At 42.3% G+C, this 58,936-nt stretch overlaps 6 protein-coding genes across 10 annotated transcripts; all 6 read left to right on the forward strand.

Annotated features, from left to right (window-relative positions):
- Positions 9,100–14,789, forward strand: LOC8054140. The gene is made up of 9 exons (XM_002464009.2): positions 9,100–9,601; positions 9,978–10,064; positions 10,201–10,602; positions 11,504–11,639; positions 11,744–11,906; positions 12,414–12,542; positions 13,268–13,462; positions 13,631–13,753; positions 14,085–14,789. The coding sequence occupies exons 1-9, from the start codon at positions 9,358–9,360 to the stop codon at positions 14,184–14,186; spliced, it is 1,581 nt and encodes a 526-aa protein (XP_002464054.1). The 5' UTR covers positions 9,100–9,357; the 3' UTR covers positions 14,187–14,789.
- LOC8062964 (40S ribosomal protein S21) lies at positions 18,259–20,369 on the forward strand. The gene is made up of 4 exons (XM_002464010.2): positions 18,259–18,432; positions 18,795–18,862; positions 18,959–19,091; positions 20,134–20,369. Exons 2-4 carry the CDS (start codon positions 18,813–18,815, stop codon positions 20,194–20,196), a joined length of 246 nt encoding a protein of 81 aa, XP_002464055.1. The 5' UTR covers positions 18,259–18,432; positions 18,795–18,812; the 3' UTR covers positions 20,197–20,369.
- Positions 24,051–27,915, forward strand: LOC8062965 (uncharacterized protein At5g01610). Its single transcript, XM_002464011.2, has 2 exons — positions 24,051–24,655; positions 27,503–27,915. Exons 1-2 carry the CDS (start codon positions 24,152–24,154, stop codon positions 27,506–27,508), a joined length of 510 nt encoding a protein of 169 aa, XP_002464056.1. The 5' UTR covers positions 24,051–24,151; the 3' UTR covers positions 27,509–27,915.
- LOC110430788 lies at positions 28,709–33,970 on the forward strand. 3 transcript variants are annotated; one of them, XM_021448744.1, is made up of 5 exons: positions 28,709–29,009; positions 29,105–29,183; positions 29,317–29,403; positions 29,678–29,755; positions 33,361–33,970. In XM_021448744.1, the coding sequence occupies exons 2-5, from the start codon at positions 29,159–29,161 to the stop codon at positions 33,540–33,542; spliced, it is 372 nt and encodes a 123-aa protein (XP_021304419.1). In that variant the 5' UTR covers positions 28,709–29,009; positions 29,105–29,158; the 3' UTR covers positions 33,543–33,970. The 3 variants fall into 3 exon arrangements, with proteins under 3 accessions (XP_021304419.1, XP_021304417.1, XP_021304425.1); XM_021448742.1 differs by having other exon boundaries at positions 28,709–28,974; XM_021448750.1 differs by having other exon boundaries at positions 28,709–28,974; positions 29,678–29,749.
- Positions 41,094–45,753, forward strand: LOC8062966 (hydroxyproline O-galactosyltransferase GALT5). Its single transcript, XM_021463033.1, has 7 exons — positions 41,094–41,763; positions 43,187–43,419; positions 43,535–43,819; positions 43,898–44,026; positions 44,140–44,313; positions 44,806–44,913; positions 45,213–45,753. Exons 1-7 carry the CDS (start codon positions 41,094–41,096, stop codon positions 45,426–45,428), a joined length of 1,815 nt encoding a protein of 604 aa, XP_021318708.1. The 3' UTR covers positions 45,429–45,753.
- LOC8062967 (protein UPSTREAM OF FLC) lies at positions 53,438–58,408 on the forward strand. 3 transcript variants are annotated; one of them, XM_002464013.2, is made up of 7 exons: positions 53,438–54,275; positions 54,478–54,696; positions 54,815–54,884; positions 55,035–55,150; positions 55,285–56,227; positions 57,533–57,829; positions 58,015–58,408. In XM_002464013.2, the coding sequence occupies exons 2-7, from the start codon at positions 54,537–54,539 to the stop codon at positions 58,097–58,099; spliced, it is 1,671 nt and encodes a 556-aa protein (XP_002464058.2). In that variant the 5' UTR covers positions 53,438–54,275; positions 54,478–54,536; the 3' UTR covers positions 58,100–58,408. The 3 variants fall into 3 exon arrangements, 2 of the variants coding, with proteins under 2 accessions (XP_002464058.2, XP_021309793.1); XM_021454118.1 differs by having other exon boundaries at positions 57,533–57,824; XR_002450195.1 differs by having other exon boundaries at positions 53,439–54,275; positions 57,533–57,889.

A 58,936-nucleotide genomic window follows, 5' to 3' on the forward strand; every position in this document is an offset into this window, starting at 1 on the left:
CGCGGGCGGGTCCGACGTCGTCCGAGCAGAAGAACTGTTCCGCACGGGAGCGGCAGGCATGCGATGCGGGTGCAGCTTTTGGTGGCTTGGCGTCGCTCAGTTCATCAGACAACGTGGAGAATAGTAGCTGAAACCTTCTTTCTGATCTGATCGAAAAGTGTGGAGTAATAGCTGACTCGATCCGGTGCGGCGCCAGTTCTGAAGGAGCCTCGATCGATCGCGTGATTCGCGTCACATGAGGGTCGTCGTAGGCGATCACGCAGCAGTTCGGTGCACGCGGTGCCGATCCATCGAGGACGACCCCGGCCCCTTGCAAATTGCAACCCAAGGGAGGCAGGAGTGAGACGACTTTGAGCTAATAGCAAGTACCAGTATTGAACCAACTGATGAGTAGGAGTACATCTTGTCGGTGAGCCACGTTGAACACTCAAATTATGCAAGTAGCATTATAGTAGTATAAGTACGTAGCACGAGTGATGATGATCAATCATCATAAGCTCTCGCCGGTTGACGATGTCAAAAGTCAAAGGATGGCGTCCAGATCCCCATATATACACCACTGATGCGATGCTAGCGTGCTACTCCACGCACTACTCCGCCGATTTCCTTTCCGGTTGCGGTTAGTCTTGAAGAAACAGTAAGAACAGTTCAAATCGAAATCGGCATCTCTCAAAGTGTCAGCCACGCTCAAGCCAGCAAAACAGATAATCGTGTGGCCCATGTATAACATACTCCCGTCTCTTTTGGCGACGAGATAGATCATAGTCATAGATGATCGAGACGACGCTATCCCTTGTCCCGTGACCCGTTTCTTCAAGCCGCCCGCAAAGCGGTTTTCCTAGTTCCCGCGGCCGATTTTCTCTATATAGATCAAGATGCGTCCATCCTCGCCAGGATTGTTTTGGTGGGAGACACGTCTGCTCTCCCGTTTGGACTGCCGTTTTTCTTCCGCGAGGTGCGCGAATATCTTCGCCTGCCCTACCAATCAGTTCCAGTAGTCTTTTCAGAGGAAGCGGCGGCACTGAATACTTAACTGCTCAGGTGACGCCAGTTCTTCCTCAACACACACAGCAGAAATAGAACAATAGGGTCTAAAGATCGCATGCTCTCTGTCCGGGGGCATCTTTCAGTTATAGTATGTACAGTGTTAGTTTAGCATACGCATCTTCTGTTTAATATTATGTGCTGTGTTTATTTCTCTTCTTTCTTTGCGAATGGTGTTGTGTTCCTTTCAACCTTTCAGGATGTGCTGTGAATTGTGATTCTTTTTTGTCGGCATCCACGTACGTGCTCGCCTAGTCACCGACGATGCTACAGACGATGCTATAACTACACTCTGAATAGAGATCGCACGACTGTTAGCTGACGTATCCTAATGATAATTTCAGCCGCCTAGTCACCCGTTGCCATTCACAAGGCCGAAGACGACAACAGGTTAGGATAGAATAGAACAGAGGCAAAGGGACAAAAGGGTGCGGGGGATAACCGGATATATACGGGACGTGCCGCGCCAGACAAGAGTCCAGTTGCTGCAGTGTCGCTATCCAGGCACAAAAAGTATTGGCAATTCCGTGAAGGCTTCGGAATTCTCTTTGCAGGTTTAGGAGATATTTGGTTAGGGTTGTTAAATTTAATAGACACGATAGTATTTTCTTTATTCACACACAAAGTAGTACGGAGTACGCAATTTTATATAGACACGTGACGCTGCAATTTTCGCGTGGTAAGATCTAGAGTATCTTAATATAAGTATATAAACATACTCAAACCGATAAACAAGTATAAATACATACACAATGTAGTTTATTGAAGATGAGAGTAACTACTACACGTACGTGTACAAAGGAATTTCCATATATATATATATATATATATATATATATATATATATATATATATATATATATATATATATATAAGGTATTGGTATACGGGGACTATTTAGAGGGTTTTTGGGACTCCTCCACGAACTCTGCTTCATAAACTCCGTCGTGGAGCAGTTTCACAAAAAAATGGAATTTGTGGAGTATTTCTTTAGGTACTCTCACAACTCCATTTTTTTTTCTCGAACTGAGTGCGTGGAGCTGAAACTGTTTGGCTAAAAAACGTGGAGCGAAGCTGAAAAACGTGGAGCAGAGCAGTCCCAAACACCCCCTTAGTTCCAAAAAATTGTAAATTTTTTTAAAATTTTGTATTGAATTTTACGGCACATGTGTGGAGCATTAAATATAAATAAATAAAAATAACTAATTACACAGTTTTTTTAATTTACAAACGAATCTTTTAAATTTAGTTAATCTATGATTAGACAATAATTATTAATTAAATAAAAATGCTATAATAATTATTTTGTAAAATTTTTTACAACTAAACAGGGCCATGATCATTCAATAAAAAAGGCCGGTGGCCAGCGGCGGCGGCGCCGTAGACGTAGACCCGCGTCCACGTACGCCGAAAAAGGCACCGGTGTGGAAACAGCCGTCAAGGCGAGGGAACAATGGATCGATGCGAGTGTGACGTGCTGGGATCAATTTGCATTTGTCGCCCGATGACGCTTTCAAGCTTCCAGCCTCGTTTTCACTACCTCGGCGTTCGGCGGTTCCTAAAATCAGCTATACTTGCTTGAAAAAGAAAATGCTCTGAAATTCGTGGTTCAGTTTTCCGGCTTGAAAAATCGCTAAAACTAGCTAAATGCCGGCCGTCATACCCAACGGAAATTCCAGCACGCATCATCGTCATCACTCGTTGCTTCGTCTCGAAGAAAACAGCGTCTCAAATTTCGGCCACGGACCGTCGTTACTCGATCTGTCATGTATACGAATATATCCGTGCAATCCGTGCTCGTAGACGGTAGCCGCGACCTCCCCGTTTCCGTCGCGCTGGTTATCTGACTGTGGGCGTGGTGTTTGGTTGGCTACTTCCGCCCGGCGCCCCGGACTGCAGTCCTGCAAATCCGCGTGAACGTCATTACATTTCCATCAGTTTTTTTAAAGGCACTCTCTAAAAGTTTAGAAGAAAATATAATTTGAAGTCTTGGCTGAATCTGATGTAAGCTCTATCAATTTTGTGGCACAAAATAGATGTATTATATATATATATATGACAAATCTAATGACACTATTTAGTAATTTAATATTTTTTAAAATAAATTTGATCTAATTCAAAATAATTTAACTCAGTACTAAAACACATCACCTAGTAAATTATTTGAATCATAACCATGCACCCCCTCTAAATTACCCTTTTTGATAGTCCAAAACATGTTTTTACATAAAATAACTAAAGCCTACAAATTTAAATAAATTCACCATAAGGGATATTTATCGAATAATTTAATGAGCCTACTTTGATAGTATAAATATTACTTCTTATATAGAAACAAAAAAACTAGATAAAGGTAAAGCGATCTATCTTGTACTCCCTCCGTCCACGAAAAAAAATCAATTTCTAGAGTTGTTCTAAGTCAAACTTTTTAAATTTTGACCAAATATCTAGAAAAAATGCTAAAATTTATGGTATCAAATTATTATAATTAGATTCATCATAGAATATATTTTCATATGATATGCATTTTAAGTTATAGATTTATTATTCTTTTCTATAAAGTTAGTCAAAGTTAAAAAAGTTTGACTGACATTGATTCTAGTAATTGATTCTTTCGTGGATGTAGAGAGTACTTTTTTTAGCAAGTACTCTGTATAATTTAAAATAGAGCTAGATTTTGTTGCAAAAAAAATAGAGCTAGATTGTTCAAGTATATCATGGCACCTCTAAATCACCCTTTTGAAACGGAGATAGGTTGTGAATACAACATAAGAGTACTGATAGTCCTATGCATGGATTATTTGCTCCTGTACACACGCGACTGGAAGAGTGTATATATAATATAACAATTATCATGATTATTTCAATTTCTGTCAGTGTCTTCAATATAACGAAATAAAAAAAGCACGATCGATAGTATTGTTCTAATGAGATGAAACCACGCGCGCGCCTACACACCACATGGAAGAGGGTTTGCAGTTGATTAACTGTTGAGGAGGACCTTATTACAAGTGCTTTATTAATTGAATTTATAAGTACGAATAGTACACTGGTTAGTTTATTTTTTCTTTGTTGAACCACAGCCACAGGGTAGTAATTAACATGGAATAGTCAGAGCCTCACAGGAAGTAGGATCCCACTTGGCGATACAAGTCAATAGTCAAAGAGCCTCAAAAGGACGACTCGATCGACTCTCGAATCGAGCTCGAGCACTCCACCGACCACCTCTTCTCTTCTCTCTGATCTAGAAGAGTTTATTTGTTTTGAACAGTTCGGCCGTCGAGGTGTGGACACGTGTACAAGTCCCAGTGAGCCACGCTCCACCCAAACTACCCTGCCGTGCAACATGTACGTAGGTACGCGCTACGCGGGAGCGGGATCTACTATAGGGGTGTTTAGACTTAGAATCCAAAATGCAAAATGCTAACTACTTTAGAGTGATATATGAAATGTAAAATACTAAAATTTTCAAGATCATGTTTAGTTTCATCCAAAATGCAAAATTTATTGTCCTCATAGAACCTCTTGACTTGAGGCTCATTTTGGGTTTTTTTGTCTCTTGAGGCCAAAATCCAAAATAGAGAATAACTACCTTTTTGTCAAAAAAATTGCATGATGTTTAATTTCATTTTGCAAAATGATAGACTAAAACTCAAATATTTTTGGGAGAAAATGGGAACTAAACACCCCTCCTCTCGTGATGATTTTGGTCGCAACCTCCGGGCAAGTTTGTCACACGATAAGTAGGTTAATTGAATTAAAAAAAATAGATCATTGGTGACTGAGTAATCGGCAATTTGCCAGCCTTGTCGACAAAAACAGTGTGTACGCTAACCATTTTAATAGCATGGGAGATTTGAAAAAAGAGAAATACGAGAATATTCGATCGTCGTCATGGCACAATGAAAGCTCTCGTTGGCAAGATAAAGAAAGAGGCTATACTTCGGTGTGCAGCATGAGCCAAAAAACTTTGTGGAATTATTTTTGCGTCCCTTGCTTGAGGCGTAGCTTAGTTTTTCCTGCAGTTTGTTACTGTTCTGCGCTTGTTTTTTTTACAATACTTTGTTTACCTTCTATATCAATACAAGCTCGGCAGAACTCCTACCGACTATTTCAAAAAAAAAATGGATTAGAGATTTTCACATCGTATTCAACGAAGTTTCCTACAGTCACACAACAACCTATTTACTTGGCTGAAAAGTCATGATTAAAAATACTATACTGATTTGTTATAAGAGAAAAACACCGCTGAATGACTGACAAATTCAATGAATAATCTCAAGCGGATAGATTGTTTGTTTAACTAATAAAAATTATTAATATAAAAAGAAACAATCGACGTTTTGAGTTTTGACACATGCAACTACGTACTATACCCTCAAGTATGAATCTCTCACTCTTTACCTCTTCCTTTCGGCTGGCATAGCGGCATCGATCGGTCCAATCAACTTTTCCTTTTTGTGTTCCTTGCATAGTACTCCGTATACTCTTCTTCTTCTTCTTCTTGCCAAGGTATCAGTATATGATCTGATTCTTTTGATTTCGCGGCACTGATGTGTGTGTTTTTTGTTCCAGCGATTTAGAGCTACGTAGCGTCGGTATCGAGAGCGAACAGGTGCGTTCAGGAATACGGGTTAGTGTCAAACAGAGCAGGGATCATCGTATCGGACTCAAGTTTTTGTGTTGTCCCGATCGAAAGCTACTGTACAAGCTCTCTCGTGTTAGCACGTCTAATTTCTGCATCCTCGTTCAAACCTGGACATCAGACTATCAGAGCAGAACAGATTTTTCCAAATGACCATGCATGCGTAACGCCTATCACTATAGGCCTAGCTAGCTATATCGTCTGGGGGTTAATTCGTACCCATTCCAATGACACAGAAGATGCGGGTTCAAGATAGGCTGCTGCAGTACGTGTTTACGTGACGCCACCTGCGCATCGGAAATCATGGGTTCATGTGATGCAAATGCAAAGACCACATATATAGGGCATAGACCACCTCTTGAGACGAAGAAATTTCTTGAGACTTGATTTTTTTCCCCCTTGAAACAAATGACATGTAATTAATAGCATATCCTTTTTTTTCTAGAAAAAAATAGAAGCATGCCCAGGCGACAGGAAAAGTATTGCTTGTTTATAGCATGCGGCATCCGTGGCGCTTTCTGCCTCGCCGCCCCCCTGCGTCTTCACAGCACACCAACCGCCAGAACCGTGGACCGCGTCCACGTACACCATGCCGGAAACAGAAAACGCGCTGCGGCCTGTGGGGAGCCATTGGACCAATCGCCGTGGCCCGTGGAGTTAAAGTGTTAAACTTTAAAATACTTTTACTTTTAGAATGATAATAATTAATAGAGTTCCAAAATTATTATGAACTACTCTATCTTTGTTCCAAATTATAAATTATTTTAATTTTTTTAGTACACCGCTATGTACCTAATAGCGATGTATTAAAAAAATTAAAACGACTTATAATTTGAAATGAAGAAAATATTAATCATAGACACAAGTCTAGAAATTGAATGATAGGTACTTGTTAAAAGCTATTATCTAATATGTCGTCCATAATAATTAAATCTAATAATATAAGTAGAAATTTAAAGTATTATTTTATCTAGTTATTATAATTTAAAATTAATTAAATTCAATCATTGTACTAAATTAATTTTTTGAGCAAATTGTACAAAATTAATTAGTAACATTAAAATTAATATCATAGTGATAGAGAAACTTTTAAATAGTTAAGATAAAAAACATTAATTGTATTGTATTTAAGTAAGTACCAATAACATTAGCTGCTAGTTACAGAAATATTATTCAATAATTTCATCGAGTGCTTGATTCTTCACCCATATCGTCAATGCCAAAAAAAGTATTCATACCTTTTGGTATGCTACATTAAATAATAATAAAATATATTATACTCACGTACTTCTTTCATCTTATAATAAGAGTTATTCTAGTCTTATAGTGTTGATTTAAATCATTTTTCATTCTTATTTTACAATGCATCTTTCAATCATTTTTTCGGGGTAATGCATCTTTTTCTAATAATAACCTCAATCTCTACTTCATTTTGTATGCACCATATTTTTTTTACTCCTTATTAATATTAATTCATCGTATATGCTCAGAGTTACAACAGCAAATGTGGGACGTAGGGAGGAGACTACCCATCAAACATTTTTCGATCGTACAAGTACAAGCATGATGGGACGGTGGGTGGGAGTGGGACCCATAACCCCGAGGTGCACGTGCAGTCGGATGATCCGTGCATGAGGTTGCACGTGAATACCGAACTTTTTGTCAAGCCAATTGTCAACAACAAAATTTACCTATCTTCTATCAAGAGTAAGATTCAGGATCACCTTTAGGCATGACCATCTTTTTGGATAAACATACTACGCATCTGGTGGCAATGTAGACAAAGGCGCGAGGTGGTGATGTTGCATTTTTTAGAATGCATGTGCATGTGCATTTCTTAGAACTTGTTTGTTATTGAAGGTTAATGCTAAAAAGTAGAATTAGTTAATTTTGACATGTGTGTTTTAAAGTTAGTCACTCCTCACTTGTTGCCACTAGATTATTAGGTGGACACAACTAAAACAAGAGCTAATAGTTTATCACGAAGAATGTAATTCTCCCGTTCCAAGTAGAGACGGAGCCAAAATTCTATACAAGATTATTGAAACAATTTTCTCCATAACAATAAGAAGTTATGACACTAATAGAACTAGATATTTTAGTCTACACAATACATATCCGTTGTGTTATCAAACACATGGGTATTCCAAAGAATACTTAAGAATATGAAAAAACTACATATTTAGATGTAGAAATATCTAGGTGTGTAAAAAAAATTATGCATCTAGATAGAAAAAATTTAAACAATTTATAATTCGGAACGTTAGGGTATATGTATATATATCAGTCAACGATCAACCCATGCACCATCTATAGCTAACTAAACAAATTAATAAGTTTATGGATTCTAATATATAATCTCAAAATCATGGACTTAGATAGCAAGTTTTAGGACCATCTTATATATTTTTCTTCTATTTTTAAATCTCTAACCGATAGATGAAGATAATACGTATATATCATGTAACATTTTATCTCAGAAAAATATTAGAATTGGTTAGGGCGTGCATACATATCAATAAGATATTATTTCCATAAAAATACATATCAATAAGATAGTATTTCGAATTCTCGATGAGATCAAGACATGCTTGTTCCATTGAGCAGACAAAACTATATCCCGATTAAACGAAACAACCTCGTAAGTTCCCTGGCATCGTGACAACTGACAACACCCATTCACTTGAGCCTGGCCGTGCCCCTGCCATGCCATTATTGCCAACTCAAATGTGGCCTTGTTCAGTTCGCAAAAACTGGTGAAAAACGGCACTGTAGCACTTTCGTTTTTATTTGACAAACATTGTCCAATTATAGAGTAACTAGGCTCAAAAGATTCATCTCGCGGTTTACAGATGAACTGTGCAAATAGTTTTTGTTTTCATATATATTTAATGCTCAATGCATGTGCCGCAAGATTCGATGTGACGGGAAATCTTGAAAAATTTTGCGAACTAAACATAACCTCACCTGTACCGGTCAACAGTGGCACACGTACCAGTACCACCCCTACACGACTACGACGGCACCACGTCACAGGTTTCCCCAGCCCGTGCCAACCCCAACCAGAAGTGAGGAAAGCGCGGGGTCCACCCAACCAGAAAGCCACCACGAACGAAACGACCAGCCGCCTACCAAGGACCGCGTCCACGCGCGTCGCGATCCCGACGACGGACGCCTACGCCTACCCTCCCCCGGCAGCCGCAGCCCCACCGCCGCGCCCGCGCTCCCTCTCCCCACTCGTGTGCTGTGGGAAGCCAAAGGGAAGCCGAACTCGCGATTTGCGAAAGCCAGAGAACGAAACGGAGGCGCGCCGCACCGCACCGCACCGCAGCGCAGCCAGCCCACGCCACCACCTCCTCCACCTCATTCTCGCTCCCACCAGGCCACCACCACCACCACCCCCCACCTCCACCACAAAGTTCGCGTTGCGCCGCGCCTCGCCCCCCGCCGCGCCGCGCGGCTCGTCCCGTCCCGTCCCGTCCCTCTTGGAAATCCTCCCACGCAATCAACCAATCGCCTCCCCGCACCCGCGTGTGCGTGCGTGCGTGCGTGACGCCGCCTCGCACTGCCACCGCCCTCCCCACCAGCCACCACCCCGGTGCCCCCCGGGGCGCCGATCTCGCGTCGCGTCGCCCGGGGCGAGGAGGAGGTGGGTGGGAGTGGGAGGGATGGGGGCGTGCGTGTCGCGGCCCAGCGCGTGCGTGGGCAAGCCCCACACGCCGCGGTCCGGCGACGCCAGCGGCCGCTCGGGCGGCGCCGGCGGGGCGCGGCGGAGGCGCAGCCGCCGCGTAGGGAAGGGTCGGAGGACGGCGCCATCGCGCGCCGCGTCCATGGAGACAATCCAGGAGGCCGACGTGCCCGGCTCGCCGTCCGCCGCCGATCACCGGACGTACAGCAACCCCGCGTTCCAAGGTGGGTCGGTGGGTGAACCGACGGGCTACTTTCTCCTCTCTCTCTCTCTCTCTCTCTCTCTCTCGCCCTCCCCGTGCGCCTTCCGCCCGCTGCTTGTTTCGGGGTCTGGATTCTGATCTCCGGGGGACCATGGGCGCGAGATTGCGCGCTCGTCAGGGTTAAATTAAATTACTGCATCTGGGGATCGTGTGCGTCCAGCAATAGCTACTCACTTTTTTTAAATTCGGAGCTCCGGAGGCTTTGCGACCCTGTTCTGTAGAGTGGGGTTGCAGCTAGTATCTGGGCTGGGGCAGTACGCGTCGCAGTTCGTTGCGTCAATTCGTACTCGATACTCCAATATGACCTGACGTGATTTCGTGGGTATCTCGTGCTGCAGTGTCCGGGAGCATTGAGGAGGCATGGTACGATTCCTTGGCGATGAGCGAGTCGGATGCCGAAGACGATTTCCACAGCGTGCAAGACGGTAAAGAGTGCTCTCGTAGTAGCCTTGTAGCTAGGTCCCCCGCACAATTTCAATGATTAGTTGAACTGCTGAGTTTTCGCCCCCATTTTAACATGGCTTTCTATTTAACTGATTGAGCTTCTCTGTTATCGTGCAGATGCTTTTTCATTGAATGGCTTCGAGAACGAAGCTGCATTGAGCATGAGAGACGGCAACGGTGGGAGCTTCAATGGAGCTGCCCAATCAGGCGAGCAGCACCATAAGAAGCCAAAGTCCAGCGAACTGTCAAAGGGGAGCTTGGAGAATGGTGTGAGGACGTCTATGAGCCATGATGATGTGGTGGGTGTTTCTGGTGCGGATAGCACCCACGGTGGAGGTAGGATACTGGACGACTGCGGGCTTCTGCCAAATAATTGTCTGCCCTGCATTGCCTCTGCTGTTGGGGTAAATGAGAAGAAGAGAACTCTTTCCTCGAGCCCTACCCATTCAATGAAGATGCCTTCTTTGAAGCTTTCTTTCAAGAAGAAGTCAGGGGAAGCTCATCCATCTTCCACGCTAAGTAAGCATTTCTTCTTTAAGTCATTTGGTTAAGAGTTAAAACACCCTTCTCAAAAGCTGAACTGCAGTTTGTACCAATTTTTCCCGACATCTATACTTTTCCATAATTCTCTGTTTGATGAGTTAAAACCTTGCCAGCAACTTGCTTGCTCTCTTTTATGACATAGGACTATTGGTGTCCATAGGGCAGTTCATTAAGCAACAAAGAAAAAGGCAAAAGGTGGCACAGAGAACTTATGCTTTCGAGTAGTGACAATACTTCTATCTTCTTTGCTTGCATGGTTCACGAGTCATGTCAATAATATTTCATTTAATGGTACGAAGTAGCATTGTATTGATAAAACTGTTGCATTGGTACACTCTGGAAAGTTAAGATTCCCATAGCTGTACTCATTGGCCGTCTACTGTGGTCTCGAGTCGAGATACATAACACGAATGTATGGGAGAGGGTCAGCGGGAGATGTCTTCAAAGTTACTAAAACTAAGGTGTACAGTCTATTTTAAATAAAGATGAGGTCTTTACAGCTTTGTGAGAATAGCACTGGATTTTGCTGGTGGTACTACTCACAGTGCAGATGCCTTTTATGGCACTTAGATATATTCTTTATTTTCTGTCACTACCTGAGTACTGCTTTTGTCTGTGAAATAATTTCCAAAATATATAACAAAATAGTTCTAGCTAATCTCTGTTACAAGATCTATTGTAATGCACTAGTAACTTGATTTGCTGTAAGTATTTTAGCTGCATTAAATTTTATACCATCTGTCAAGGTTAACATATTAATACACATCAAGTGCTGGGAGTATCCATTTTTCATTTTTACTTTAGACAAAACACGTCAAACATGTTGATTTTGCTTGGAAAAAAATTGAGGAGCCATATATACTTTATTTTGTGTCAGTATCTGCGAAGGATTTCCTGGAAAGGCCTCTAGCAGGTTCTCAAGTACAGTTATGCTTGCTGGAAACAAATACACTTAACAGTTGGTCTCATATCGATCCTGGTACATTCCGAGTCCGTGGAGCAAACTACTTTAGGTAAATATCGTTCTTGCAGTATCAGTTCATATCCATCACCAATTTATTTGAAACTCCTGGATGCTTTTATGGGAGTGATCTAAGTTTCTAATGCACTTCTCCAGGGATAAGAAGAAAGAGCTTGCGCCAAATTATGCTGCATATTATCCATTTGGAGTTGATGTGTACTTATCACCACAAAAACTCAATCATATATCTCGATTTGTCCAACTTCCTGATGTTCAACTCTCCAGCAAGCTCCCACCTCTTTTGGTCGTCAATGTACAGGTAAGTCATAAGTACACAAGGACAAAGCACTGTCTCATGGTGAAAGTTTTGTATATAGCCCTTTTGTTCATAGACTTTCTAATAACTCGCCAAAGATATGAAGCATTTGTCTGTTTATTCATGCCACTCATTTTTTTCTCATTGGTGCTCAATTTGTCCAATTGTTACACTTACAGACACATGTCAGTCAGTGGTGAAATGAACTGTATGTCAGCTTGCTTTAAATATATTCAGACGTATACTTGCTGTAGTTGATGTCTATTTTTAGTACTAAATAAGTTCAACTTAGTGAAGTAGTACAAAGGACTGGACTGAAGCAATCAGTGAGCTCTGTGTAGCATGTTACTTATGTTTGCCTGCCTGAAGTAAAGCCTCAACAGTGTGCCACCATAGCAGTATTTGTTTTAACAAATAGTTACTGTAACATGGATTTCAGTATTTTTCTGTGAGTTTTATGCTCTTGCCAGTATTCAGTTAGTGTATTGACATTTTGTATACTTTTCTCAGGTCCCATTATACCCAGCTTCATTATTTCAGAATGAAACTGACGGGGAAGGGATGAGCTTTGTTTTGTACTTTAGGCTTTCTGATGGTTACTCAAAAGAGCTTCCACCTTCATTTATTGAAAGTATTAGAGTAAGAGCTTCACTGGTCTTTAATATATTTTTTCAGTAATATCTGTTACTATTTTTTCTACTTTTATGTATATACAGGTATGTACTTTTAGTCAATGAGTATTTGAATCATTTTTCTTTTTATTTTGGAAGCAGAGAAAGCCTTGGAACAAAAATTGTCTAGCTAGATGAAATAAATAATAGTAGTCCATATATAGTACTTTATATCAATTCATTCAGGCGAAGCTTAACCACAGTGGAGAGTATTATTGCAGGGTTCGATGATTGATTTGTTTGGTTATGTAGAATCTTGAACTTCCCCCCTGCATCTGAGCTCTGAACTATTAGTTCAGCGACATACATTTTCACGGTTGCAAATTTTAGGGTGGATTGCAGGTGAAGTCCCCTTTGGGCTCCTGCAATTCTTCGAAGTAAAGAGTCCTAGCCTCCTAAGGTTGAACTTCTTAGGCATATAGTTGATCAAAGAAAAAATGCATAGCACTTCTGTAGCATTGACTGTTTCATTAGAGAAAAGATAAGGCGTTTTTTGCATGTAAAAATGCAGTTTCAGTTATTGAAATCGGTTTAGGATATGTAGAATGTTTCTTTTATATTGTTAAGTTAATTTATATGGTTATGTGATTGATGATAACGTTAATTGTCAGCTTTGGCAATTCCCACAGATATGGAGTAGAAAGGTAGTTCTATTTATTATCAGTCAATAATACTTCTTTTCCTCCCCAACAGAGGTTGGTTGATGATCATGTAGAGAAGATAAAATCATTTCCAATGGAAACCACTATACCATTCCGAGAGCGGCTGAAGATACTTGGCCGGGTGGCTAATCTGGAGGATCTTCCTTTGAGTGCAGCAGAGAGGAAGCTAATGCATGCGTATAATGAGAAGCCTGTCCTTTCAAGGCCACAACATGAGTTTTACCTGGTTAGTTGTGTTTATTTCTAGAAATTCTTGTAGTTATGTAGTATTCATCTACGTTATTGAGCCCACCATCTCATAAATAAATGCAATAATAGAAATATTTTGTTCTAGACATACTTTGACTTTGATTACTGCTTGAGGGATTATTGAAACATCCTTGCTTCTGTGCAGGGTGATAACTACTTTGAGATCGACATTGACATGCACAGATTTAGCTACATCTCAAGGAAAGGTTTTGAAACATTTTTGGACAGGCTAAAAGCATGCGTTCTAGATGTTGGGCTAACTATTCAGGTATCCCAAATTTCTTTACTACTCCCTCCGTCTTGTAATATAGCGCATTCTACCATTCAAAATTTGTCCTCAAATATAATGCATTCTAGAGGACAAAAACCAATTTTGCATTAAATACTTAAAATTTATCAACCAATCACCATTGATCATGTTGATGATAGCGTCTAATTAGGAAATAAAATGAGGGTATATGCTCTTTTATGTTCTCTCTTAATTTGTCTTAAAATTACTAGAATGCAATTACAGGATAGAGGGAGTATGCAAGATTGTACTTTCCCTTGTTCGAGAAAAAGTAGGTCAGATCACTTACTGTGCTTGCTTCTAACTGCAGGGAAATAAAGCTGAAGAGCTGCCGGAACAGATCTTATGTTGTGTTAGGTTGAATGGGATAGATTACAACAAATATCAGCCTCTTTTGACTCACGGTGCCTGAAATCGATGCTTACAAGAACCAGCTAACCGTCATTTGGATGCTGAGAGGTAACCATACCAGGACCAGACTCCTGGAGATTTCAGACCAGAGCAGCTGTCAATTATCACAGCTTCTGCCAAAAGCCCGAAACTCCATTGTCCGAGCTTAGTTCATACAAGTAACATTAACAGAGGGGCAAGTGACTCAGTGACCACTGGCTGGTCCAGTTCGATCCATGGTGCTAATATAGGCGATTCTTTCTGAAAATGTGGGAAAAAAAAGGCCGAGACTGCAGTCCATGTAAATCTGTAAATCATTGCTGGATAGCTCCGGTTGCCTCCCTTGTTGCTACCCAACATTCTAGATTTAGTAAATATCACTAATTTTGCCTATGATCGAGTAGGTTTAGGCGCACTGAAACTTGTAGAGGTTCCATTTTAGTTCGTGAATACAAGCTGTTTGATTTATAGAGCAGTGTTGTAGAATATGAACTTCATAGGATTGTGGCACCTCTAGCCCGTAACCCTGACAGCCAGCCGGCTTGCATTAAAGATCCCTTCGGAATGCTGGAATTTTACAAGATTCCACAAGATGACAGGAACATGATGTGGTCTCGGCCCAAAATATCGTGTACAACTTGCATGGTGCTGAGTTGGTTACTTTGGAAGCTTCATATGGTCTAGGGCTCTCGGCCCTAATTATCGTGTGCAAATTCGCGTGATCCTTAGTTGGTAACTTTGGAAGATTCTTGGAATTTTTGTAGAGGGGGTCTTAGGAATGGTGATTTTGGTGGAAACCCCTCCTGCAACACCTTCATTCAAATGGCTCTCGATATGCTAATTTTTAGAAAGTGAGTTTAAGATAGCACGGATGCTCCAACTTGAAGTTTATCGGAATGGTGGTAGAGAGAGGTTTTTGAATGTGCAAAGGCACCATTACAAATTGGACACATGTAGGCCTTATCATGGTGCTAATAAGGTTCAATGATTAACAGAACATAAGTATGTCTGACTAACGTGTGTTTTGCTTGCGGGAATTAATTTCAAATGAGTTAGCCACAACGAGAACGACCACATGAACTTGACCTTAAGGCTTGGGTATCTATTATGTTTGGCGTAAGAGAGACATGAAGGTTAAGGACACATTAGAGCGAATGTAGGTAGTGTTTTTGGCTACATTCCCTTGGTAGTGTGCAACAAGACTTTTTTTTGAGAATTACACAGTGCAACGATTATCAGAACAATTTTAAGAGCCCTTTTATATCCTTACTAGTCGATGAGAATAGTGGTTTTGTTAATAAAATATCCTTTAACAACTTCTTCAATTAGATGTTCAATTATAGCCAGTTTTTATTCTAATTTTTTTGCTAGCCAAAGATGAGCGGAACTAGCCCTCTAGAGTGTGCACAAGATATAGAGAGACTGTTGGAGAGTGGAAAGATATGAACAACATTTTTATTCAAATGTCTCTAAATGATAACTTAGAGAGTGATTTTAAGAAAAGGATCTTGAAGATGTTCTTAAGAGGGTCAAAGTCATTCATCTGACAGAGTCAAAGGTGAAAGCATGGAGATACATGGACTAGCTAAATCTAAGTCGAGTTGATGGTGGCAAATCATCCCTTTGAATTGGTTTGAAGGATTTCAAGGTGTTAATTGGTTGAGGTTGGACCTTGTTCGCTTGAGCTTATCATTCGAATTTGGCAAGTATTCAATAGTAATTTCTGTCATGACTTATCAGCTAAACAAACAACATATGCACACTGTAGCATATAGATTGATCTCCGGCGGATTGTCCAATGATGCATATCAGAGACTAACTAGTTAAACTATAAAGTGCCGATATGTGGTGAGTGACTTGTTGGCCAGCTAACTAACGTGTTTCGTATGATCCGACGAAGGAATATGTGACCTTAGTGGATCATCGTGTGAGAATCCGACGAATGACCATATATCTTTTTCTTAATACTTACTACATCTCAAAATAAATCAATTTCTAGAATCACTTGGAGTTAAATTATCTTAAGTTTGTTGACTATAAGAAAGAAAATGTATTCAGTGATGCATCTTGTAATATTAATTTGGTATCATAAATATATAGTATGTTCTTTCTATAAATTTGATAAATTTAAAATAGCTTTACGTAGAATAACTCTAAAAGTATAGAAACCAATAAAATCACACTATAAAAGAGCGAGTTTTTTGAGAGAGGCTCTCTCTCTAATAACCGTTCGATCTGAATTTCGTGTTACATTTCATCATACGTGATCTTACATCTTATACGTATAAGATATATAAACGTCTATAACTCAATCTCACGTCACGCACATACAATCCTAAATGGACTCCATGATCTGTCTATCCTTGTGTCAAGACTCCACGACTCCCTCTATTCCCACGTCAACACGTGAAGAAAAAAGAAATTTGATCTTTCAAGATAACAACAACAACAACAACAACACAACAATAATTTCTCCTAGACTCCTCATAGACCAAGATTTCTCCTAGACTCCAAAAAGGACCGTTTGATCTTGACACCGTTTTATGTGAGCCTTTCGTCATTTCAAATCTTATTACACATAGCACACAACTCCTTCTCGGTCTCAATTAGCACTTGACCGTGTCATCTACACCGCATATGGTAGAATTAAGAGAATACGTATATATAAAGAAGTAAAGTAGAATACATTATATGGAAGTAAAGTAAATAAAGGCTGATAACACGAAATGTCCTCATGTGGATCGACGAAGAAGAACAGATCGGAAGCCCGTGGAGCCGGTCGTCGTCGTGTCCACTGGAGGTGGCATGGTGTGCCAGCACGGGGGCTGACGAGACAACATGTGCGCAGCTGGGTCAGAGTTTTCAGGACTCGACGGCTGGCTGGGGGCACGACGAGACTGTGCTCCCTTCGCCGATCCCATGGCAGTCGTGGTTTGGGAGGCTGGACGCGCGTCGATCTATGTCACCGAGCCCCTCGCAGACCCCCGAGAGGCTGTCCCAAAGTGGCTTGTACCCGGTCCAGAGATCCTACAAGCAAGAAGCTAAGCAGCATTGTTTTTTGTATGTAAGGCTCTTCAAGATCATCAGCACCGTACCGGCCCAGGCAGCTCGTCGTGCGTCACAAGGTTCGTGATATTCATTGGACTCGAGGTAGAGACCGGTGACCATGGCGATGGGGAAGAGCTGGTGAAGCACACGTCCCTTCGATACAGCCTTGTCCCTTGCGCTTGCTCTTGTTCTGCACGCCCGCGCCATCTGGAGATTCTCCGGTCCGGCCAAGTTGCGGTGAGCGCGCAGAGGCGCTCCGTACCCACTACCTTCAATTCCTCAATTCCTCTCACACGCTTGCTTTTGCTTCAACAAGTTTGACCGGCCGCTGCCCAGCCTCTAGACGGGCGAATCGCTTGCTGTAGATACCAATTGTTGTCGTCAAACACACATAGCTAAACAATCATTGCCACCAAAAAGCTTGTATGAGGAAAATCCTCCGGTGCAACGTCCCTGGAGAGCACATTGCAATCAACGAGCCCAACCAAAGTTCAGAGTTGTACGTGAGTCCTTCTCTTGTTATTTTAATACTTTTCATTGAAATTTATATTCCACCATGGTCTCACTGTCAGCTTTTATTCGGCACTAGGTTGGGTATTTTCTTTTCTATTTTTATTAGATCTTCCTTATGTCGCAAATTGATTAGATAGGTTCATTGCTTATATATATATATATATATATATATATATATAATATTTTTATCTTAATTAAGCCCATGGACACAATTGATCTAATTGTTGCCTTTACTGATATATGCATTAAGAAATAAGAAATGAATATTTATGGAGTCTAAATCTCTTTGAAGCTAATGATTTAGTCTTCTAGCATAATAATTAATTGTATAATGATGTTTTTAAAAATGTGTCGCACGTGCATAATTACTAGTATAAGAAAACTACGACTCAGGTAGCCTCGATGCGTGAATTTCAAGATTTAATGATGACTGGCTCAAAAATTTACTGGAGCGAGTTTTACCAGTAGAGCCCTGTGCGGCTGTAGTTCTGTACCCTCCAAATGGGCTTTGGGCTCCCATCGAAAGGGGCCCGAATGCTGGGCTGTGGCCAGAACCGAACACTAGGGTTTACGAGCCTGCTCGGCCTCGCCCTCTCCCCTCTCCTTATCCACCACCTCTCGTGAACCGTCACGCCGCCGCCGCCGCAGCTGTTTTCGTTCTCCTGCGTCCCCCTCCGCCGCCGTTGGTCGACGAAGAGATCTTGAAGGTGAGTAGTATCGCCAAAGTTGTTCGTACTCACGTTCTCTTTTGATCCAGTTCGAATGCGCCCGCACGGCCAATCGCTATGCGATGGTTCGCTCTAGGATCTCCACTTTGTAGTTTCTGAGTAGTCGATTTGGAGTCTGAACTTTTGTGAACCAAATTGGTAGGATGAAGCATGTTTCTGGTGAAGCCAATTAGACACGCACGTAATAAAGCACTAGATCGTAATACCTAAATACGTTGGTGAAGGGAGCCATTTGGCAGTAGTTTAGCCTTCTTAATTACTCGTCTCTTGTGTTTCGTGCTGAATTACTTCTATCTTTGCGTATGGAAGTCGCAATGCCTGATTGTTCGTTGTTATGGTAGTTCCTCCCAGTCGTCACCATGCAGAACGAGGAGGGGAAGATGGTGGACCTCTACGTCCCCAGGAAGTGGTAAGTTTTGCTTCAATATTCTCTTGTTTGACCCTGCATCGTTGTTGTCTGCACTGGTGTTGGTGCTGACCTGTGTTTTTCTTTTTGTTCGTACAGTTCTGCCACGAACAGGATCATCACCGCCAAGGACCATGCCTCCGTGCAGATCAACATTGGGCACGTGGATGAGAATGGTGTGTATGTTGGCAACTTCACCACGTTTGCTCTCTCTGGGTTTGTTCGTGCTCAGGTAATTATCCTTGCTGCAGTCTGGCTATCCATATGCAACTTTCAATAGCAAGTGTATTGTTGGTGCGCCGCTTACGGTGGACTTGCATGCCAATATACCATACATCGTCCAATGTCAGTTTCACCTCTTTAGCTACATCACAGAGTTACCTGTTTGATTTTGCTGTGCCCATAAATCAAGTGACGGGCTGCCATGGTAGGAAATACTAAGCTCCGGAATATGCAATGGAGTTATATGATACTTTCAGTCAAGGTTCTATCCATGAACCCTGATGACGCCATTTGGCCTTGCCTTTGTTGCTTTATCTGCCAATCAAACACAGTAGCTGCTGGGTATCATCCTAGATAATTAAATTTTAATGAAGTTATATGATACTTTCAGTGAAAGGTTCTATCCATGAACCCTGATGACGCCATTTGTCCTTGCCTTTGTTGACCCTGATGACGCCACTTGCCCTTGCCTTCCTTGCTTTATCTGCCTATCAAGCACAGTAGCTGTTGGGTATCATCCTAGATAATTAGATTTTAAACTGAATGCTATCATGTACTCCCTCTGTTCCAAATATAAGTTGCTTTGACTTTTTTGGTACATCCATTTTGCTATGTACCTAGATATAACATATGTCTAGATACATAGCAAAATCGATGTACCAAAAAAGTCAAAGCAACTTACATAATTTGGAATGGAGGGAGTACCGAGCATTTTGGCTTTGCTGATTTCTTGGTGTGATGTGGAAGCATACCATTTCAGTTCGTACTCCCTTTGTTCCACAATCTAAGTATTTTAAACTTTGCCCTATGAAAATTTTCTTTCCCTTGACCAAGTTTATGGAAACATACACATGTACAACATCACATTAGTGTCATTAAGTTCACCGTGATATGTGCCTTGATTGTGCGGCCCTTTCGCATTTTAGTTGTTCCAATATTTTGTATATAAAATTTAGTCAATGTTAGAGAAGTCAGAAAAAAAAAACCTAAAAACTGGAGTATATACATGAGTAGTCTATTTCTGGGTTCTGATTTCACATTTGTTTTGACAGGGTGATGCTGACAGCTCATTGGACAGGCTGTGGCAGAAGAGGAAGGCTGAGATCAAGCAGTAGCGTTTGCTTCAAGGCTCGGCTAGAATTGACTCTTATGATGTTGATGCTGTCTTGGTAATATTTTGATTTCTGTATTGGACAAGTTTGGATGTAATGGTGTGAGTTCAGCTGGTACCTCTAAACCAAAGAATTATCCTATGCTCAATCCATTTCGAGCCTTTTTAAGCTATAAACATGAGACAATAGTTAGGACAAGAAAATAATTAGCAAGACAGGGGCGGAGGAAATTGAAGGGGTCAAGCAAAAAGAGCAGCTGTGAACCACCTACATAGAATAGTCTGATGAGTGGTTGCTTGACGAGCTTGTTCGTCGATCTGAGAAGTCATTCGTTGAAAAAGTACAGTTTGTAGTTTTGAATCTATCCACCTTACACATAATCGTATGAGAAGCGGTAGTGCCAGCCTGCTCATCTTGCCTTAACCTCTAGTCCATTTGTCATTTGTTGCGTCAGCGATGATAGTAGCACTTCATTAAGGGCTGTTTGGTTCCCTTCTCATCCCAACCAGGCCAGCTCTAGGGAGCCAGGCTGTCTTTGGCCTGGCCGGATACATACAGGAAGCCTAGTTTGGTTTTTATGCATATGTGGAGCTAGGCTCTGATTAGATGCTGTTTGGTTGCCTGTACGAAGGTAAGTTGTATGAGATAAAAATATTATAAGATTATGATTATAATTTTTATTTTTGTACGAATACACTTTTATAGGTATTATTTTATCTAATTATATCTTAATCAACTTCAAAGTACACTAATATCACTGAATATTTACTAATCACGCACTAATACACCGTTAGCCACGTAAACGGCTGCATCTGCCCAGCTGGCTGGTCAGGAACGTTCGATTCGGGCGTTCCTCCTCAGCCTGGCTGAGGGCTCCTTTTTGCATGCCCCGAGCCTGGCCCAAAGCTGCATGCAGACAACCAAACACGGCCACGCTGCATCCAGAGATGCATGTATGGTCTCATACAGGCAACCAAACAGCCCCTAAACAACAACAAGAAGATAAGAATTTGTGGTTTGATTAGTTATGCCAAACCAGATTGTAAATGATATGAGTTTGTCCGCTGTTTTTCCAGTCCTATATCATATCAATCTAGAGCGTATATACTTGAGTCAAACAGAAAATGGTGGTTGTGGCAGTCTGATCGTGCGTTAACGTCAAACTATTAGTTTTTGTTTAATCGTTGATTGGGAGCATGTTTTCTTGCTGCTTACTACTCTATAGCTTGTGTTGTTAACTGTCGGCGATGAGATTAGCATTCGCAGACTGAGTAGAATCATATTGTTGATCGCATGCTAAGAAGTTATCATAATACTGAAATGCACGGTTTGTAGGTATCGCCAGTATTAGCAGCATCTTTTGAATACTTTTACTTTTTCGACGTGTCTGCTAACATCTGAGCCAAAATTACATTAAGAAACCCTAGAGAGGTTTTATCGATTGCCCCTCCACCTGTTTAATAGTTGTTACATTTTGGAAGCATGATCATCAGGACTATAATAATTCATGGTCAGCAACGATACGACGCTTTGGAAGGAAGCAAGGGACCAAAACCATTGCACTGAAAAGGGAAAACGCGTGGTGGGTGGGTCGGCGTATTGACTCAGATGCTCATCAGTATCCAAATCGTCAAGATTGGTAGGCCCGGGCCTTGTTTACTTTCCAAATTTTTTACAAAATTGCTACGATATCTCTTTCGTTTGTATGTGACAAATATTGTCCAATCATAGATTAACTAGACTCAAAAGATTCGTCTCGTAAATTTCAATCAAACTGTACAATTAGTTTTTATTTCCGTCTATATTTAATACTTGATGGCGAATCTTGAAAAATTTTAGGATTTAGGATGAAAGTAAACAAGCTCCAGACGGAGGCTGTTACGGTAGCTTGCGAAGTCGCGGATGCCTCTTGAAGCCCTAGCGTCGTGTCCTCGGAGTGTTTGGCAATTGCACAGTACTTCCTCAATCCAAATTGTAAGTCATTCTAAAAATTTTGGAGAGTCAAATTTTTTAAAGTTTGACCAAATTTATATGATAAAATAATAATTATTATGATACCAACTAAATATCATTAGATTCTTTCTTAATTATATTTTCATAGTATACTCACTTTACGTTATAAATCTTAGTATTTCACTCTATAATTTTGGTCAAACGTGAAAATATTTTGACTCTCCAAGATTCTTGGAATGACTTACAATTTTAGGATGGAGGGGGTAGAAAGGAGGAGGTAAATTACTGGTGTGAGCTAACGGATGAAATTAAGGTAGTAATTTGACTTCTAGTCTCAGTCCCTTATTCGGTTTGTAGAGGGAAAAAAGAACGGGAGTTGAAGATAGAATTTATGTCCCCTGGTTGATGTGTAGAATTTTTAGGCCTTGTTTAGTTCCATATAAATTTTGCAAAAAAATTCTAATTTCTCGTCACATCGAGTTTATTTGTAATTTAGGAGACAAATCTTTTGAGCCTAGTTACTCCATGATTGAACAATATTTGTGAAATACAAACAAAATTGCTACAATATCTATTTTGTAATTTTTTTTGCAACTAAACAAAAGCCTTAGTGTGGAATTCATATAATGCCTAAAAAAGAATAAGGGGACACTTGCAAAAGCAGACCGTGAAAAATAAATGTCAAGGGGGCAACTTTGCTTGGGCGAATATGAAAACTTATTAATGTTCCAATTGTACTGTAATAAATTTATTTTAGGTGCAAGGAGAGATTTTGCCATGTTTTCCCTAGTAACAAAGGAAATACGTGATGTATTACATTTAAGTTTTTTTCTTTGCGAGGATACATTAAAGTATTTTTGTTTCAACTGAATTAAATTTATTACTCTCTAAAACTTAGAATTATTACTACTTCATCAGGATAATAAACTAAATCTTAATGAATTTTTTGCGGTTCAAACAATGTACGTAGAGGACAGGATTAACGATCAAGACCAACTACTACTCCTGCTACCTGATCGCTGTCGCCATTAATAATTCTATCTTGGATTTATTCGTGAAGAATCTTGAGCTGATAAGCTGATTGATTGCTGAAATCAATTGAATCGGCCGGTGAAGAACAGATTAGGAGAGGTCCCTCCAGCTGAAATGATGACGACGTAGCATAATGGGCTAATGGCCCGCTACTTCTAGAAGGCGACCTCGTGTCAAACATTATAAGCTGGTCGACGTCGATCCGTTTCCATGTGACTCGCGTTTTCTTTCATTCACATTATTAGCATCCCACAGAAAATCGTCACATGTCTCCACAGTTTTGATTTTCTGTTATACTATGGCCTTGTTTAGTTCACCCCAAAAATAAAAAAAGGTTTCAAGATTTCCGATCACATCGAATCTTGTGTCACATGCCTAAAACTTTAAATACAGACGAAATCAAAAACTAATTGCACAGTTTACTTGTAAATCGCGAGACAAATCTTTGATCCTAGATAGTAAATGATTGAACAATATTTACCGCAAACAAACGAAAGTGCTACAGTAACGGAATCTAAAAAAATTTCGCATGCCTAAACAAGGCCTATCTCGTACAAATCTAGAAGTTGCATCGTGTACCCTTAGAAACTCATTATAGGACCCCAAAAAGGAAAATAATGATAACTTCTTTTTTGCGAATGAATGAAAAGAATGCTAAGTAAAATTGCACAACCTTATGATTTTGCTTGATTATTAATCTTGATGTGGTGTGTGAACATATTTTGAGAGATCGTCATCGTCGTATCTAATCCTAACTACTTCCTTAAACATAAAAAAACTCTACTGGCCCAAAATCCAAATAGCTCGTCTCAAAAAAAAAAAAAAAAAACTCCCCCTAATCCACAAGTCATCAAGAAGCACTTTAAAGCTACTACTAACCAATTCTTCCACATCCCAAACTGCAAGAACGCAAGACAGAAGCGAGTACCAGAAAAGAAAAGGAAAAAAAAAAAATCCCAAACCCGCAACGGCCATGTCTCCACTGCTCCGCCGCGTCCTTCTCCTCGCCCTCGCCGCCGCCGTCGCGGCCACGGCGTCCGCCGCGTCGCTGAACGGCGCGGCGAACGACCTGCTCCCCAAGTACGGCCTCCCGAAGGGGCTCATCCCGGACTCCGTGGCCTCCTACAGCTTTGACGAGGCCACGGGCGCCTTCGAGATCCACCTCGCCAGCACCTGTTACGTCCACTTCGGCTCCCACCTCGTCTACTACGAGAGGACCATAACGGGCAAGCTCTCCGAGGGCGCCATCTCGGACCTCTCCGGCGTCCAGGCCAAGAAGCTCTTCCTCTGGGTCTACGTCACGGGGATGGTCGCGCACCCCGACCAGGGCACCATCGAGTTCCAGGCCGGATTCATCTCGGAGTCTCTGTCGGCCTCGATGTTTGACGATGTGCCCACCTGCGGTTCCAGCGTCGGTGCGCAGCTGCGCGGCGCGGCTGGGGTGATCGGGGAGCTTGGGCTGCTCCCCGTTGCGCAGGTACTTTTATGCCTCTTATATAAGTTGCTTGTATCGAATCGGTTGGGAGATGGACGGAAATTTAGTCCCACTTTTGTTTGCTTGCTTGATTGATGTGGCATAGTAAGATAGAAGTAATAGTTGTTCTGCGGCTCTTAGGAGTTTGATCTGCAAGTTCTTGTTGCTTAGATTTCACACTGAGACTTGCAGATCCAATTTGACCTTCACATCCTGAGCGATTGAAATTGGAGGACTCGTTTTAGCTTGAGTACTCTTTAGCTTTAACTACAGTTGTTGACTTGCTGTGATAGCTGGATCTTAGTGTACAGCATGCTCATGAGTCCAATGATGGAGCCAACAGGAGCCAGCCACTGGTTGCCCTAATGAACTGTACTGCCAAATGGCATGTGTCATGAATTCATGGTGTGACCTCCCATATAATATAGGAATTTCTAATTTTACTTTAAATTGCGATCTTGTCACCTAGCAGTGGCTATATTTTGGAGATAAGGTAAGCTATGGGCCATAAGCTTAACATCCACTAGTAGGTTTCATTGGTTGAACTTGTCTGATCATGTTCCAGATTAGATAGTAGTGGATAAAGAGTGGACACCTTCTTTGATGCTGAAACCAAAGGAGAGGGAGGGACCTATAGGCTGTAGTGGTTGGCTTGGCTCTTGCAGGACATTAGGTACCGAAAATATGTAGTTTCACTTGGGCTTTTAGCATCTAAAGTAACTGTTAGATAGTAGCGGAGAAAGAGTGGATACCATGTGTTGGTGCTGAAACCAGAGGAGGGGAAAGGACCTATAGGATGTAGCGGCTGGCTTGGCTCTTGCAGGGCATTAAGTACTGAAAATATGTAGTTTCACTTGGGCTTTGGCATCTAACGTAATAATATTGGATGGTTTTGGTGTCTGTTTCAATTATATAATTTTAGATATTTTCTTATGTTTCAGTGGAAAGAATATTATATCTCAGTGACTAGGTCTGTTCCAATCTGTTCATTTTACATTAAGACAACATAGCTTTGAATGATCTCACTCATGCATTGTTCTATAGTACTAGATGAAGAAGACACTCCTTTGAGTTGCGAAAATGTCAAATGTGACCTTGATAGGTTTCTTTTGCCATTTTCACTGTTGGATTTTTTGTGCCCATTATTGTATCTTTCATTGGTGGTAGGAATGTGTTAGGTGTTGTAAATTTCCTTCATTTGTTGTCTGCAAACATGGGTACCGAGCTTTTATTTTGGAAATCCAATTCATTTGGGCTGAAAATGATTCTGAGAGAAAAGGAACACTTTTAGTATCGTGTGCTTCAGTGAAGCTGACAGTCAGTAGCACATAGCAGTCTAAAGATTTTGTTTATATTATAATACTTGATATTTCATACTCGTGGAAATAGTTGGTTTGCTTCTCATGTTGTATGTTTTATTGTTACATAATGAAATTTAATATGCCACATGATGCTGTAGGAGGATAGTTTTTTTCACCCTGTGATATGGGTAATATTTTGGAATATCCGAATATCCAAGTAGTCAAACCATAAGACATAACAGAATTCATCACATTTTATTTTTCTTGTTAGGAACTGCAATCTAGAGTAATTCCTTGTTCTATTTGGATTTTTATTATTTGCAGCAATAAAGGCACTGACTACTATTTAGTGCACTTTAGTATTCCTTGAGCTATTGATCACTGGCAAAAATAGGAAATCCTTGAGCTGAATACTAGATGAAAAGCACCTAGACCTAACAAAATTAAGTGAATACCCAAAACATTTGTAATTTTGTTTCTATCTTCCATACATAGTTCACTAACTTCTAGAGTTCTAGGAGATGGGACTCTTGAAAATTCTTTTCCATTTTTTGGCTATGTATGGAAAGAGAGAAATAAAATGACTACAATTTTAAGTATTAGCTTAATTTTGTTAGGTCTAGGTGCATTTCTTCTTTTAGTATTCAAGGTTCTTTAATTCGGTGGCGTATATATATCCTCGATGGATCTAGGAATTGTTTTGTTCTCCTAGTTTGGCTCCTTAGATTAGTATAATTGGTTTAGGCTAATGACTTAGGTGATACCCTTGTACAAAGCATCAGATCCTGGGGCATATGTATATGTGAAAGAGTCCTACCCTGACATGAATAGCAAATCCAAACAGACTTGGTCTAAAGACTTTATGTCATGTACTGTAGTATTGTGTTCCACTAGTCCTTAACAGCAACTCCTATTGACTTTCCAAATCCACTATGCATCCTGCTCCAGGGTCCAGATCACTGTTTTTGCATTCATAAAAAATGTCGGCTGAAGTGTTGGCAATTTGGCATGGATATCTTGTCCCTTTTCCCTTTCGTGGGATCTTGGAACAACAGATATTTGGCGTAGTCTTGTGAGTTACTCTTTGAGAACTGGGGACGGGTAGCCCTATTATTGTCTGGCGTGTTGCAAATTCTGTTGCATTTTACCGAAATATCTGTTAATATGCTAATCATGCGGATAGTTTTCCCATCCTTGTTTGTTTGTATGGTCTCTAAATATTCTGATTCTTTGGATGAGCTGTTTGGGAAGATATGTAGGATGACAAGAGTGAACAAATGGAGTTACTTTGTGAAGACATATATCTAACTCATGAGTTGATGCCTTCTCTCATATTTGGCTGTTTCACCCTGTGCCATATACTTGTTGCACTGCTGTCTCCTCTTTGCCACTGAACATGCTTGTGTCAATCAAGTTGGCGTCAGCATGAAAGTCAAGTTGGATACAACATTTTTTATCTCCGCGTGGTTATTTACCGTAGTTATTTCACACGAATAAGTTTTTACCTCAGTGTTAATAAATCTGACGATATGTGTTCTTGCCCTTCCAGGCCTGAACCTCGAGTTGAGAATCCACACTCCCAGAGAACCGCAGGACCGCCCTTCCAGTTTGCTGTCGCCTGAGCACTAGAGTGCAAGACGTTCTGCTGCGGTGTCTTCTGCCTGTACCAGTATCTAGTTGTAATGTTGCTCCCGGTCTCAAATGGACATCGATGGATGCTCTGTAGAAATGTATATCCATAATATGCTGTTACCGAACCTGCGTAGGATGTAGGCAGAGAGTCTCTTGTACTCCCGGATCCGGATCATCATATATTCATGTCATCGCGTGTGGAACCATGAACTGCCCCAGAAGTGTCGCGGCACGGGCTTGTCTGAAAAGCCATGGCCTTTGAGCTTGTTGGCTGTCTGAAAAGTTATGGCCCGTTCGTTAATTTATTATGAGAGAAGAAAAAAGGAAAAAGTCTACTTTTCCTTCCCTAATTTTAAGTCTGCATTTCCTCCTTCAACTTCAAAACAGGATAAATCATCTCCTTCAACTTTTTAAACCGTGTATTTTACCTCTTTTAAGCGGTGCTATAGTACGGTGGTTTTGTTTTTTTGTTTTTTATTATTTTGGCTAAATATTTGAAAAATCATAGTAAATTACAGAAAAAATTATAAAATAGATAATTTTATTGAACTTCATATAAGTATATCTACGTAGTGGTACAAAATTTTTGATATAAAGGTTTTGTCTTTTTCTTTTTTATTTATTTCGGCTAAATATTTCGGCAAAACCGTCTTCGAAACCGCTCCAGGGAGGTAAAATACACGGTTTGAAAAGTTGAGAGGGTGATTTATCTAGTTTTGGTATTGAGAGAGGAAAAGCGGAGACTTTTTCCGAGGAAAAAATGGCTGGCTGACAGATTCAGCGCTTAAGCCAATTGTTGCTGCGGACTGCGGTTATTGTCAACCGGGCATGAAAAGTTTGGTGTGGCGGGTGATTTTCTGCCGTGCCCCGATTTGGCCCAAACGGCCCAGGAACGCATAGCAGACGAGACAGAGTCCTCGCAAGCCGTTAGTCATTCAAAACAGAATTATACCCCGGAAGCCGTGCGACGCGGGCGCGCGATCCCGCGATCTCCTGCCCACCGTCACTCTGCCCGTTCCGCTCGGCGCCTACCACGGTGGTACTGAGACGGAGTCGAGTCGATCGTCCTCCACTCTCTGCCCCTCACGCCATATTATATAGCCTCTGAGCCTCAGCCGCCCCCAGCTGGAACGCCATATTATAGATCCAAAAAAGTCGCGTGCTAGCTCTGGGCGCCCGCCGTACCCAACATTCCTATCCGATCCGACGACGATTCGTCATCTGCTATCTGATACCGCGATCGGGTCTCTTTGTCTTCCACCTCGATCGTCCGTTGTCTCGCGCAGCAGGTGGAGGAGAACTGGAGATGATGAGCGCCGTACGTCGTCAATCAGCTCAGCTGGCGAGATGGTGCTCGTGCCGAGACGACAATACCTAACGCGCCCTGCGGTACGTTGTGGTTCCAGATCCAGATGGATGTACCTGTACGTATGCAAGTTGCCCCGCTCCATCGAAACAATGCGGCCACGCCGTGATCCTTCTCTTCTGTGACACGTTTCTTCTGCTTCTGTGCATGCAGGGACATCATCCTGCGGCAACCGATGTAGTGTAGGCCTTGCAATTGCAACACACGATGTGCACGTTTGTTGTTTCCTCAGGTATGCAGCTATACACTTCACTTTCCAAAGTAGCACTTCATTGTTCCTCCGGACTCGAGATCAAGATGCTCTGTTACCAATCGCAAAGCTGGTTCTGAGATACGATCGATATGTTGTTGCTTTTTGCTTTCAGGGTATCGCAATGCATGGTTCCGGTTTGGCACGTCCAAATGCAGGCGCAACGTCAACTTGCACTGTTTTCTTCGGGGGATGATCATCGGTAAGTGAGATTTCTGAATGAGAATGCACGTCTTGCGCGAACCCAACCATATCCAGCCTGTTCGCTGGATAGTCAGTTAGCCTTCTGTTAATAATCTAAAAATTATTTTAGTACCGTGCCAGGTTTGACCACTTCTATATTGAAACAACTTTCTCGTTCCAATCAGAAAATTTATTTGACATTCCAGTCAAACGGAACTTTTAGTTTAACAGAAAACCCCATTTGGTTCTCTTGTGGCCATTTTTAATCTCACTTTAAAACTCTTCACTTGCAGCATTGCGGTCTCAGCTAGAGAAGCGTTGCAGTACTCGCTCGGTCACAATGTCTGCAGAAACGAAACACAAAGGTATAGGTGCGTCAATTCCATTCTGGTTTTTAGCTCATATATGATTTTTGCTTTACTAGTACATGAAATTCTACTTTTAGACGATTTGACACGTGATCAATTGATACAAGCTGCCTTTTCTAAATAATGCTGAGCTAGATCGATGAGCTTTCTATTTTTACTATCACATCGTTAGAGCAAACTTTAACAGCTTAACTAAAATTAGTAGCTAAATTCCATTATTTAATTATTTTGTAAAATCGAAAACTCTTAAAACAAGAGGCTCAGAAGAGCCTTGCTGTTTTACAAAGTTAGATTGCGAGTGCTTGTGGTTGACTTTCTATGACCACTAAAAATCAAGGGATAGCTAACTTACTATTTTAGAGCATCTACAAGAGATAAGCTATATATGATATGTAGTCTATATTTTGGTATTTTCAGCAAAAAAAAAAGTCAAGCTAAGTATAGCATGGAGTTATCTATTTTAGATTAGAAAGGCACTTGGAGTTATCTATTTTTTGAAGGAGTTTTTTATTTTAGAGAATAGCTAAATCATCAAGTTAGCAGTCTAATTTTACAAACTCTCTTAGAGTTGCTCTTACAAAGTATAATACATTTCTTGGAGCCTATTTTTTCTATATAAATTCTAAAATGGCCTCCATAACAAGAATAGCCAAACTATTTGAGTTGCTCTTAGACTTTACAGCTTAGAAATGATAGGCTCATATATTAAATTAAAATACTCCCTCCATTCTCTTCTATAAAGCATTTTATCATTCAACATCCTCCATCAATCTCAGCCACTAACAAGATTCAGGTTGTCAAAAAATGCTTAATCTTGGCAACAATAACCGGCTTAGTGAATTCATCTACAAGTTGATCACTAGAGGAGATAAATCTCACGTCCAATAACTTTTGTGCAACACGCTCCCCTAACAAAGTGAAAATCAATTTTAATATGCTTTGTGCTCACGTGAAACACTAGATTAGCTGCTAGGTACTTGGCACCCAAATTGTCACACCATAATCTAGCCACTAATGGATAGGAATACCAAGTTCTTGCAAAATCTTTTGCACCCACATCTTTTCAGCGGTGACATTGGCAAGCGACTTATATTTAGCTTTAGTGGAGGAGCAAGACATGGTAGGTTGCTTTCAGGCACTCCAAGAGATCAAATTTTTATCGAAGAACACAACAAAACCACCAGACCTCCTGTCATCCACACAACCTGTCCAGTCAACATCCGAAAAGCACTCACCATCATAGAATTTGATTTAGAAATCTTGAGCCCAATATTCGACGAACCTCATACATACCGTTGGTCTTTTAATGACACTTCAATGAACAGGTGTAGGAGTATGGAGAGACTGACACACTTTATTCACAACAAAACAAATGTCTAGACTTGTGAGTGTAAGGTGCTGCAATGCTACCACCATTTTGTGATACTTGGTTGAATCCACTGCACCAAGTTGATTACCATTAGTCAAACTGAGCTTATCCATAGTGGATAGAGACGTATCAATAGATTTGCAGTTGCTCATTCTTGCTCATGATAGAATATCTTAGGCATTTTTTTGTTGGGAAAACACTAATCCTTCTTGGTATAGAAATTGCGAACATTAGAGGCACTGTTACTCCGTAACAAACTTCTCTTCAAGGTGGTACCACTAAATTAAAAAGCTGAATTTCCAACATATCTATTATTGGAGCTCACTCTAGCCCTTAGTGGTGTGCTTAGGACCAACACGCTTGCTTCAGTATATTAAGAACAGATAGAAGAGAGATAAGACATATGAAATGTTTTAACCATTAAATGTAGAAATGAGTAGACCGAGATGATAAGGAACATACAGGATACCGATTTAGTAAAGGCATACAGCTAGACACTCTTCAATTTAGAATGACCATTTAGTTTTATTGAAATACCCGTTGCATATGGCTCAAGACACTACCAATTGATTACTTTGTTAGTAGATTTAAGAAAAAACAAAAAAGGAAGACTCAAATTGACCATAACATATCAGTGTTACAAATGTAGCTAAACCAACATACCGTCACATCAACAACCCATATTCCAACACAAGATTGATTGAAAGAACAACCAAGAAGTTTTCCCTCGTGGACATTCAAATCAACAAGTCTAGACCATTCCACATCAACAGTATGACATCTTCTTGCCTCCCAAGAGAAAACATGCTTAATTTAAGAAAAAATGTATCTCTAGAAGTCATAGGGTACAAGAAGTTCTCTTGACATGATCACTTGAGAAAACAACAACCCTACCTTTAAGCTTTCGTGGAACCCACACAATAGAGATTTTCCATCAGGATTGAATGTAATGGACGATACACCTGTTGCCTAGTATTGTTTATAGAAACACAAGAAGTAATTCTAATGAAACAAAATAAGAATTCAAATTAAGTATGGGCCTCAAAATTGAATTGAATTATGCTGAATAACATTAGCATATGACTGTTTGTGGTATAAAGTAGCAACAAACAGGGAGATCTAAGTTTATGTTCAATATCTGTTTCTTTTTTTATGGAACATAGAGATGAGATCTCCACCCAAGTTACTAATTACATTTAGCACAGATCTCCAATCATAAACTAACTAGGTTGAAAGATTCGTTACAGTCAAACTGTGTAATTAGTTTTTGTTTTCATTTATATTTAATGTAGCATGCATGTGCCGTAAGATTCGATGTGATACGGAATCTTGAAAATTTTAGGTACTTTTTGTGAACTAAACAAGGCCTGTATCACGACAGAAGCTCGATTTCTGTGTACGTATTGCCTGCATCAAGGCAGCCTCAAATGCATGGTCTCGTGCACCGTTTTCATTCAGTAATAGAAACCAAATACGATGCTTGAATGAGACCACCCAGGTAAAGCATGCGAGGATTGACTGATCCAGCCTACCAATCAGCCCCGTAGGGAATGGTCGTCTCTGAGCTGAGCACGCGGGATCCAGATGCGGGCGTGAGAGATTTAGTTTCTTCCGTGTGCTTTTCCCCTCGTTGGTGCCATATATTTCTCTCGGTGGTGGAGGAAGCCCAAGGGCATGGCGGTGGCGGATCTCAAGGTCATGGCAGCGGTGGAGCCCAAGGACACAGGGCGGCATTGGAGCAAGGGTGCAGCAATGATGATGGCCTCCACCATAGTTGGTCGTGGCAGCAACGGCAACACGGCAACCTAAATCCTAGAACCACCGCATCAACCGTCCGTCGGTCTGCCCTGGTGAAAACACCGCCGGTCCACCCTGCTGGAAATGCCTCCGGTCCGCCTCCTTAATCTACCCCTAGCTTGGCCATCCTGCTCGAGATCGACCACACTAGTCTCCAGCTATAGAAGATCTGGCCAAATCCTTGCACAGGAGTCTGCTGTGACAGAGCTGGTGAAGAAGGGTGCAAGACAGTTCATGCTGCTAAGCTATTCATTCTTGGCCGAGAACTGTACATAGATAGGAGTAATTGTAGTCATGGCTTTGGATCTAACAGCTTTACAACCTGGCTTTTGTATGAATGTTCATGTTCATTTGATATAATTTACTATCTATTTAGCTGAATGTTTTGTTATGTAATTTACCATCTCTAAAAATTGTTATGCCATCTGTTCATTGACAACAGTAGGAGCCAACAATGCAACACCATCCATGACAGGAAGGAGGAAGAGCGGTTTATTGAAAATAACAGTCCTATTTTTGGTGATTTTAATTGATGGGGAATGTGTTTTGGTGATTTCAATTCTGAAAATATCACTTTTATCTATGTTCAGACTTGCAGTTCATAGTTATATGTTCCATATCTGAAATTGTTGGAGTGATCACTATCTGCCGTTTGTTCAGTTTCAGTTACTGGATCGGAACTTGAAAACATGTCTGTTCAGTCAATATTTAGAATGATCACTAACTGTCATGGAGTAGATCATTCTAACAAATATATTATTTTGTATTTATAAACTTTGATTTTGTTCTATGCCTGATAGCAGTTTTGGTCATTGACCTTGAGGTATAAGTGCAAGCAGAAGATCGATATGACGAAGTCAGTAAGATGTTGATCAGGTTATCAACTTTTTTTCTTTTAAATTAGCTAAGTTGTCATAAGAATGTGGATGTACTATTTTTAATTTTTAGTTTCTAGTTGCTTGTGGGTGTGAATTCATGTCTTATCAAATAGCAACACAATGGTATACTAAAATGATATTCATGATTGATCATTGCTACATGTGAGCATTAAACCACTTGTAGACAGTTGAATAGACGACTTCTATCTATGGGTTGTATGAACTGTCTATTAAGTTGTTTGTGTCATGGATTCCAAGAACTCACAGACAGGTCCCTATCCGTGGGCTGTACATGCCCTAATCTTTTTTAAGTGTACCTACACAAATATACCCAAAACTCAACCAACCATTCAAATGAAGTGACGAGATTCACTCTAATCTTCCCTTTATCTTACTCATATCCATCGCTAGGATCAAACTCATCACTAATCCTAAACCATCCAGTATCCACCACGCGTGAAGCCTGACCCTTGGTCTCCCATCCTGCACTCTTCCTGGCGCAGACTCTTCGGTTCCTTTAGCTCCCCGACGTCCATCGCCAGGGCAACGATCCCGGCCATCAGGACGCTGAGCCACCAAGCGAGCATCTCTCTCCTTGGCATCCATCCTGCTGGGAGAACCAAGTCCTCAAGGCTAAGCATGTTTGTCTTCCCCACGCTGAGGATCTCCATATTCCCCACGGTCGGCATCTCCATCTTCCCTGAGGCCGGCAACCGAGTGGGCAAGTGCAACCCTCCGCGATGGAGGCACGCGCTCCTCCTAGATCAGGCCTCGACGATTCAGGTACCAACACGAGCACAAACCCTGGCTGGGGCGTCCAGCATGGGCACGACCTCTGGCTTGGACAGAGGCTGGCACAAGGGCAGTCCGTGAGAGGAGCAGGGTAACCGGTGGTCCAGAGGTGGGCACATGGGGATAAGCTGGTCTGCATCGTCGCCTAGAGTGACATGTTCCTTGGAGCCAGGGCGGTGGTGACATCCAGCCGCCATGTGTTCTCCACTAGAAACCTAGCCAGGTAAGTCTATCGTTGTTCTAGTTTGAAGAATGCGTCGTGCAGAGCGGGCTGCTTGTGCAACTATACCATCGATTCGATTTGTGACCCATGCTTTAGTTCTTGGATCGGTGGCCGTGCAGTGGAGGAGGTGGTTGTCATTTTTCAGGTTCAAGTTGTGGTGGATGATCCCAACCACGGGTGCATGCGTGGCGACTGTGTCGACGGAGACGCACATGTTGCTTCTGGAGTACACAAGCGAGGCAGGCTCTGCGGCCAGGACGGAACCTGACTCACTATATGCACTGATGCTGCCAGTTCTTGACGGCGTCTTCCGAGCCACCCGTTAGGGAGCCGTGACGACGAGCTCTAGTTCTGCTTCGAGAGTGAGCTTTGTCTGCTACCATCAGCCGCATTCTGATTTTTTATGTATTCGATCACATAAAAATGTGCATAACTTAGGATTGTTGGTAGGTGATCCTAAGGTCCGGACGATGGAAGTTGTTGATGCCGTGTTCATCAACTTAGGGGCCAACTCCTTCAATCTTCCAAAGGAATCCACCAATTAATGTCATTCTCAAGTCCTAAAATAACCCTGCTCTTATCCTGGTAGTCTGTCAGGTAAAGCTTTTTCAACACTCCACTGTTAATTAAGTTGCTTCTTGGGAAGCTTTTAATTTCTTCTCCTTTTCTTATGTTTTGTTTAAATTCATCACACAATATCAGATTCCTTCAAATTTGGATTGGTTTGGGTGGTGCACTTGGATGCAGCTTAAAAAGCTATTAACCCAAGTGGGATTGAGGAGGGCCTTCAAAGGTTTCTTGAGAAGAGTTGCAGGAAGATGTCTAGCAAAGAGACCATCAGGCTCGCCATTAGAGCACTCCTTGAGGTATATACTCATCACTTAATTACCAATGGAGTGTTAAAATTTGGACTCTATATGTACTCTGTCAGTTTGATTGTTCATGAATAGAGGTATCATCAACTATAGATCCCAGTTTAAAGAAAAGTGTTGAAACTAAATAAGTTAGATAAAATTAGTTGTACTGAACTTGTGTCGTCTTAGGACTTGTTTGTTTTGGAGTTATCTCAGGCGGGAAGGCGTTCATAGAGGCCTCGAGACCGAGAAGTTAACGTGCCGGCACCATGGACTGGCTTGGCTGTGGGTCATTGTAGCTGCACCAGTGATCGGCAACATCCAACTCTGGTCTTGCTCCTCCATTGGCCTCCTCGGCACCTATAGGTCTAGGTGTGCGCTCGCCTTGCCCGAGCCTATTTCTATAGTGATTTTGTTGATCTATTTGTTCTGCTTGGCGTTGAAGGGATGACAGATAGCAGTGTCCTGGGAGTTAATAAGCAGGTGCCAGGAATTTGAAACATTAATATTGAATGATGGCTGCTCAGCAAGAAAGCTTTGGGACTTGCTATAGTCAATATGTTTGCTAAAATGAGTTTTTTTGGATTTTCCGTGTGTTTGGGCTATGCAGGCATGTGTTGAACAATCAGCAAGCTGGAACACTTGGTATCAAAAATAATATAAAAGGTTGACAACCATGTGTGCTACCCGCTACACAATAGATGTTTGTCGGATGTCATACTCATACTAAAGTGATCATTTTGTACCTTTTGCTATTGTTAGGCTCAGGCAAAAAAAGAGCTAGGCAAAAACAATGTTGGGAAATTCATAAATTTATAACATGGAAAATAATGTTTTTGCTTGTTTGCTATAGCTTTCTGAAAGGTGTTTGAATTTTGTCTGTCCTGGGAGTTAATATGCCACCTATTAGTTTTAAATTTGATATGTCTGCAAGGTGTTTGACGAAATGGCTTGATTTATGACCGAGACAAGTCAGCAAAGAAAGCACTGGTGTGTCCGGCCTTGAGACCTTATGTGAATCGAGAATGATCACCTTGTAACTTAGTGGGATTGCAGAGGCTGATACCCATCTCCACCAAGGTCAGTCGAAAGAGACAAAGCTCTCTCTGATTCTCAAGCCGCTCGCCATGAATTGAAGATTTTTCAGTTGTTTGTGCTAGACCTCAAAGTTTGTGTTTTTGTTATGATGTTTTTTCCTCTGAGTATAGACTGACAAGGTGTCTGTGCTTGAAGTGAGATGGGTGCTTCTTTTTAATGTTTTTAATTTGAAGTGAGAGGGAGTTCATTAAGTCGTGGATACCTTTCATTTTCATTTGTTTATAATTTAAGTTTAGACCATTACCCCACATTACTTTATTATATCTTTTTTATACATACTGCTGATGTTTTCTCTCAAATAAAGTTGAAATTGCGGTAGCCATATGAATTTAATTATATAACTACAGGTCAACCAGTTCCTGCTATACAATTTTCTTGCCTTGATGCATTCCACCCTTCATAACAATGTTAAAATTTTGTTTGGATCGTTGTATATTTTGTATGCAGCTTGCCCTGTAAATTCTTGTTAACCAATTAGGAAAATGAAAACCAATATGTTTAGTGGTAATTTTTCTCTTGTGCCATTGACCTTTACAGGGCCTTGGAATAAGAAATGCCTTGCTGAATTTGGGATTGTTACAGATTGTGGCACCAACTGGAGTCGATGATCAGTATCTTACAAATGCCCTAATAAAGATAAATTGCAAGGTCTGTTTCTCTTTTTCTTTGAGATTTGAAAGTATGGCTACATTTGTATATGATAAGTATTTTTTCGTTTTCAAACAGTAGGATGTTGTTAAACCATCTTTTTGAGCGTTGTTGGTTCGATCTATGAGTTGTGTTGTCATGCTAAGTGTATATCCTGTTGGTTGAATTCTGCTTTATTGCATTGCATGCAAGTGTGATATGTTTCAGTAGTGGCCCCAACTTGAGATTGTGCACATTGGCATGAATGACTTTCATTTGTCATTCGGGATTATTTGGGACTTGCTGGTCTGATAATTTACAGTAGCCTGAGCGTGAATTCGGGATGAAGACACGAGCTGATTATATCAGAACAAGTGTCCTCTATTCTTTCTCTTGTGTTGGTAATGCAGAGGCAAATCATATCTTTTTGTTAATATGTTTGTGTCAAAATAGGTAGGTGTGATGCAGACACATTCATTTGGAGTAATGTGGTGGAAATCTAAGTTACTTTGTAATGGCTTAATGCCCTGAGGTGCAGATGTGCCTTGTCAGACTTTTTGTGTATAAGGAATTGAAAGAATAGTGCTTTAATCAATGAATGAATATGGTCTGTTTTGATCAATGTTTTAAATAGCACGCTATTTTCACGCTATAACACCGTTATAGCGGCCAGAATAAGTCGACGCGAAGCTATACCTCATTTTTACGCTATCAACGCTATTGGCGCTATAGCGCGCTATAGCGTCGCTAAACTGAAATAGCGTCATAGTGCCGCTATTTACGCGCTATTGCTGTTTATCTGTGATCATGTTGTCATGCACTTATTTGTTGTGTTGTGCTTATGCACTTGTGGTTAAGCACTATGTAGTCATGCATTATGCTTATGAGTTAGTTATGTATTAACATTTAAACTGTGAAACACCTGTGATTTATGATTTGTGATTGTGAAATATGATGGTTGTTTGAGCTTGTTGTTGTCTATTATATATTTTGTCTGTTTCCAAATAAAATAGCGCGCTAGCGCGCTATAGCACCGCTATAGCGTCGCTATAACGTGGATAGCTACAGCACGCTGCTGTGTACAACAGCCGCTATAGCAAGGCTATAGCGCCGCTATAGCGTTCGCTATAGCGCAAATAGCGTCTGGGACACGAAGACGCTATTTTCTATAGCCCGCTATTTAAAACATTGGTTTTGATGCTTAAGCTCTTATATGTTGGATTAACACATGTATGCTAATGAGAATTGCGATATGAATTTTAAATACAAGGTTTGCAGTTTGTGTTAATATTTAAATGTTGTCCATTTAGGCCTTAATTTCTCGTTATAAGATGGTAGAAATATACCTCAGTGTTGCATCCTAGGAAAATAGGTTTTACATGTACCATGATGTGATTGTGATACTACATGATTTCAGCTGCCGCTGGTCACCACTAGCCATTGTTTGTTAGAAACAAAGAACAACAATGTGTGGGGCAGCAAGCCATGGTCATGGTCAATCACAAGCATGTTTAAGCAGACTTTATTCAACATTGATACTGCATCGTGTTTGGTTGATTATATGTACATTTTTAAAATAAGATCGTAACGTTAGCACGATCACTATATTAACATTAGTAATGGAGCCTTTTGTCAAACCAAACGATAAAATCTAGTTATACCCATAGCCCGAAAAAAAAAAAGACCCACGCGGGATAAACATCACAAAATGTTACTACGTGGTGAGTCCACGCTCGTCGTATACGTGAACGTGAGTGACTCGGCCTGAATTGTCGAGTGTGACGAGCATGCCGGCCGGATGGCGGATCGTCCTAGGCGGTCAGGCGGAGCGTGATACAAATCGACCGCCGCCACCACGCGCCTGCTAGGCTAGGCCCGGAGCCATCTGGCTGCCCCGCTGCGCCCACGTGGCGTTCGTGGGCGCCCCGCCTGACGAACTTTGCGCTGATTTCTGTTTGGAAGCGACGCAACGAACGACTAGCTTGGGTGCCATCGGCCACGCATGCCACCGCGAATTCTAACGAATTTGCGTTTTACATGAGTTCTGAGTAGAATTTGAAACTATACCTCAGGGCGCAAGTGCGTTGACATTGTCTCATAGATGGTTTTGTACAGTGCTAATGTCCAACCAACACATATAATGAGTTACCTTTTAGGATATCTTATATTAATTAATTATTCTTTTTTAATAATCAATAAAATAGTTGTCTCATGGCTGTCTTAAAATTTTTTTATGAGACGGTTGCTTCACCAAACAATCATCTCTTTCTCTCACTTTTCCCTTTCTGCTCCCTGTCCTCAAAAATAAGATCACACATTTTATGGGATCGTATTTAAGTCTGTTGATATTTTATCTGCCTTTGTTTAGATCTCATGGTCTAAAGTTTAGCCACTAAACTTTAACTCTTAAAGCTCTAAACATGTAGTTTAAGGTTGTGTCTAAAGTTTAGCTAATCTTACAAAAACAAAATTAGCTCATTAGACTATAAAAAGTGAGCTAGATTGACCTAAAATTTAGCTTTTAAAAAATTGTGCATCAACCACGTACTCAAACGGATATTATTGCTAGTTATTAATGTATAAGATTTTTACTCGTAGTAAAACATCGATATATTTACTACTAACTTCATCCTAAATATATTGACTTTTCTAAATATATTCTTTTTATTATGTATCTATACACAGTGTATATCTAAGTGCATAATAAAATATATTAATCTGGAAAAATCAAAACATCTTCAAATTTAAAACGGAGGGAGTAGTTATAATTATTTGTAAACTGAAGACAACTATGACCCTATTTGGATTCCTCCCGTTTTTATCAGATTCTTAAAAATCACGAAGTTGATATCCAGGTTTTGCCGGTTTCTTATGACCCAATAAATAAATTTAGATTCTTAAAAATTAAGGATTTAAATACCCATCAATTTTTTTACTCGGAATTCAGATTTAGAAACTACAGACAAAAACTGGATTTTTAAGAATCCAAAATCGATCCAAACAGGGCTTGCCCTTACCTTTGATCCCTCATTAAAACAGCTGGTACGCGATGTCATTCTAATGTTAAAGAGCCGGTTTAGGTCTTTATGATGATGGTACAACACATGTTCCATGACTGACCATTCTGATAATTGTACATTTCCTTTAACTAATTTGATAGTTGTATAGTACCCGGGTACTGTATCCTTTATCTCAAGCGAATGGCAACGTTTTGAGTGCAAACAAACTGTACCCGAGAGCAAAAACAACCCAAATTAGCAAACTCTTAGGCCTTGTTTAGTTTCTAAAAAAAAATTTAAAATTCCACATCATATCAGATTTTACGACATATGCATAAAATATTAAATATAGACGAAAACAAAAACTAATTACACAGTTTAACTGTAATTTATGAGACAAATATTTTGAGCCTTTAAATCTAGTTAGTCTATAATTAGACAATAATTATTAAATACAAACAAAAATACTATAGTATCTAAAATTTAAAAGTTTTATCAACTCAACAAGGTCTTAAAAGGACGTGCACGCGAAAAAATATATAAAAACGACACGCCTTCTCCTGCTATCCGGCACCTTAAACCTCGCGAATTTTCCAAAGCTCTCGAACGCACCCCGCCGCGCAGTCGCGCTCGAACGCACCGTTTCCCTCCTGTCGTCACCGCTCACCACCCTCCAGAAAATCCAACACGTGCCGGCGCCGCCCATGCGCCGGCAACGCCGCACCGCCGGCGGCCTCCGCCCGGTGCTGCTGCTACTCCCCTTCGCCGCGCTCATTTCGGTCGGAACCTTCTCCCTACACTACGCCGACCGCCTCCTCAGCTCTGACACGGGCACGGCGCAGCGGGCCGCTTCGCCGTCCCGGCACCAGCAGCAGCGTCGGCTGCCCGTCTCCACCCTCGACGTGCGCGCGCTCGACGCCGCCGCCCCGGCCCCGCCGCTGCACGAGGCCGCCGCGCGCGCCTTCCGGTCCGGCGGGCGCCTCCTCCGCGACGCCCTCTCTTCCTCCCCCTCGTCATCCGCCCCCGCGCCGCCGCCCGCGGCCGCGGGTGCCGACGGCGCGACGCGGTGCCCGGCCTCGATCACGCGGTCGGGCGCGTATCTGCACCTGCCCTGCGGGCTGGCGCTGGGGTCACACGTCACGCTGGTCGGCGCGCCGCGGGGCGGTCGAGGCGCGGCTGGCGTCGCGCAGTTTTCGGTGGAGCTGCGCGGTGAAGGCGACGGGGACGCGGCGCCGACGATACTGCACTTCAACCCGCGGCTCAGCGGGGACTGGAGCCGCCGCCCGGTGATCGAGCTGAATACGCGCTTCCGCGGACAATGGGGACCCGCGCTCCGGTGCGAGGGCCGCCCGTCGCGCCACGACGAGGAGACCGGTGCGTCGGTGCCTCTGTCTCTTCCTTGCTTGCTGTGACAGTACCAGTGCTACTTTTTACCGTCAATATCTCCTTCATGATTGCACGGTGATAGTGATACTGTTAAATAAACTGGAGGATTAGTCATCAAATGGTAGCCCAATCCCATAAGGAACCAGTTTATATAGTAGGGGGGAAAAACGTGATGGTACTCAACAGGGTAAATTAGGATGTTAGTAGTTTGCATTAAGAGAGCTGTGGTTCGCGCCTTCAGGGTAGGTGTTACTATGATTGTAGTTTTGATCGTACGGTTGGTGCACAGAAGTCTCCACCTCTCGGCTCTTTTGGGATGTTCCATTAATTAGCATTGTAGCTTTTGACATATGGGGTTATTGATTTGCAATCTGACTGAACCAGTGGATCCTAGGGAACTATTCAAATAGAAAATTGCTGCAACTGGCTGTGTTGCTCTACATAAGATACTGATAGCCACAGGGTCAGCTACTTTTATTGATGGAATGGTATATCATTCTAACAATGGGAAACTCCTAACGAAGTGTAGATACGAAAATGTCATTCAAGGAATACTGTAGTGATTGTTCTTTTGAGGAGGGCAGCAAGACAATTTAGTTGATCTTTGACAAACTGAATGAGCCCAAGAACATGTTGCTGCACAACCCGTTCTGGTCCTTTCCCAACAATAAGTTTCCTTCGTTAAGTTGATGCTTCTATAAAAGGAGACATGCCTCCTTGTCGAGAGTAGCAATGCCATGCGAAGAGCTTATACATAATGGAGCCCTCTCATCCTCTGCCACCATTTTTACTAGGGCTGTTGGCACATTTGGTAGAAGCAATTCATGGATTGTTTCTTTTCCTTTAACATGACAGTATTCGTCTTATCATTTTCTGTTGTAGCATATCTGTTAGCTGTACTCGTAGTGCACATGTTATGATTTTCTGATGTAGTGTCTGTTAGTTGTTGCTATTCCTAGGCTCCTAGCTCAGCAACAGATGAAACCTAGTATAACTGAACCTGCCATCAAGCATTTGTACCCTGAGCGCTCAGTTGTGCAATCATAAACAACACAGAATAGCTGTGGATACTATATCTTTTTTGTTTTCCTTTTTTTTAAAAAAAAGGAGGATTTCTGTCTCTTCGGTCTTACATAACATAATCTATATACATTGTACGAAATGTTTATGATGATGCACCCGTGTAGATATAATAGACCATAGAGATGGTGGACACAATCCTTATTAGGTTCTATAAAATGTTTCCCAACATCTCCATAGTTAAAATGTATACCTGATTCGTAGAGGATGCCTGCCTGACAACATTATGGCATTCTACATAAATTGTTTGTAATGAGAACTGTTGACATCATGAAAAAAGTTTGGCAGATTATTGATGTCAAGTCTCTTATATTGCTAACCCGTGGTGCAGTTGATGGATTAGTGACATGTGAGGAATGGTCTGGAAACATTGGTGGTGCATCAGAGGAGTTGAAGAGATTGCAGTTGCAGAACCGTGTTGCTGGAAAGAATAACAGAAATTGGATACATTGGCCATATCCATTCTTGGAGGAAGAATTGTTTGTTCTAACACTAAGTACTGGTTTAGAAGGCTACCATTTTCATGTTGATGGGAAGCATGTCGCATCTTTTCCTTATCGTGTTGTAAGCTGAGCTTCCTTTCTAAACCATTTACTTGATTTAGTTTATGCGTGCCCTGTTCTTGTTTCTTAATTGGCAAAATGTTCTAATCTATCGGTGCATTTTTTTTTATTTCAAGGGCTTTGTTCTTGAGGATGCCAAAATCTTTTCTGTGAATGGTAATATTGATATCAAATCAATAGTAGCTGGTTCTTTACCGACGGCTCATCCAAGCATTGCACAGAGAAATCTGGAGTTGCTAACAGAACTAAAAACCCCTCCTCTTGGGAAAGAGAATATTGAGCTGTTCATAGGTGTTCTTTCAGCAGGGAGCCATTTCACTGAGCGTATGGCCGTGAGGAGATCTTGGATGTCTTTGATGCGAAATTCATCAAGCATAGTGGCACGTTTTTTTGTTGCATTGGTAATATCTCGAAAAAGGTTGTCTTCCTCCGTTTTGTCTTGATAGGAATATAAATAACTGAAACATGTTTTAGGGCAGAACGGCAGAAAGGAAGTGAATGAAGATTTGATAAAAGAAGCAGATTTCTTCAGGGACATTGTCATTGTCCCTTTTGCGGATAGCTATGATCTGGTTGTTCTGAAGACTGTTGCCATTTGTGACTATGTGGTATGTAGCACAAGGGTAGATAAACACATTATAGGAGTATTTCAAGTGCATTTTCTGACAGTTTGTATGCACATGCTCTCCCATTTTTTCATGTTGTTGTTTGAACTTTGAAGGCTCATGTTGTTCCGGCGAAGTATGTCATGAAGTGTGATGATGATACCTTTGTTGGACTTGATTCGGTAATGGCTGAAGTTAAGAAAATTCCAGATGGCAAAAGCTTTTATTTGGGGAACATGAACTACTACCACAGGCCACTGCGGGAGGGAAAATGGGCCGTCTCATATGAGGTAGAACATCATCTCTATGGATCAATTTTAAAATACACAGATTGATTATTACTCTAGTTATATGGCCTTAGATATGAAAAGTAGTGAAAATTCATCATGGTATAAACACAGCAAAGATGTCAGAATGACAAATCAAACTATTTGGTTTGTAACTAGTATAGGATAGTTGCATGAAACTTCAATGTCGTGAATTAATTGAACTGTCGTATTTTCCAATTGCTAAAGTTGAAGACCTGCCATTTACATTTACACCTTGTCACTACCCTATGGGTGCGGCATCCTTAAGTGCTACAGTAGCGAGTTTGACTGAACAAATGGTTTGAAAGATATTTGTTAGGCATGTAACTGGCTGTCACTTCATGAGCATCACAAGATGTCCACGTGAATACATTATTGTCTCCTGTAATCATGTAGGCTAATTGTCTCTCACTGCAGCACGCATGATTGAGGTGTATCAATTGAACTCTTTTGTAACGTTGTTTCAAATTCCAGGAGTGGCCCAGAGAAGAGTACCCGCCTTATGCTGATGGTGCAGGCTATGTCGTTTCTTCTGACATTGCAAACTTCGTCGCAACCGAAATGAAGAATGGCAGACTAAATGTAAGATCTCTCTCCACTCCTTTCGTATCAGATAGCAGATGATATATTAGCTGCATGCAACCTGCAATCCAAATGGGATCCACACTAGCACTCAAGAACCACCTGCTTTAACTTCGGTTCCCGTGGATGATACCACTCTTGTTGAAAACAGAATACACATGAACCCACCCCAATCATGCCTGACCCTGAAAAGATTTACCAAAAGTCAAAAGTGGCTGTGTGCACACGGGTGCTTAACAAATGATTACGTATTGAGTCTTCAAGGGAATAAACAACAACAAATGATTGCGTTTCCTCAGCTGTTCAAGATGGAGGATGTGAGCATGGGGATGTGGGTGGGGCAATTCAACCTCTCGCGGACGGGGAACGCCGTGGCGTACGTCCACAGCGCCGGTTTCTGCCAGTCCGGCTGCGTCAATGGCTACCTCACCGCGCACTACCAGTCGCCGGCGCAGATGGTGTGCCTCTGGGAGAAGCTACGGCGAGGCAACACATGGTGCTGCAACGCAAGGTGACCGTCCATACCTCTAGGGCTCTGCCCCCGGGGGTTCACTTCAGCTGGGATGGGAATGGGCTAATAAGGTAACAAACCACAGATACGCCTGTACATTGGAGGGTACATATACAGTCATACGGATGTTCGTGTTTCCACTGATCGGAAGCAGCCATGGACACAAAATACGTCTCAAACTGGAAGGATGGGTAGTTTGAGTTTACACATCATATTTTTTTAAGGAGTTTACATATCATATCTGTAAACGTAATCAACGGTACCATAGTATAGTAGTCTCTCTTGTGGTGCATAAATGCATAAATATACATATTGTACTAGTGTATTCCCGTTGGTGCTGGTCCAGAAGAATGCCCAGGCGAACAGTTCGCGGCATGGGGCTCATGCTCAAGTCCAGATCGGAATGTCTGCAAGATCAGGCCATCACTGTTAGACAAAGGGAGTGCAGACGTGCAATCGGACGATCGGTCTTTTTGTCAGCGACACGCCGTGACAAAAGGAGAGCACGGTTACAGGCTACAGGCCTACTGCTAGCCTGGTCGGTCCGGCCGTGCCGACCCTACTAACATGCGCTCCTGGACTCACTCATGGTTAGCTCGACGTCCTGTGTCCCTGTCTGTGTTCCTGGCAGTCGTAAGTCGTAACCCGTCGGCCGTGCCCTCCTCCTCAGGTACGGGCTCAGTAGCTAATCCTTGGGTGACTTGGATTAGACTCGTGATTAACCTTCTCGTTCTCAAGTAACTAGGCTCTTTGCTGAGTCTGGTTGCTGCCTCGTGGACGCTTTATTGAGAGGCGTGCATCTGCAATTTATCCATGTCAGATCAGTGGCATGTTGTCTAAAATAATCTCAACGGTTTTACAAATAGCATATATGGCCTTGTTTAGTTCTCCAAAAGTTTTACAAAAATTTTCAGATTCCTCATCGCATCGAATCTTTAGATGTATGCATGGAGTATTAAATATAGATAAAAATAAAAATTAATTGCACAGTTTAGTCGAAATTGACGAGACGAATCTTTTGAGCCTAGTTAGTCCATAATTGGACAATATTTGTCAAATACAAACGAAAGTGCTACTATTCCTATTTTGCAAAAAATTTTGGAAGTAAACAAGGCCATACTCCCTTCGTCCCAAAAAAAAAGTATCGTTTTAGGTTTTCGTGCTATAAGTTTGACTCGATTTATATAAAATACGTGGAATATTTGTATCTTTTATTTGTTCAGTTGCTAGCAGCCTAGTTGACTAGGAAGGCCAAGCTGTTATTTTTAAGACAGTAACCGATTTTATTCAGTTTTTTTGAACATTTAAACAGGAAAAGATCTGTTTGTATTTATTTATGTATGAGGTGCTCAGATCCGGATATTTATGATCTCTATAACTCTCTAAGGCTTTAATTAGTGGCAGTGCTTTGCAAGAAATGTAGCCAAGAGCACTGGTTGTTCTTGTACCGGAAGTCTGGAACTAACCACTGTTGCTTCTTTCTTTAGGCTTTGTTCAGTTTCTAAAATTTTTTATTCTTTGTCACATCAAATCTTTAGACGTATGCATGAATTATTAAATATAGATAAAAATAAAATCTAATTATATTATTTGTTTGTAATTTACGAGACGAGTTTTTTGAGCCTAGTTAGTTCATGACCGAATAAACTTTGTCCAATACAAATGAAAATATTATAGTAGCCAAAACCAAAAATTTCGGTGAACTCAGCAAGGCCTTAAACATGGAAGCGACATCGGACGTTGGTACTATGTTTGCCTTTACGTCTCGGCTGCTTTACCCGATCGATTCAAGTACGATTGTCTGCTCCCACAATCGAGCAGTACCAACGTTAACAGCAGTAGACAAGTATCTCCCTCGTTGTTTTTACCCTCTCATTTTATTTGTTTGCTCTTGTTTTCTACTCTCTCTTCTAAATTATAATTTATTTGACTTTTTACCCTAAATTTGACCAATTATCTTGTTCAAAATATTTGTGCAAACATAGTCAAATTTAAGTCACTCTTGAATAATTTTTCTTAATAAAGCAAGCCACAACAAAATAAGTAAATCTTTTAATAAGACGAGTGGTCACATTTAGAATAAAAAAAGTCAAATAAATTATGATTTGAAACGGATTTAATACTAAGTAATCTTCTTCATTTCAGATTATAAGTCATTCTTTGACTAAAACTATAAAAATATAAAACTTTATGACATTAAATATATGTATATTATGAAAATATAATTAATAAAGAATCTAATACTCTGTAATATTTACTCTATATTTGATATCATAAATGTTATTTTATTACTTTCTCTGTCTATAAAAAAAATCATTTGTAGTCTAAACATTTGTCTCCGAAAGAATTGATTTATGAAGGCAAATGATCCACCAATCTACATTAATCTCTCACGTAGTATGGGTCGTATTTTAACACAACCTCTCTCCTGCGCTGCGATGCCAATTACTTCATCCGTTAAAATAATGACAACCTCTCTCCTACTTCACCCATTATTTTAACACAACCTCTCTCCTGCGCTGCTATTTGTAGTAGCATTAGACACCTGTCGAAATGGAGCAGTTTCCTATGGCTATTGTTTTGACTTTTTGGTGGACTAGGCAAAGGGCCACAGCCACCCTTGATTTATTGGCTAGCAGGGCTAGCCCATGGACCCCCATATTCTCAGATACTCCGGCTCCGCCAGGCCACAGCCACAGCGGCCAGCACCCTGTTTTGAAGATTTCCTGCTCCAACGATGGAATCTAGGTCAGCGTCTCAGCGATGGTAAAGGAAAGCGGCTCGCAAAATTAAAATCCCCCGTCCGGGCATCTTAACAGTACGAGATAATGGTTACTAGCTCTAATTTTGTTTGAATAAAATTAAATTTTAGCATACAGTTCTTTACATGAATAATTCCACGTAACAATCTCACATGGTCTTAGAATGTGAGCATATGACTAACTGTTGATCAAGAGATAATCCTCTCTGTCTTCTAATAAAAATTAAAATAATATGGTTACAACTAGTTCATAAAGTCACCATTGGAGGTGACTTTAGGTTATTTTCTGCTGCTCCATCCCAGGACGGATCCAGGAAGTTGTTTTTTTTTAATATGGCATGGCAGTAGTGTTAAGTTTTCAAAATTTATTTAAATATTAAAAAGTCAGTGGAAATTTCACATTCACAGGGGCATGAGCCCCTGCTCGCCCCCCTTGTCTCCACCTCTGGCTTCCATTGTATGGTTGTGGGTTTGTCACTCAGACCTCGTACTCATAAATGATATTATTATGATTTGTAATCTTTGTTCGGATTCTAGTATTTATCCAAATGTAATCTCTAATCGGATCATGGTATTATGGCGATATGTGCATTTTTGTGGACACCACCAAGCAACCATGAGGAAGACATGCTAGCAGCAGCCATAGGGCCACCATGACAACAACGATAGGGTGGAGAGGATGAGACGACACACACGGCAACATGTTTGTTGAATTGGCGTATCGAGAGTGACAGAGGCGAGGCGGATACAATTGCAAAATGGCGTTACATGTCGAGAGGGTGACAATGATAGGGGTGGGTGCACGAGGCGATGTTGGCGTGGCACGTCGAGTGGTAAGTGCATGGGTAGTTAGTCATGTCCACGAGATAATTGGGAAAGGAGAGATGAAACTGACAAAGTTATTCAAACCTGTTTAAATGGTTATTGGGACATGAACAAAGATTAAGCATCAAAATTAACACAATTTACAAGTACAACAACTGGCATAAATACATCCATACAAATTTGAGGGGTGGCTATACACTTTACTCTCTATGTTTTTTTCTCTAAGTACAAAAGAAGAAAGGGCCTTTGCCACTCTGCTCCATCGATCATTTTCTTATTTGCCACCTATTCATTTTAGTTAGATCATACAGAAGACAATCTCAAAAGTTGCGCTATGTACAAATATAACAAGTAGCTAGGGCCGCCGTAGTGAGTGCCGTGCACAGACAATCCTACGCCTGGGTGATTAGAGTACCTTAACATAATGGGTAGAGTAATTAGTGACTCCCAAGGACATTCGGCACGAGGAGGCTACCATTCCTCCTTTCACTTGTAGAGTACTGTTACTCCGTATATCGTAAAGCTGGAAGCTTTTCGTACACGGTGCTCTACAATGATTACCACTCCAGCACTTTTCACCATCCGGGTCTTCCGTCTCGGCACCACACTAGGGCCTTGTTTAGTTTCGAAAAGTGAAAACTTTTTGATACTGTAGCATTTTTGTTTGTCTGTGATAAATATTATCAAATTATGGACTAACTAGAATCAAAAGATTTGTCTCGTGATTTACAGCTAAACTGTATAATTAGTTTTTATTTTTATCTATATTTAATGTTTCATACATGTGCCACAAGATTCGATGTGACGGGGAATCTTGAAAACTTTTTGGTTTTCAGGGTGAACTAAACAAGGCCTAGGCGCAGCCTGAACTGCCGAAGGAGACAGGGCACAGGGCAGCACGGCGCACCCCAGGGCCAGGGTCAACTTGAGATGCGGTGAGGGTAGACTTTGATTTGTTTTTTTTTTGGAACTTGCTTTGATTTCTTTTGTTTGCTTGGAGCCGTGTGTTTGGCTTTGATACAAGGGATGGGATGACCCTATCCTTGTTCTATGGGATAGCGCTTGGAGGGCCTTGTTTTCTGGTTGGTAGAAGGGCCAAGGAAAATGAGTATCCTTGCTATATGTGACACTGTTAACAACAGTTACTAGTGGCCTAGGATAGAACAGTCTCGGTTAGTTGTTTGCTTGGAGTGTAGAATCGTCCTTGTTTTCTGTTTGGCAGAAGGACCAAGAGGGATGAGTATACTCTCTCCATACTAGAAATACATGACGTTTAGAGCAAGTTTAATAATACACTCTACTTGCTGGTTGTAAGGTTTCTTGTAGCCTTCTTACAGCCCACTCATACAATAATGAGCTATTCACTATTAATATATGGCCCATTTGTTTCTCTCACAAAGTTTCTTGGATTATGTGCCTAAGCTGGCTGTAAGGTTACAGCCTGCTTCTTCCTTCTCTCCTCCACCTCAGCATTTAGCCAGCTTACAGCCCACTATAATACTTGCTCTTAGAACATGATTGTGCTTACCAAGGAGTCATTAATTAGGGGGTAATCTTCCGGTTTTGCCCTTATTAAATAGAGGTGCGGGTGTACCCAGACATAAAACATTCTTTGTTCTAATGGTTATCGGGGCTGGTGTCAAGGTGCTCGTGGGCGAGGGCGGGGGTTCGATTCCTGTGGCGTACGTATTTTTTTACTTGGCCGTGATTTTGTATGGCGCTGTAGGCGTGTTTGGGCGCTATGTTTGGCTTGCGTGGATCGAGGCGGAAGATAGAAGGGCAGGGGCAGTGCAGTCCATCTAAAGTCTTCTAAGCCTATAGCGTCATTCTTTGCAAAACTAGGAAGAAAGTCCAGAACGTCGTACGGAGGGAGCACATGCTATTGTGACAACGGTAGCAACCGGTACTGAGGGCCTTCACGTGCTATCCATGACCTCACATGTTATTATCACAATACATTCTTCCCAATGGAGCAGGAGACTTGCCTAGGACAGTGTTATTGTCTGGGCTATATGGATGCCACAATAGTAGTGCAGAGTGGCTAGGTTGGAGTCGTTGTGGAACAAATTTCGTGGGATGAATCGAGCAGGAGGAGCAGGAGGGCACTGCTGTTAGGCCAAAAGGTGGAGCAAGCAGGCACCGCCGTTGGACTGAGCTAGTGGGGAAGAGAAGGTGAGCGGGAGCTACCATCGAGCTGACCTAGGCCTTGTTTAGTTTTTCAAAAAAAAATGCAAAATTTTTCAGATTCCTCGTCACATTGAATCTTTAGACGTATGCATGGAGTATTAAATATAGATGAAAATAAAAACTAATTGCACCGTTTGGTCGGAATTGACGAGATGAATCTTTTGAGCCTAGTTAGTCCATAATTGGACAATATTTGTCAAATACAAACGAAAGTGTTACTATTCTTATTTTGCAAATTTTTTTGAAAGTAAACAAGGCCCTAGACACCTAGTGCGGCAAAGCAAATAGGCAGGCGTCGCCGCCAGGCCAAAGGGGCGAAGCAAGCGGTTCCGTTGTCAGTCCGAGGTAGTGGGGGCAGATCAAGCGAGTGGACATAGCCACTGGGCCAAAGGGTGGAGTGAGTGGGTGCCGTCATCAAGATCGAGCTGGTGGGGTGGAGGAGGATGAGTGTGGCCGGTGCAACGAAGCATTCGAGCGGGAAGAGAGACGCCACACAAATGAAGACCGATGACGTCAGACACAAACGAGTTGATACTTTAGTTTTGAAGGAATGAGAAGGGATGGCATCTTATAAAATATTTGGTTGCAAGATAAGGTGGAGTTAGGTCTTTCACTCCATCTAGTGTTTGGTTGAAGGCGAAGGAAGTGTCTCAGTTTTCTGTTTGGTTTGAAGACAACATGTGGGTCTAGAGGCGGAGCTCGCCTATGACCCTGCGTGACTTGGACAGTCCCCCTCTCTCCACTAGGAATGTTTTATCCTTCATTCTCTCTTTCTCTCCTGGGAAGCTTTAACTTCTAGAATATGTGTTAGTTAAACTTTTTTTTTTAAATTTTACTAACTTTATAGAAAAAACATCAATATCTATACCATAAAATAAGTATCTTATGAAAATATACTTTATAATAAATCTAATGTTATTAATTTGATACTATAAATCTTAGTATTTTTTAAAAAAATTCGACTAAAATTTTAAAAATTAACTTAGAAGTTGAAACTTTGAAGCACAGCGGTACTACTATATCTAACCAAACACCGGGACATTCCTATCCCGCTCCCGGCACAACCTTGGTCCGATGATGGGGATAGCTTTGTTTAGTTCCAAAATTTTTGGTAAAATGAGCACTGTAGTAATTTCGTTTGTATTTGACAAATATTGTTCAATCATGGATTAACTAGGCTCAAAAGATTCGTCTCGTCAATTCCGACTAAACTGTGCAATTACTTTTTATTTTTATCTATATTTAATACTCCATGCATATGTCTAAAGATTCGATGTGACGGAGAATCTGAAAAATTTTGCAAAATTTTTGGAGAACTAAACAAGGCGTAAGCTTTCCTTCCAGCAGTCTGTCAGAATCGTTTGGCCCTTGGGAGTTGGGACTTTGGGGTCTCCTGTTCCGTGCGTCCCGTGCTGGTCGCCTGCACCTTCACGGAGACGTGAAACTGCCCGGCCCCGGCCGCTCGAGACGGCGGACACCGGACGGCAACCGTAACCAATCCACTTCTCGACACGGCAAAAATCCCGAGGGGCCAACCAAGGCCTTGTTTAGTTCCAAAATTTTTTGCAAAATAGGAATAGTACCACTTTCGTTTGTATTTAACAAATATTATCCAATCATGTACTAACTAGACTCAAAAGATTCGTCTCGTCAATTTTGACCAAACTGTGTAATTAGTTTTTATTTTCGTCTATATTTAATACTTTATGCATGCGTCTAAAGATTTGATGTGACGGAGAATTAAAAAATTTTGTAAAATTTTTTGAGAACTAAACAAGGCCCAAGAGTGCGGGTGGTCCATGAACCCGGTGTTTGCAAATTGCCAATGCCATCCATGGTCGAGCCCCCGTCCTCGATGCCCGCTAATCATTGCCGAGCCGTCTCCGATCTCCACGCTCCGCGGCCTAGGCAACGGCAGGCATTGGCAAGGAGGCCGCCCCCCCGCCCCGCCCCGCCCGCCCCGCCCCGACGGGCGCAAGCGCAATCAATGCCACCAGCTCCGCCTCGTACAGTCACCTGTCTCGCCCGCCAAAACCGCCCGGCGCCACCGCCGTCCACTCCACCTCCACTCCACTGTTCTCTTCTCGCCGCCTGCTTCGGCAGTCGTCACTCCCAACATCCCACCCAGTGCCAGTCCCAGTACCCGCTGCTTTATTCCCCTGCCCGCCCGCCCGCCCTGCGCTGCGCCCGCCAGCGCCATACATACTACTGCCGTTTGACCTCGAGCCCCTGCCTGCCCCGCCCCACACCCTTGCCCTTTCCCTTTCCCTTTCCCCGCCATTAACCTGACGCGTGCTGCCGCGGCCGCAGACTCGCAGTCGAGAGGTCGACGGCGACTCCGTCCTCGGCCCACGGGGAAAAGAAAAAAAGTCATTCCCTTCCCTGCTCCAGCTCGCCCGAAAAAGCTCCCGTTTTGCAGGCCCCGTGCTCGCCATTACGCCCTGCCCCGATTCAAAGCCGTCATTGCCTTCTTGAGCTCGTCGTCTCGTCGCGCATATCACACATCCTCCCCCGCCCGCCCCCGCTGCTCCCTGCCTCCCTCTCGTGCTTCTCCCGCCCAAGCCCAAGCACGCACGCATCCTCCTCCTCACGCCTCGCTGTAAACCAACCAGCCAGCCAACCCTTTTGAGGCTTGGAAGCACCTGCGTGTCCGCGCGCTGCCTCCCACGCCCCCCTCCCTCCCCCGGCCGGAAAGCTCCAACCGAGGATTTTTGTTTGTACGCACCCGCTTGGCCCTTCCTGTGGTCACATCGCCCCCCGCTCCCGCGTCAAAAATTTGGGATCAGGATCAGTTCCCCGGCGTCCCGTCCCCTCCTCATGTGCCCGCGCCAGTGAGCCCGAAAAGGACCCTGCCGGGACGTGCGCGCCTATACCCTGCCTGGCTGCTGGCTGCTGGCTGCTGGCTGCTTGCCGATTCTATCTTGGCCGACCTCTCCCTTCCCGTCCCAATTCTGATTGCCGGCGAGTTCCAATCTCGGTGCCGCCTTCATACATGCGCCGGGGAATGCAGGTTCCGGAGGCACCCGCCCGCTAATCTCGACACACGGTTTCAAGGCTTGGGACTTGGAGCTCCTCGAGGTACCCTCACTTGGCTCTCCAGTCGCCTCTGTTTTTGTTTTCTTTAATTAGTATTTAATTACTCGATGGGAAATTGGGAGGTTGCTAGTACGGCTTGTATTTTGTGCCGCCGCGCCGTTTGATGTGATGTGATGTAACTGAAGCGGGGTTTACGGATTCTTTGCTGCCATCTTCTCCTGCCGCTGACGCGACGCGACTTCAGTTTCTTGTTCCTACTAGGGGTGGAGTGGAGGAGCGTGAAACTGAAGCTGGGCGCCGAGAATGGAGAGCCGAGGGCGGCGGACGCGGAGCCCCGAGCGACAGAGGCCGGCGGCGCCGCGGAAGGTGCCGGTGGTGTACTACCTCACCCGGAGCCGCCACCTCGAGCACCCGCACTTCGTCGAGGTGCCGCTCGCCTCGCCGGAGGGGCTCTATCTCAGAGGTAAGCTGCCGCGGACGCCACCTCGCACGCAATTCCAGTTTCTCTACCAGTGCTTTTTTACCGACGATGGTTTGTTTTTTTTTCTTCTGCGGTGGCGGCGGCGGCCGGCGGGTTTCAGATGTGATTAATCACCTCAACATGGTGCGCGGCAAGGGCATGGCCGCGATGTACTCGTGGTCCTGCAAGAGGTACTGCATCACTGATCCACTGCTCGTTTTCCGTGACGTTTTCTTGAGCTGTTTTTCTTGGCGATTTTTTTGGGTGTTTCGTTGTTTTTTTTTTTTTTGAGAACTATGGGTGTTTCCTTGTTGATTGATCGGTCAGTCGATGGTTTTCAGGAGCTACAAGAACGGGTTCGTGTGGCACGACCTTTCGGAGGATGACCTCGTCCTCCCGGCAACCGACGGTGAGTACGTGCTCAAGGGCTCCGAGCTCGTGGACCAATCCCCTTCAGGTGAGCATATACTTCTATTTTCCTGAATTCTTTTTTCCCCCCTGAACTTGGACTAGACAATTCAGTGTTCGATGCCTCAACTCAATTCTTGACACTGTTGGTTGCTCGCTGATTAGTATTTTCTGGTTGTTCAGGTCCATTTTATCCTGTCAGTAACGGCAACCAGAAGCAACAGAGCAGACCGAAAGAGGGTGCACGGCAGCCATTGCCAAGAGATCATTCCTACCCATCCTCTCCTCCTAGCGTGATAGTTAGAGAAGCCAGGCCCCGACGGTCACCGTCTGTGCCTTCACAAGATGAGGATGACACCCCCTCTCCGTGCAGGGATCGCTCCTTGGAGACCATGTCACAGCAGTCTGAGGAGCCCCAGAGGAATGAGAGGACTCAACTGCCAGCCAGCGGGTCTGCGAGCCCAGTGGAGTTCAGAGTTTACAAGCCCACCGGTTGCATGGATGCTGCAACTCAGACTGATGATCTCGGCAGAAGATCGGGTCGCAGAGCACCCGAGATACGCAAGAAGAGCCTGAGCACAGATCATGATGCTGTTGTTCGTGAAATTACAGAGTACCGGCAAAGCCATCCTCGCCGGTCAGCAGATCTCCAAGGGATCTCCAGGGAACTCCTGCACCAATGTATTACTCCATTGAGCATACCATCGACCCGTGCCAAGTCTGAGAGTTTGGAGTCGTTGATACGAGCGGATAATTTGACGAACAGCTTTAGGATTCTTGAAGAGGAGGATATTGTTGTGCCCACCTGCCCGAAGCTAAAGCCGACAAATGTACTGATGCAGCTCATCACTTGTGGCTCACTTTCGGTGAAAGATCGTGAAAATGCCGGAATCGTTCAGACATACAAGCCAAGGTTCCCAAACCTGAAGTTCCCCTCGCCGTTAATTTCCCGCACCATGATGATGGGTGAGCTTGATTACCTGTCAGAAAATCCCAGGTTAATGGGAATGAGGTTGGAAGAAAAGGAATACTTCAGTGGGAGCCTTATTGAGACTAAGATGCAAAGAGATGTTCCAGCTGAGAGGTATTCAGCGCTTAAACGGTCTTCTTCCTACAATGCAGAAAGGTAAGCTTCAGTGCTTCACTGTGATCTTAACATTATGCATAAATAACTTAATATTTGGATATTATTTCTGGGTACACACAAATATGTCTAGGCTAACTGTCCAAACCATACATAATTCTATGACAGTACTTACTGGCTGTAGATTTTGAACAAAAATATTTAGCTAGAGCAACTCAACTGTCGAGACCTTCTAATCCATGACTGCATACCATTATGTATTGCAGAGTTTGCTTGTCCCCGTGCTTTTAGCTTATCAATTTGATTTTTGTTAGTTATGTTTCCTTTTCCAAAATGAATTTCTCATTAAGAGTAGAGCCAATGATATATGGGCATTGAGTCCAAAATTTTGCACTAATTGTTGGTAGGGACGCAAACCGTTATTGGGTTGGTTTAGGCTGGGATCAGAGAGTTAAGAGTTGGAGAAGAGCCATGTACTGGAGAATATTTATGAACGCTAGGACCATTGCTTTTGCAGTTGCCTAGCAGCACTAACAGGTTGATACCAGAAACACTGTACGGTTGTCATATAATGCTAGCATGTAGCTGGCATGTATCTATCAAACAAAATAGCAAAGTACGGGAATCTACCTGCCGGGAGAGAACTTGAGGTCTGCTGGATCCCAAATCGGTAATCAGAGAGTTGTAAATAAGGCATGGAACAACATGACAAAACACTACAATCTCTCTGTTTTATCCATTTCTTATTTTACCTTCCTGGAATCTATCTGAATGTTTATACTATCCTTAGGCAGGGGCCATGACTAGTTATGGCGAACTGGCTTAGTATAGTAAAGATGTCACTGAAAATACAGATCGGAGGGATGAATTTTCTTTCCGTCACTTTGTTGCTGTCACCAATCCACTTCTGAAATGCTGGTGATCCCCTTATTCTCCCAACACGAGCCGCTTGTCAGATGTATAGGACCACGTTGCTGGCTGCCAGGCAAGATTCTCCTGTTGCTCTACTGAAATACAGAAGTGACCCTGTTGGTTCATCCTCATGAACAGTCAGTTGTATTGTATCTTTCCAAGCTGTCATTCTATTGGCGGGACCATTTTTAAAAGAAACTGACCGTGGGTTCCATTCCATTCATCTGCATTACTACTAGATCATGGTTTCTTCAGTCTGTCAAAAAAACCCAAATTTTACCTGACAGAACCTTGACTTATATAATTTAACAAACGCCATTGGAGCACTTTACATATGAATGCAGTAGCATTTTGATGGCCTATGATTGTGCTTGGCATGTGTATTTTATTTCGTTTCATGGTGGAACATGCTCTCACACTTGAACTGATCTGCAGGGCTGGCGACGCTCTCGATTGCACAAGACGTGAAGAGGATAAAACCGACAACGCATCATCGCGCACGAGGTGCCTCCCCCGGACGCCAATCCTGTCATCCTTCCTGCACCCGAAGGGCGACTCCTCGTTCAAGTCTCCGGTCTCGGACTGCCGGCGGAGCTCCTCGGCCCGGCAGGACTGCGACGAAGTGGCCTCTGGGAACGGGAGCAAGAGGTTCGCTGACGCCTCGGTCACATCGGCGACCACGAGAGCGGACTCGTTCAGGAAGGAGGAGAAGCTCGTCAAGATCGAGGAAAGTTAAGTGCCGCCCGTGGCCTTTCTTACCTGAACCTACTGTGAACTCTTTGTCAGTGCTCGGTATGCACTCGATCGATGCTTTTTTCTTGTTTGGCCCCGTCGTCGTCTTGACGCAGTGGAATCATCCGGGCGTGTGATCCGATCCTTTCTGGTATTGAGGGCTGTGCTTTGAACGCTTCGTGCAGGCTGTCGTCCGGAGCCCGCGTCGTGATCCACTACACCGTCCCTTGCAATGACAGTGACGAAGGCTCTGAACGCTCGGAGGAGTGACAATGCTGCAGGGATCCGGCTGCTGCTTTGGCAAATTAGTTTGGGTTTACATTGCTTGAAACATGCATTCTCAGCTATATGGCCCATTTTTCTTCCCGGGTTTTTACTTTCTTCCTTAGAAATTTTAGGCCCTCTTATCATGTATAAGTGCCTATTATTATAATGTATCATTTATGCGTTTCGCAAAAAAAAAATGTATCGTTTATGTATTTTTTCTGCTGTGGTTTCATGAAATTTTCTTGTATTGGTCAGTGAATAGATGATAGAAGTGTGGTGGAATGACAATTATTAATCAAGACCGTTTGCTCCTGAGAGTAGCTGTTTTTACGCTGGGCCATGTTTTCAGCCCATAGGTCCATGGGGCTTCGCAGTTGAGAGAGGCCTGGACTTCGAGGGCCCGGGCCTGTTTGGATTCATGCAGCTGACACGCGCGAGCCCGCGGGCCATGGCTTGTTTCCGGCTGGAAACTCAAGCTTGATGCTTTTGAGTCGCACAGAAGATGCGATGTGAATTGTTTTTTTTTTTTAAAAAAGATGCTATAGGAATGAGATCGCATTGCCTGATTTATTCAGCATCAGTCAAAAGTCAAAACGGTAGCTTCGCTTAGAATCTGTGTAGTATGCAGTAAACAAGCCTGAAACCCTGCAAATTGTTGTCTAGCTTCTCCCTCTTCAATTCAGCTTCCCCTTCAATTGATTAAGCGTGACGAAACCTAATTATTAGTTCAATCTGGTTGATTAATGAACTCGCGCGAACACTATCAACGAGGAACTAATGCGAATCTATTTCTTGAAAGAAATTTGATGTACTTGTGACAAACAGTAATCAACAAGAGGC

This window comes from Sorghum bicolor, chromosome 1 (genome assembly GCF_000003195.3).
Source record: "Sorghum bicolor cultivar BTx623 chromosome 1, Sorghum_bicolor_NCBIv3, whole genome shotgun sequence".
Taxonomy (NCBI): Eukaryota; Viridiplantae; Streptophyta; class Magnoliopsida; order Poales; family Poaceae; genus Sorghum; species Sorghum bicolor.

What these genes read in the sequence shown, in the direction of transcription:
- LOC8062966 (XM_021463033.1), top strand. Translation starts at nt 41,094, where the DNA reads ATGCGCCGGCAACGCCGCACCGCCGGCGGCCTCCGCCCGGTGCTGCTG. An exon ending in CATCTTTTCCTTATCGTGTT is followed by an intron (nt 43,420 to 43,534) that starts GTAAGCTGAGCT and finishes TTTTATTTCAAG; the next exon opens with GGCTTTGTTCTTGAGGATGC. An exon ending in TTGCCATTTGTGACTATGTG is followed by an intron (nt 44,027 to 44,139) that starts GTATGTAGCACA and finishes TGAACTTTGAAG; the next exon opens with GCTCATGTTGTTCCGGCGAA.
- LOC110430788 (XM_021448744.1), top strand. Translation starts at nt 29,159, where the DNA reads ATGTGCACGTTTGTTGTTTCCTCAG. An exon ending in TCTTCGGGGGATGATCATCG is followed by an intron (nt 29,404 to 29,677) that starts GTAAGTGAGATT and finishes CTTCACTTGCAG; the next exon opens with CATTGCGGTCTCAGCTAGAG. An exon ending in AACGAAACACAAAGGTATAG is followed by an intron (nt 29,756 to 33,360) that starts GTGCGTCAATTC and finishes CATTGACAACAG; the next exon opens with TAGGAGCCAACAATGCAACA.
- LOC8062964 (XM_002464010.2), top strand. Translation starts at nt 18,813, where the DNA reads ATGCAGAACGAGGAGGGGAAGATGGTGGACCTCTACGTCCCCAGGAAG. An exon ending in CTCTACGTCCCCAGGAAGTG is followed by an intron (nt 18,863 to 18,958) that starts GTAAGTTTTGCT and finishes TTGTTCGTACAG; the next exon opens with TTCTGCCACGAACAGGATCA. An exon ending in CTGGGTTTGTTCGTGCTCAG is followed by an intron (nt 19,092 to 20,133) that starts GTAATTATCCTT and finishes TTGTTTTGACAG; the next exon opens with GGTGATGCTGACAGCTCATT.
- LOC8062965 (XM_002464011.2), top strand. Translation starts at nt 24,152, where the DNA reads ATGTCTCCACTGCTCCGCCGCGTCCTTCTCCTCGCCCTCGCCGCCGCC.
- LOC8062967 (XM_002464013.2), top strand. Translation starts at nt 54,537, where the DNA reads ATGGAGAGCCGAGGGCGGCGGACGCGGAGCCCCGAGCGACAGAGGCCG. An exon ending in CGTGGACCAATCCCCTTCAG is followed by an intron (nt 55,151 to 55,284) that starts GTGAGCATATAC and finishes CTGGTTGTTCAG; the next exon opens with GTCCATTTTATCCTGTCAGT. An exon ending in CTCGTCAAGATCGAGGAAAG is followed by an intron (nt 57,830 to 58,014) that starts TTAAGTGCCGCC and finishes CGCTTCGTGCAG; the next exon opens with GCTGTCGTCCGGAGCCCGCG.
- LOC8054140 (XM_002464009.2), top strand. Translation starts at nt 9,358, where the DNA reads ATGGGGGCGTGCGTGTCGCGGCCCAGCGCGTGCGTGGGCAAGCCCCAC. An exon ending in TTTTGGTCGTCAATGTACAG is followed by an intron (nt 11,907 to 12,413) that starts GTAAGTCATAAG and finishes TACTTTTCTCAG; the next exon opens with GTCCCATTATACCCAGCTTC. An exon ending in CATTTATTGAAAGTATTAGA is followed by an intron (nt 12,543 to 13,267) that starts GTAAGAGCTTCA and finishes CCTCCCCAACAG; the next exon opens with AGGTTGGTTGATGATCATGT.